The following is a 54,653-nucleotide window of genomic DNA, read 5'->3' as shown; positions in this document are numbered from 1 at the left end:
CTGCTACTGAGTGTTCCTTACCTTCTGTAGATCAGTACCCTGCCACCAGTAATCACACTTCCTCTGTATGCAATCCATTGGAAGCTCCCCCTGCAGTACCATTGTCCATAGCAACGTCTCAGGCCTCTTCCTGTACTTCTGCTACTCTTCCCTCTATTCTCCCCAGTACTGTTACTATCTTTCCATCAGCAGTACACGCTGGTCAGCACAATGCAACAACGTGCAGGACTCCAGTATCCAAGCCCAAAAAGAAACAAAACTTTTCTCCTGCTCTTACAACTCTGCCACTATCCATGTTGCCTGCTGATGGTGCCCAGTCCTACTCCATGCTGATGACTGCTGTTGATGTGTTCCAGTCCCCCTCTATGCTGATGACTGCTGCCAATGTGATCCAGTCCTTCTCCATGCTGATGACTGCTGCCGATGCAATCCAGTCCTCCTCCATGCTGATGACTGCTGCCAATGCGATCCAGTTCTCCTCCATGTTGATGACTGCTGCCGATAAGATCCAGTCCCCCTCCATGCTGATGACTGCTGCTGAAGGGGTCCATGCCTCTTCCATGCTGATGCGGCCTGCTGATGGGGTCCATGCCTCCTCCATGCTGCCACCTGCTGATGGTGTCCATGCCTACTCCATGCTGCCACTTGCCGATGTTGTCCATTCCTTCTCCATGCAGCCGCTTGCCGATGGTGTCCATTCCTCCTCCATGCTGCCACTTGCCGATGGTGTCCATCCTCATCCATGCTGCCGCTTACTGATGGTGTCTATTCTTCCTCCATGCTGCCACTTGCTGATGGTGTTCATTCCTCGTCCATGCTGCCCCCTGCCTATGGGGTCCATTCCTCAACCATACCGCTGACTGCCATGGGTGACCTACCATCTGCTGCCAAGTCTGCCGCCCAGATTGATTATGCTGGTTCCGAGGCTGCTGCCCAGCCACACTATGCTGATTCTGGGGCTGCTGCCCAGCTGGACTATGCCGATACCTGTACCGCTGCCCATGTGCCTCTGTCTGCTGCCCAGTCTGCTGATCCAGTGCCTGCTTCCCAGCCTGCCTCTGGATGTCCTGTGACCAACAACCTGCATGCCTCTGAGGATCTGACCAGCAGAAAATCCAGCCAGTTGTGGGACCCCGGTGGCGTGGTTCTTACTAAGCCTTTGGACATTGGCAGTGGGGTACTCAGTCGGCTTGCAGACCCTGGTGGTAGGGCCCTATGGAGCGTCCAGAGGCCGCTCCTTAAGGGGGGGGATATGTCAGACTGAGTTCACCTGCTGGTGGCACTGTGGCTCTCTGGGCTGATGGCTGCAGTTCCAGTGTCCACCAGCAGGTGTCTCCCAGAAGCCAGCAGGTTCTGATCAGCCACACCTGTGTTCACTGGTTGCTGTGTATGTTTATTGGTGTGTGTTCCACTGTAAATAAATATCATTGAAAATAAATATCACTGTTGTACTTTGGTCTCAGTTCCCTTGTGTAGCTGTCAGGAAAGATGACTGCATTGCACAGCTGCCGTTCCCAGACACACACATGTGCGCAAACGCCATCATGGAATGAGCAGATCAGAAGTAGACGCTTCTGAGAATGCAGTCGGGCGGGGTGCTGTCCCAGCGTCAAGGTCTCAGGATTTTTTTTTTCACCCGGTATCTTTCTTCTCAAGGAAACTTGCCCCTGCTGAGAGGAATTATGATGTTGGAAATCGTGAGCTTCTTGTCATAAAAACTACCCTTGAAGAATGGAGGTATCTGCTAGAAGGGGCAGCTCATCCAATATTGATCTATACAGATCACAAGAACCTTGAATATTTAACCACTTGCCGACTGCCTCACGCAGATATACTGCGGCAGAATGGCATGGGCAGGCAAAGTAACGTATGGGTACGTTACTTGCCTCCCGCGGGCGGGTGGTCTGATCGGACCCCCCCCCGGTGCCCAAGGCGGTCGGCTTCTGTCCGGGAGTGATGAGAGGTGAGGGGGAAGCCATCCATTCGTGGCCACCCCCTCACGATCGCTCCCAGCCAATGACATTCTTCCTCTGCTGCTGTAATGTAAACAGCGGCAGAGGAAGTGATGTCATCTCTCCTCGAGCCGGTCTTTTTGTGTCGGCGCCGAGGAGAGAAGACATCAAGTAAGTGCACCAAACACTACACTAACAGTAGAACAAACTAGGCACACATTTCACCCCCCATCACCCCCCAATCACCCCCCTGTACCCCCTGTCACAGTGACACCAATAGGAGTTTTTTTTTTTTGCATTGGTGTCAGTTTGTGACAGTTATAAGTGGTTGGGCAGTTAGTGTTAGCCCCCTTTAGGTCTAGGATAACCCCTTAACCCCCCCTAATAAAGGTTAACCCCTTGATCACCCCCTGTCATCAGTGTCACTAAGCGATCGTTTTTCTGATTGCTCCATTAGTGACACAGGTGACACTAGTTAGGGAGGTAAGTATATATAGGTTATACTACCTAATAAAGGTTTTGATTGCCCCCTAGTTAACCCTTTCACCAGTGATCACCGTATAACTGTTACGGGTGACGCTGGTTAGTTAGTTTGTTTATTATAGATTCAGGGCACCCGCCGTTTATTACCTTATAAAGGTTTAACCCCCTAATCGCCCGGCGGTGATATAAGTTAAGTTTTAGGGTCAGATAAGGTCTGCGTCGCCCCAGGCAGTGTCAGGTTAGCGCCAGTACCACTAACACCCACGCACGCAGCATACACCTCCCTTAGTGCTATAGTATCCGAACAGATCAATATCTGATTCGATCAGATCTATACTAGCATCCCCAGCAGTTTAAGGTTCCCATAAACACAGTGTTAGCGGGATTAGCCCAGATACCTGCTAGCACCTGTGTTTTGCCCCTCGGCCCAGCCCTGCCCAGCCCACCCAAGTGCAGTATCAATCGATCACTGTCACTTACAAAACACTAAACACACATAACTGCAGCATTCGCAGAGTGAAGCCTGATCCCTGCGAGCGCTAATAGTTTTTGTTGGTAGCGTTTTGATACAGTCGCTAACAGTCAGGAGCTTTTTTGCCTGTGAGTCTCACTAGTGTACCACTAAATTTAGAGCCCAAAATGGCAAATCGAAGGTACACTAGTGAAGAGGCCTACACGTTTCTGAGCATGAAAGATAGTGAAGAGGAAGTCACTCATCTGTCAGATTCAGGCTCATAAAACGATCCTGTAGAGGACAGCGGCTCCATGAAAGATAGCTCTGACGACGGAGTTGTGGTTCCTGCCAAGGTCAGGCGTACCAGACCCCGAACTTCTTCTTCTGTCCTTGATGTGCAAGAACCACAGGTCCCTTGTATGGAGCAGAGCAGTACTAGTGCCGCTATTCCTTCTGGTGAACTGGCAAGCACCAGCGGCCTAGTACACCCTGGTCGTACATCCAGCCCTGCAGTAACACTTGGTGACGTGGCGAGTCCCATAAGTGCAGTTCAAGCTGGCGAGGTGGCAAGCACAAGTAGTGTCTCGCTGCCACCAAAAAGACGAACACAGGCCCGTCGTGCCCATAGTTCCCTTCCTGCTGCATTCGCCAATCCGAATTGGGAACCCACCACTTCTGCAGCACCCGTACTTCCCCCATTCACTGGCCAACCCGGCATTCATATGGAAACAGTTGATTTTATGCCACTGGATTTTTATTCTCTGTTTTTCACCAAAGATCTCTATAGATCTATTGTGGACCAAAGCAATTTATACGCTGGTCAACACATAGCCACTATTCCCCAGTCCTCCCTTGCCAGAGATTGGAGAGCAATTACGGTCTCCGAATTTAAGCTCTTTCTGGGCCGCTCCTCAACATGGGCATAACTAAAAAGAGTGAGTTGCGGTCATATTGGTCCACTGACCCAATTCACCATATGCCCTTGTTCTCTGTCTCCATGACCAGGGTACGATACGAGCAGATTTTGTGGTTCATGCAATTCAACAACAATGAACTCTGTCGTCCACATGGAGACCCTGAATATGATCGGCTCTACAAAATTCGGCCCCTCGTAAGCCACTTCAACCAATGTTTTGCAGACTTGTTTACTCCCCATCAAGTTGTCTGCGTTGATGAGTCCGTGATTAAGTTTTCTGGCCGCTTGTCATTCAAACAGTACCTTCCCAGCAAGCGTGCCAGATACGGGGTCAAGATGTATAAGCTCTGTGACAGGGCCACAGGCTATACATGTAGTTTTATGGTTTACGAGGGCAAAGATAGTCACGTAGAGCCGACAAACTGCCATGACTAAATAGAAAGCGCTGACAAGATAGTGTGGGACTTGGTGTCACCCTTATTCGGAAAAGGGTACCACTTGTACGTGGACAATTATTACACGAGCGTGCCACTTTTTAGTCACCTTTTTGATCAACAGATTGGAACATGTGGCACCATGCGACCTAATCGCCGTGGCTTTCCCCAGCGGCTTGTAGATTCTCGTCTTAGGCTGGGGGAGAGAGCCTGCTTCAAGTGTAATAACTTGCTCACTATGAAGTGGAGGGATAATAAGAATGTTTTCGTTCTTACCTCCCTTCATGCAGACAGGACGGTCCAAATTACTACGGCGACTGGTGTTGTGGATAAACCCCTCTGTGTCCACGAATATAACCAAAATATGGGAGGGGTGGACCTCAACGACCAGTTGTTGGCGCCGTACCTAGTTGCCCATAAGGCCAGATGCTGGTACAAGAAATTGTCTGTTTATTTATTTCAATTGTCTTAGCTGAAAGCTCATGTGCTATACAGAGCTTCAGGACGGACTGGATCTTTTCTTAAATTCCAGGAAGAGATTGTCAGAGCCCTTCTGTATCCAGACGGTGCTCCACCTCACCTTCCCCAACCAAATGCAGTAAGCCAGCTGCATGAGAGGTATTTTCCTTATGTCCTCCCGAGTACCCCTACCCAACGAGTGCCTTAAACCGTCCGCTGGAACTTTTAAAAATAGTCGCTCAGTCAATGAACCCGACCTGCTTAGAGCCCCCAGCAAACGATACTCAAGAATTCTGCAATGAGTTATCAGATTTCTTCATCGACAAAATCGACAACATTCGGAAATCAATTCATCAGAAAATAACAACCAACCTCACTCAACCAAAGCAAAAAAGGATATCGACACGAACATCACACAACCACCAAATTTCTCTTTGTCCCCAATCACCACTGACACGACTAAAAACATCATCAGAAGCCTTCGAGACAGCACATCACCAAACGACATCATTCCCACTAAACTCCTGAAAGAATGTTCCGACATCTTGGCCCCTACCCTAACACACCTCATAAATCAATCATTCAAAGAAGGGACTGTGCCACCCTCCCTCAAGCAAGGCATCGTCAAACCCCTGCTAAAGAAACCCAATCTCGACCCTAAGGACCCTAACTGCCGCAGACCGATAACAAGCCTCAACACCATCTCCAAGATTATAGAGAAAGCAGTAGTACAGCAGCTACAACGCCATCTGCACACACACCAACTCCTGGACCCTCTGCAATCAGGCTTCCGCCCAGGCCATGGCACAGAAACAGCACTTCTCAAAATATGGGATGACGCCCTTGAAGCAGCAGGTGACGGAGAATCACGTCTCCTGGTACTGTTAGACCTCAGCGCAGCATTCGATACAGTGGACCACAATACTTTACTTGTCCGCCTCGCAGAAGTTGCAGGAGCTACAGATTCTGCTCTAAAATGGTTTGCATACTTCTTAGAGAATCGCTCTCAGATAGTGAAACTAGGAACATTCACCTCGGAAACCCGGGCAATCTCCTGTGGAGTCCCTCAGGGCTCACCCTTGTCACCAGTGCTATTCAACATCTACATCCGCCCACTTCTCAATATCATCAGGAAAACGGACCTCTGCTTCCACTCATACGCTGATGACACCCAACTCTACCTTCGCATCACCGGACAAAAAGACCTTCATCAGCAATTAGAGAAATGCCTTGCTTTAATAGATGACTGGATGACCATTAGCTCCCTCAAACTCAACGGATCAAAAACAGAACTTCTTCTCCTACATGCTACCAAAAATTCCAAAATAAAGACTCCGTGGACACCTCCCACCATCCTCGGACAGACCATATCTCCAAGCACCAAAGCCAAGAGTCTCGGAGTCATCTTTGTCTCAGGAATGACAATGGATGCACAAATAGGATCAGTAGTTAGCGGATCCCACCATCTCCTCCGCCTGCTACGCAGACTCATCCCCTTCATCCCAGAAGAGGACAAAGCGGCAGTTGTGGGAACAATCATCAATTCCCGACTCGACTACGCAAATTCGCTCTACGTAGGACTACCCCAATATCAGCTTGCGCGCTTGCAACTCATCCAAAACACGGCGGCAAGACTGTTAAAAAACCCTGGGAATCCATTTCCCCATCCCTAAAGAGCCTACACTGGCTAACCGTAAAGAATCGGACCACATTCAAGACCCTCTGCCTCACCCACAAATGCATACAAGGAAACGCTCCACTATATCTCTGGGAGAAAATAAAACACTACACACCTAATCGCAGTCTTCGATCAGCTAACCAAAACCTCCTCATCATTCCCAAATACCGCTACAAAGCAAAGGGAGAACGAAGATTCGCAGTCCAAGGACCTCGACTATGGAACGCTCTTCCAACCCACATCCGCATGGAAGAAAACCATCAGGCCTTCAGGAAAAAACTAAAGACCTTCCTTTTCTAAGAAGCTGACAACAGAGAAAGCATCTAGCGCCTTGAGGCGATTCAGTTCGCATTTGCAGCGCTTTACAAATCATTAATTCATTCATTCAACGAGCCCCTCAAAGAAGATGTCGTGTCTGCAGCAAGCGCGGATATAGGCATGACACCCGGTATTATTGTCCCTCCTGTCCTGACAATCCTGGTCTATGCATTGGTGAATGTTTTGAATGCTACCATTCACTAGTTGAATATTAGCGTAGGGTACAGCACTGCACAGACTAGGCAGACTAACACATGGTCTCCCAAGATGCCATCGCATTTTGAGAGACCCGAACTTGGTACCAGTTACAAAAGTTATAGTTGCAAAAAAAAGTGTAAAAAAAAAAAAAAAAAGTAAAAAAAATAAAAACACAAAAAAAAATATAAAATAAAAAAACAAAAATAGTTGTCGTTTTATTGTTCTTTCTCTCTCTATTCTCTCGCTATTGTTCTGCTCTTTTTTACTGTATTCTATTCTGCAATGTTTTATTGTTATTATGTTTTACCATGTTTGCTTTTCAGATATTCAATTTTTTTATACTTTACTGTTTACTGTGTTTTATTGGTAACCATTTTTTTGTTTTCAGGTACGCCATTCAGCTGCAGAGCGGATTTATTTATCTTGACAGCAACAGCGTTTGCTCCCACGATACATAAAGCCGTGACTCCAGCACTGTCAGAGGTGATTTCACCACCACAGTTACATACTTCAGCATATATGCCGACGCGTGGGGGCAGCAGTGGGTGGAGGAGCTATTTGCTCCTACCTTTTGCGGGAGGATACCCCCATGCTTCGGCATATATATATTTTAGGCACAGGTGGCGTTAAATGTTTTATTTTTACTATTTTTTTTATTTGCTTTGCAGGTATGGTAAGTCTTACTGTTATACTGTAATGTTACTTTGTTTTATTGTTAACCATCATTTGCTTAGCAGGTACACCATTCAGTTGCAGCGCAGATTTATTTATCTTGACAGCAACAGCGTTTGCTCCCACGATACATAAAGCCGTGACTCCAGCGCTGTTGGAAGTGATTTCACCACCACAGTTACATCTTTCAGCATATATGCCGAAGCGTGGGGGCAGCAGAGGGCGGAGGAGCAATTTGCTCCTATCTTTTGCGGGAGGATGCCCCCATGCTTCGGCATATATATACGGTGCATGTATGCCCATCATTAGAAGTGGGTGGATGAAGGGAGGTATTCTAATGGTGGGCATACCCACCGATCAATCTCTTTTTTTCGTTCAGTCCACAGGCTGCATGAAAAAAAGTTTACAATATATGCCCAACAAGGACCAGCAACGTACTGGTATGTTGCTGGACTTTGAGTGGTTATACCAGAATGATGCCGGCAGGTTTAGGTATCATCTTGGTATCATTCTTTTCAGCCAGCAGTCGGCTTTCATGTAAAAGCAATCCTAGCAGCTAATTAGCCTCTAGACTGCTTTTACAAGCAGTGGGAGGGAATGCCCCCCCACCGTCTTCCATGTTTTTCTCTGTCTCTCCTGTCCCAACAGGGAACCTGAGAATGCAGCCGGTGATTCAGCCAGCTGACCATAGAGCTGATCAGAGACCAGAGTGGCTCCAAACATCTCTATGGCCTAAGAAACCGGAAGCTATGAGCATTTCATGACTTAGATTTCACCGGATGTAAACAGCGCCACTGGGAAATTGGAAAGCATTTTATCACACTGATCTTGGTGTGGTCAGATGCTTTGAGGGCAGAGGAGAGATCTAGGGTCTAAAAGACCCCAGTTTTTTCAAAAAAGAGTACCTGTCCCTACCTATTGCTATCATAGAGGATATTTACATTCCCTGAGATAACAATAAAAATGATTAAAAAAATGAAAGGAACAGTTTAAAAATAAGAAAAAAAAGCAAAAAAAACCTTGTCCCCCCTGCTCTTGCGCAAAGGCGTACGCAAGCGTCGGTCTAGCGTCAAATGTAAACAGCAATTGCACCATGCATGTGAGGTATCACCGCGAAGGTTAGATCAAGGGCAGTAATTTTAGCAGTAGACCTCCTCTGTAAATCTAGTGGTAACCTGTAAAGGCTTTTTTTTTTTTTTTTTTAATTATTTATTTATATTAGAAAACCGGTTCACCGGGACATACAACAATAGCATGACTGTAATCAACAAAAACACATACATAGGCACAGAAACAGTGCATATCCTATACAGATATAGATGAGAGTTATAACATCTCTATTCCTTGTTTAGAAGGCTTGGAAACATACTACAGTGGTGACAGCGTATAGGTATTACTACCACCTTCTTCCTGACCTAATTCCTAATGAATGGTTTGGAACGGTGGAACCTTCCATCGCATGCTTTCTATTAGTCCTATGTCTCTTAGTGTGTTCCGCATGTGTCTTCAGAGCCGCAGTGCAACTTAATCCCGGCTCAAGCGGCCTCCCATTTATTTTAGTTTTGCAAAAGAGGAAGCGGTGTAGAAAAGGAAGAAGAAAAGAAAAGGGAAAAGGTGTCTAGTAAGACGAAGAGTAGATAAATAGAGAGAAGAAAGAACAGACAAAGTGAGAGAAGAAGGGGGGGGAAGGGGTAATGGGGGGGGGGTAGTATGCATAGGGTGGGAAGGGGGGGGGGGTAGGGGGGGGGGATGGGAATTCGGATAGTGATTCACCAGTGCTTGTTTGTGCCTGTATCTGACTGCGATTATACACGAAAACAGAGTGCATTATATCCTCAGCTATCTAGAAGTGCCTGACCTTCTTCTGAGTACTTGAACATATTCCATAATTGCCAAGTTTTGGTGTACATTTCCTGTCTGTTTTGGCTTGTGAGGATTAGGTCCTCGAACTGATTTATTTCCTCTACCTTTTGTATCCAGAGAGCTATGGTTGGTGGTTGGGTGGATTTCCAGAGGATTGGGATGCAGGATTTCGCCGCATCCAGCAGGTGTCGTACCACTGATTTTTTGTAGACCCTTGCGGGGGTGTCATTGGCATGCAAGAGGAAGTATGCCGGGTCTTCTGGTACAACCCGGTCTGTGAATCTCTGTGTTATCTGGCGAACTTCTCTCCAGAAGTTCTGGATCCTGGGGCAGGACCAGAAAATATGGAGGAGCGTGCCCTTTTCCTCCTGGCATCTCCAACAGACATCCGATGACGAGGGGAAAATTGCGTGTAGCAGTGCTGGGGTTCTATACCAATGAGTAAGGATTTTATAATTTGTTTCTTGAATTTTGGTGCATATGGAGGATTTGTGGGTGAACTGCAGGATGTGCTGTGTTTTGTTGGAAGAAAAGTGACATTTCAAATCTTTTTCCCATTTGGAGAGGCTCTGTAATTTATAATCTCCTGTTGGAGTGGTTAGCATGCTATATGTTATAGAAAGTGAGTGTAGTAAAGGCTCTATACCGGAGCATAACTCCTCCATAGGTGTGAAGGTTTGGTCAGTAACATTGGGTGGTGGCATACTACTTAGGTAGTGATGGAGCTGTAGTGAGCGCAGAAAGTCCAGGCGGAACTGTCCTTCAGGATCGGACAGCTCTGCGATATTCTTCCACCTACCCCCGCCACTGAAGTGCGAGGCTTGGTATATTCCCGCTTCCCTTAGTTCCCGGAATCTCCCATCCCTCATTCCTGGTTCAAATGAAGGGTTCCCTAATATGGGCTTGAGTGGTGAGTTACGGGCAAAAAGGGGGGACGTGTCAATCAGACACGCACATATGCGTGCCGTGTTGTAACACCATGGGATCCTGTGTATAGGAGACGCGCATTGCGCTTGTTCAAGTTGCATCCATAGCTTGGTGGTGGTATGTCGGCACCAGTCTATGAGCCTACACAGATGCGTAGCTCTGTAGTAGGACTGAAGTTCAGGCATTGCCAGTCCTCCGTATCGTTTGGGTAACGAAATGGTCTTCCTGTTTAGTCGTGGTTTTTTCCCAGCCCAAAGGAATTTGATAAATATTGATCGTGCATGATTGAAGTAGTCAGCTGGTATGTGAATTGGGATAGTCTGTAAGAGGTAAAGGAATTTGGGTAGGATTGTCATCTTAAGGATGTTGCAACGCCCAAACCAGGAATGGAGCCCCCCTGTGTATTTATCTAGTATTTGTTTTACTTTTTTTAATAGAGGTGGAAAGTTAAGTTTGAACAATTGGGAAAAGTTCGGGGGTATGTGTGTACCTAGATATTTCAAAGCTGTAGTGGTCCACTTCAAATGGAAACTGTTTTGGAGTTGTGTGAGATGTGGTTGTGGAATTCCCAATCCCATCGCTTCGGACTTACTAAAGTTAATTTTTAGATTAGCTAATTGGCCATAGATGTGAAATTCTTTCATCAGGTTGGGGAGGGAGATGGTTGGGTTCGTGAGGGAGAACATCAAGTCATCAGCGTATGCAGAGACTTTGAATTGTTTCTTATTTACTTCTACTCCTGTGATGTCTGGGTTCAATCTAATGTGGCATAGGAAAGGTTCCAGGGATAGCGCAAAGAGCAGTGGTGATAAGGGGCAACCTTGACGGGTCCCATTAGTAATTGGGAAAGCTTCCGATAGTACTCCGTTCGCTCTTACTCTGGCCGATGGGTCTGAATAAATTGCAGAGATCCATTGTATCATTTTGTCTCCTAGTCCTATATGTTTCAACGTTGCAAACATAAACCTCCAGCTGACCCGATCGAAAGCTTTTTCAGCGTCCGTTCCTAGTAAGATGCATGGGGATTTGGTACTGTTAGCTAAATGGAGTAGGTTAAGGACCTTAATCGTGTTGTCCCTAGCTTCCCTGGTTGGGACAAAGCCTACTTGGTCTAAGTGGATCAGTGAGGTAAGGTGTTGTTGTAGTCTGGTGGAGATAATTTTTGTGAAGAGTTTTAAGTCCGTATTCAACAGTGAGATCGGACGGTAGGAGCCGCATTGGCCTGGGTCCTTGCCCTCTTTCGGTATGACGGAAATCTGTGCCTGCAGTGTTGATCTGTGAAATTTTCCCCCAGAACCTAGATTATTATAAAGTCTAACCAGTTGTTGGCCAAGGGAGGGGAGGAGGGTCTTGTAATAAGGTATTGTGAGCCCGTCCGGGCCTGGCGCTTTACCCGATTTAGAATTTTTTAGAGCGGTTTGTAGTTCGTTCAGCGTGATGGGGTCTTCTAGTATGGTTTTTACGTCGTCAGGGAGGGTTGGCATTAGGGAGGATGATATGTATTCTGTTGTTTTTTCAGGGGGGGTTTGTGTCTCTTTTAAATTGTATAGAGATGAATAGAAGGAGCTAAACTCCTGTACAATGTGTTGTGGTAGAGAGGCCTTCTGGCCCGTTGAGGACAAAATGTGGGGTATATATGAAGCTATTTTCTGTTCTCGTAATGATTGGGCTAACAGTCTCCCGCACTTGTTGCCAGATTCGTAATGTTTCCTTTTGCTGATTTGTATCGCCGCTTTCGCTTTATAGCGTAGAAGGTCGGTGATCTGTGTACGGGTCGTGTCTAACTCTATTTCCAGTTGTTTGGTGGGTGCCTGTTTGTGACGTGCTTCTAGTGATTCTAATTTTCCGAGCAACGTGTTTAATTGTGCAGTTCTTTGTCGTTTGAGTCGTGCACCGTGTTTGATGAGTATCCCCCTGATAACGGTTTTATGTGCCTCCCACACTAATCCTATGTCACAGTCAGGTGTGGAATTAGTGGTGAAATAGTGTCCTATTTCTCTGGTTACCTCCGCAAGAACTTCTGGATCTTTCAATAGTCCTTCGTTTAGTCTCCACGGTGGTTTCTGTGTCGACCTTAAGTCTGGGAAAACATATCGCAGTGTGATCGGGGCATGATCAGACCACGTGATTGGTCCTATAGTAGTCTCTTTAATCGCTTGTAAGTCTCTGTGGGGAATCAGGAAATAATCGATTCTAGAGTATGTCTGGTGTGGTTTGGAAAAGAAAGTGTAATCTCTTTCCCCTGGGTGGAAAAGACGCCAAGCGTCGATCAGTTGTGAGTTATGTAATGTCGTTCCGATACGTTTACGTAAATCTCGCGATGTCGAGGAAGTTCCCGTGGAAGTATCCTCCGTAGGGGTGAGGGGAACATTAAGGTCTCCTCCCAGAATCAAATGTCCGTCCGAGAATTGTGATAGTAGGTCCAGGTGTCGTTTTAGGAATCTGTCTTGTTGTGTATTGGGAACGTATATGTTAGCCAAAGTCACCTTTGTGTCCCCTATCTTCCCCTTTACGAAGAGGAATCTACCTTCCCCATCATACTTCACTTCCGTAAGTGACCATGGTATTGTAGATGAGATTAGGATGGAGACCCCTCTAGATTTAACCTCAGTGTATCTCGAGTGGTATACCACTGGGAAGAATTTGCTCTGTAGTGTCGGTAGAGAACCCTCCCTGAAGTGGGTCTCCTGTAAGAAAACTATTTCTGCTCCCATGCGTCTCATGTCATTGGTTAACATTCGTCTTTTTTCAGGCGTGTTCAGGCCCTTTACATTAAAGGAGATTATGTTTATGGAGGTTATGGTCGTGTGTGGTGTGTTTGTAGATGGTTACAAGCTGATTCCCAGGGGGGGGGTTGGGGAGTTGAGGGGGGGTGGGGAGTTGAGGGGGGGGTGTCAGTTAGGGTTGGGTAAAGAAGGTGAAAAGCAGGTCAGGTAGGAGAGGAAGAATGAACTCAAGAGAGAGTAGAGGAGAAAATAAGAAGGCTGTCACTAGATAGTGCAGCTTAGTGCAAGTACTAAATTAGCCAATCAGGCTATTACGCTCCCCAGAGAATATACTGGGAATGGAGCGTTGTCCTATGTGGGACGGTGGATAGACAGGGCCGGGTAAAGAGTTCCCGTACCTCCCCCTCCACCCCCGGCTATATATAATTTTAATGTGTGCGTGTTTAGTGCCATTAGCAGTCACACAACAAGCTATTAAGATGTAACATTCCAGACACATTAATATTCTAAACAAAACCATTAGAAAGGCATGGTATAAACATAATAAAGCAAAATGAAAAAATTTAATGAGGTAAAGTAGAGCTCTCATATCTGGAGCCCAACGAGTGTAAATGCGTAAACACATTAACTTAACAAGTGCAGTGACATATTGTCATGTTCCCCTCCTCGTCCAGCAGCATATAAGAATGGATGAGCCCTATGGGATGTACTCAAAATAAACTATAAAGTAACGGGTACATCCATTCTGAGAATGGACCATCTATATATAGGGCAAGACCTCAGAATCGTGAGTGTTCAGTTCCTCATGGGGCGAAGGCAAAGTGTTCAGATCCGCTCATGGCCAAAAAACCTGTAACCGGCAAACATGTGGGGGATTCTCTCTTCCACACCCAGCTCAAGCAACAGATCTAAAATGTCAGTTTGCTCCCTTGCGGTATGGCTAGTAACAGGGTCTGATGAATAGAACCGTAGTGTCTCATTGTGCGTGGTTCCTGTGGCAGTAATAGTTCCATGGTATGCCTTTCCCCAAAAGCGAGGCGAGTGGTGGTGAGTGTCTGTGGGGTTTCTCCTCCTGCCGTCCCCGTGTCACTTAGCCTCCTGTGATCACACACTCTGCTTGGTTCCGCACATTTAAACTAGAGATGTTTCTGAGTGTCTTACAAAAATCCCTCTTCAAGTAGGTGGGGGGAGATCAGTCTCGGTGGACCAGAGCGGACAGGTACCCTGCCCCAAGTCAGACAAGTGTAAGCGTGGCTTAGTTCCAGGGATGGGGCGGGTAACGTTCAATACTAGGTCAGTAGTTTCCCCATGACCTTTCTGGGGATCCCCTAGATCTCAGTTCCGTCCCTCATCAGGCCTAGTATGTTCATTGAGTCCGGAGAGGGGGCAGGCTGGGTATTGGGAAGCAGGTACAGGGTTTAGGCACTTCTCCCACCCTCCAAACGGCAAAGGTGACCACCCCACAGTTCCCCATGTGCGAAGGCTCAGTTCCGTGCGGTCTGTTTGGGATAATTAAAGCTGGACGAGGAAGGGGTGGCCATCGGCCTACTCACGCGGTTCTCCCTCTGATGCCGTCCTGCGTCTCCTTCTATTCCTTTGGTGACGAGGGGGAAGGGGTCCGTGCAGCCTCAGGGGGCCCGATCGGCCTTGTGGACGTGGAAGAAACTGAAGCCAATCGGGTACTTGTATTGGTTCTGCATCCATGAATCTGAATAGCGCTGGTAGGTCTGCGGTTTTTTGAAGGGAGAAAGACCCAGTGTCGCCTCGGAACGTTACTGACAACGGGTATCCCCATCTGTAGGTCAGGCCTTTTTGTTTGGCCAGTTCCAGGAGAGGGCGGAGGAGGGCTCTACGGCTCAATGTGGCCCTCAATAGGTCTGGTAGTATTCTGGCCTGTCTGCCTCCTACCTCCACGTCTCCATGTTCCCAGGCACGTCGGAGGATAGATTCCTTTTGAGTTTAGCGATGTAGTCTACACACAACGTCACGCGGCCTACTCGGGTCTTCAGATCTGGGGCCTAGGGCTCTATGCACTCTATCTAGCTCGATGTTGAGTTCAGGGGCCCCCAGCACGGTGCGAAATATTTCTTTGACCGTGTCCCCTAGGTTCTCCGCAGTTGTTTCTTCTGGGATCCCCCGGAGTCGCAGGTTGTTCCTGCGACTCCGGTCCTCGATGTCTTCCAAGTGTAACTGCAGGGCGACGGCGGATTCTCGGTGTAGGTCCCTCTCTCGCTCGAGCGTCGAAACTCTCCCCTCCAAAGAGGACACTGAAGCCTCACCCGTGGTCATGCGATCCGCCAGCGTAGCTACCTCCCCCCGCACTTGCATATCCCTCCTGTGGGTCTCTTCCAACCTGAGGATAAGCGCCTCAATGTCGGAGCGAGTGGGGAGGGCCTGGAGCAGGGCCCGAATGTCCTGTTCGAACACGACGGGTTCGGGGGATCGTGGGGATGTCATTGTGCCTCTCGTAGGGTCTCCGGTAGTATCCGGTGAGCTGCTACTGGCGTCTTGGAGGCAGGATGCAGTTAGATGTCCGCTCTGTCTGGGGGCCTTCTGTTTCTCGCCGCGTGATAGGCCTCGCGGCGCAGTTGCGGTGGCTCCTGGGGATGTGCTCTGTAGCTGCTGAAAATAGTGGCGGATCTCTCCTGGGCTCCTTCCGACGGGTGTGCCCCGTGTAGATGCTCTTGTCCTGTGCCGTTTAGTTGGTAGCATGCCTCTGGCAAGATGTATTTAGCCGGGGTTTTCGGGACAGGCCGGGAGCTCCGAGGAAAAGCAGCCTCACTCAGCCATGTCCAGGCCACACCCCCTGTAAAGGCTTTTAAAAATGTATTTAGTTTGTCGCCACTGCACGTTTGTGCGCAATTTTAAAGCATGTCATGTTTGGTATCTATGTACTTGGCCTAAGATCATCTTTTTTATGCCATCAAACATTTGGGCAATATAGTGTGTTTTAGTGCATTAAAATTTAAAAAAGTGTGTTTTTTCTCAAAACAATGCGTTTGAAAAATTGCTGCACAAATACTGTGTGAAAAAAAAAAAAAAGAAACACCCACCATTTTAATCTGTAGGGCATTTGCTTTAAAAAATATATATAATGTTTTGGGTTCAAAGTAATTTTCTTGCAAAAAAAAATAATTTTTTCATGTAAACAAAAAGTGTCAGAAAGGGCTTTGTCTTCAAGTGGTTAGAAGAGTGGGTGATGTGTGACATTAGCTTCTAAATGTTGTGCATAAAATGCCAGGACAGTTCAAACCCCCTCCAAATGACCCCATTTTGGAAAGTAGACACCCCAAGCTATTTGCTAAGTGGCATGTCAAGTCCATAGAATATTTTATATTGTGACACAAGTTGCGGGAAAAAGACAATTTTTTTTTTTTTTAACAAAGTTGTTACTAAATGATATATTGCTCAAACATGCCATGGGAATATGTGAAATTACACCCCAAAATACATTCTGTTGCTTCTCCTGAGTACAGGGATACCACATGTGTGAGACTTTTTGGGAGCCTAGCCACGTACGGGACCCCGAAAACCAAGCACCGCCTTCAGGCTTTCTAAGGGCGTAAATTTTTGATTTCACTCTTCACTGCCTATCACAGTTTTGGAGGCCACGGAATGCCTAGGTGGCACAAAACCCCCCCAAATGACCCTATTTTGGAAAGTAGACACCCCAAGCTATTTGCTGAGAGGTATAGTGAGTATTTTGCAGACCTCACTTTTTGTCACAAAGTTTTGAAAATTGAAAAAAGAAAAAAAAATGTTTTTTTTCTTGTCTTTCTTCATTTTCAAAAACAAATGAGAGCTGCAAAATACTCACCATGCATCTCAGCAAATAGCTTGGGGTGTCTACTTTCCAAAATGGGGTCATTTGGGGGGGTTTGTGCTATCTTGGCATTTTATGGCCTTCGAAACTGTGATAGGTAGTGAGGAGTGAATCAAAAATTTACGCCCTTAGAAATCCTGAGGGAGGTGATTGGTTTTCGGGGCCCCGTAAGCAGCTAGGCTCCCAAAATGTCCCACACATGTGGTATCCCCGTACTCAGGAGAAGCAGCAGAATGTATTTTGGGGTGTAATTCCACATATGCCCACGGCATGTTTGAGCAATATATCATTTAGTGACAACATTGTGCAAAAAAAAAAATTGTCACTTTCCCGCAACTTGTGTCAAAATATGAAATATTCCATGGACTCAACATGCCTCTCAGCAAATAGCTTGGGGTGTCTACTTTGCAAAATGGGGTCATTTGGGGGGGTTTTGTTCCATCTGGGCATTTTATGGCCTTCAAAACTGTGATAGGTAGTGAGGAGTGAAATAAAAAATTTACGCCCTTAGAAATCCTGAAGGCGGTGCTTGGTTTTTGGGGCCCCATACGCGGCTAGGCTCCCAAAAAGTCCCACACATGTGGTATCCCCGTACTTAGGAGAATCAGCAGAATGTATTTTGGGGTGCAATTCCACATATGCCCATGACCTGTGTGAGCAATATATCATTTAGTGACAACTTTGTGCAAAAAAAAAAAAGTTTGTAATTTTCCTGCAACTTGTGACAAAATATAAAATATTCCATGGACTCAACATGCCTCTCGGCAAATAGCTTGGGGTGTCTACTTTCCAAAATGGGGTCATTTGGGGGGGGGGGTTGTGCCATCTTGGCATTTTATGGCCTTCAAAACTGTGATAGGTAGTGAGGAGTGAAATAAAAAATTTACGCCCTTAGAAATCCTGAAGGCGGTGCTTGGTTTTCGGGGCCCCATACGCGGCTAGGCTCCCAAAAAGTCCCACACATGTGGTATCCCCATACTCAGGAGAAGCTGCTAAATGTATTTTGGGGTGCAATTCCACATATGCCCATGGCTTGTGTGAGCAATATATCATTTAGTGACAACTTTGTGCAAAAAAACAAAAAAAACAAAACATTTGTCACTTTCCCGCAATTTGTGTCAAAATATAAAATATTCCATGGACTCAACATGCCTCTCAGCAAATAGCTTTGGGTATCTACTTTCCAAAATGGGGTCATTTGGGGGGGGGGGGGGGTTGTGCCATCTTGGCATTTTATGGCCTTCAAAACTGTGATAGGTAGTGAGGAGTGAAATCAAAAATTTACGCCCTTAGAAATCCTGAAGGCGGTGCTTGGTTTTCGGGGCCCCGTACGCGGCTAGGCTCCCAAAAAGTCCCACACATGTGGTATCCCAATACTCAGGAGAAGCAGCTAAATGTATTTTGGGGTGCAATTCCACATATGCCCATGGCCTGTTTGAGCAATATATCATTTAGTAACAACTTTTTGTAATTTTTTTTTTTTGTCATTATTCAATCACTTAAATTAATATTCAATGGGCTCAACATGCCTTTCAGCAATTTCCTTGGGGTGTCTACTTTCCAAAATGGGGTCATTTTTTGGAGGTTTTGTACTGCCCTGTATTTTAGCACCTCAAGAAATGACATAGGCAGTCATAAACTAAAAGCTGTGTAAATTCCAGAAAATGTACCCTAGTTTGTAGACACTATAACTTTTGCGCAAACCAATAAATATACGCTTATTGACATTTTTTTACCAAAGACATGTGGCCGCATACATTTTGGCCTAAATGTATGACTAAAATTGAGATTATTGGATTTTTTTTATAACAAAAAGTAGAAAATATCATTTTTTTTCAAAATTTTCGGTCTTTTTCCCTTTATAGTGCAAAAAATAAAAACCGCAGAGGTGGTCAAATACCATCAAAAGAAAGCTCTATTTGTGGGAAGAAAAGGATGCAAATTTCGTTTGGGTACAGCATTGCATGACCGAGCAATTAGCAGTTAAAGCGACACAGTGCCAAATTGTAAAAAGTGCTCTGTTCAGGAAGGGGGTAAATCCTTCCGGGGCTGAAGTGGTTAAGGACTGCTAAACGTCTGAAACCTCGCCAGGCCTGATAGGCACTTTTCTTTTCAAGGTTTTTATTTCATATTACCTACAGACCCGGGTCAAAGAATGTCCAGCCTGATGCGTTGTCGTGCATGTTCGAGGATCCTAAGGACTTGCCGGTATCAGATACTATCCTGCCAGCAGGGAACTTCCTGTTGCTACAGACTGATCTTGTGTCAGGCAGCAGTTACCCCTGCCTGAAGCAGGCATCTGCAGTTACCCCTGGTTCTATCAGGGATACCTTACAGGCAAGAGAGGGACTTCTTTGGAGAGGGGATCGAGTCTTTGTCCCAGAAAAAGTTAGAATATCAGTTCTGGGGTTCTGTCATGACCACCCCTTAGCAGGACACTTCAGAATACGCAAGATAGTGGAATTGGTGCAACGCACGTTTTGGTGGTCTGATCTGGAAAAAGACTGTAAGAGCTACACAAATGCATGTATTACCTATACCTGAAGTAAGAGCACCCAAAACAAGGCCTGGGGCTTGCTCAGACCTCTGCCTGTGCCCGACAGGCCATGGACCATGATCTCCATTGACTTTATAGTGGAACTACCACCCTCTGAGGACTGTACAGCCATCTTTGTCATAGTCGATCGGCTGTCTAAAATGCCCCACTTCCTACCCCTAAAAGGTACACCATCTGCTGTGGAGACTGCTCGAGTATTTATAAAGGAGGTCGTTAGACTCCATGGGGTGCCGATAGACATTGTCTCAGATTGAGGGGTTCAATTTACATCAAGATTCTGGAGAGCACTATGTGAAACCCTGAAGATCCAACTTTCTATCTCTTCTGCATACCACCCGCAGTCTAACGGGCAATACGAATGGACTAATCAGACGTTGGAACAATATATCCGTTGCTTCACGTCATTTGTCCAGGGCGACTGGGTATCACTCCTAACGTTAGCAGAATTCACTTATAATAACTCCTGTCATGCAGCCACCAAGCAGTCTCTATTTTTCGCAAATTATGGCTTCCACCCCACCTTTCTGCCTGACCTTATCCCTATCCCTGAGTCTTCGGTTCCAGCCATCCAAAGTACCTTGGATTTCTTCAGTCGTAACAACAAACTGTTACAAGAGGCCGTGACCAAAGCACAGGAACATAACAAAAGGGCTTTTGACAGAAGAAGATGGGGGAGCTGATTCTCCACCCAGGAGAACAGGTTTGGTTCGCTACAACCAATCTGAGACTGGCATGTCCTTCAAAAAAGCTAGCTCCTAAATTTGTGGGGCCATTTCCAGTGAGAAGGAAAATTAATGATGTTTCCTATGAACTGTCATTACCGGAATCTTTCAGGATACACCCAGTGTTCCATGTGTCATTATTAAAGCCCACTGTGCCAGATCCTTTTCCAAATTGGAAGACTTGACCACCCGAACCTGTGATCGTCAATGGGGATGAGGAGTTTGAGGTTGAGGCAATTGTGGACTACAGAAGGAGAAGAGGTCAAGTACAATACTTGTTTAAATGGAAGGGTTATGGGCCAGAGCAAAACACCTGAAAGCTAGAGCAGAATGTACACGCTATGGACTTGGTTCATGCCTTCTTCCGCAGTCATCCCCAGAAGAAGAACCAACTGGGCATCCGGAAGCTGCCCGTAAGGAGGGGGCAATGTCAGGAAAGACGTCTGCATTGTACAGCTGCCATTCCCAGACACACACATGTGCGCAGGCATCGACAAGGAATGAGTAGAACAGCCACATATGCAAATGCAAATGCAAATGTGTTTGCATGCCTGTCACCAGGACTGGCGACAAACGGCCTAATTTAAATGGAGCTTCAGCGCTGTCTAATTGCTGCTTGGTCTATAGCGTTTATGTGAATCCTGATTCCTGTGTTTGACTTCTGATATTGATCTGGCTTGCTCCCGACTGCCCTTGTCTGCTTCCTGTTCTGACCCCTGGCTTAACTACGGACTCGGTCTCTGCTTGCTGCTCCTGTTTACCCTTCACCTGTTGCCAACCCTGCCTGTGACCCGACTACGCTTCTGCCTGCCGTTTATGTCATCTGCCAATCTGTTACTGACCTGGCTCACCTGACCCTGCTTCCAGCTCCTCCAGCCTGCGACAGTTCCTTCAGTCCAGCTCAGCACCTCCAGGTTCCTGCTTCCTGTTGTGCATCCACAGTCTGTCATCAGGTCAATCTGTCAGCCTGTCTGCTGCCTCATCTGCCTGCTACCAGCCAAGTCCGGCTTCCTGCCTGTGAGTTCCCAGCTACTAACTGCACAGACTTCTGGACTGATCCTAGGCACTCTTACCCCGCCGTGCTCCAGTGGCTGCTGTCTCACTATCAGTAGTCCTTGAGCCGGAGCTGTACGAGAGGCCTTCCTCTACACATTAGGGCTCACGACCAGGTACGTGACAGTAGCTACATGTCTGGTCTCCTTAGCCACTGATCCCTGACATCCGGAGATCAGCGTTGTCAGGGACAGCAAACAGGAATCAGGAACCAGAAGGGAAGTCAGCCAAGCAAAAGTCTTGAACAGGAAAACACAGCAGAGAGTATGCGAATATGTTGACCAGTGAAGGCACAGGAGATCTAATCCAGGGAGTTTAAGTAGCCAGCAGAGCTGGCTGACAAGCAGGAAATGATCATCAGGTGAGTCAATGTGGAATGATGAGTGCTGACAATTAACCGATAGCTTGGCAGCCTGAGCTCTGAGAAGGGAGGGCTGAGCCTCCCAGTTTTCCATTCATTGCCCTCCTTGAACCTTAATGAGATTATATGCCCCTCTTAGATCAAGCTTTGTGAAAACCGTTGCTCCATGGAGGTGGTCAAATAATTCCATAATCAACGGAATCAGACTGAGACCCCTATAATCAATACAAGGTCTCAGTTTGCCACTTTTCTTTTTCACAAAGAAGAAACCAGCACCAGCAGGAGATGAGGATTTGTGGATGAATCCTCAAGAAAGTGCATCGGTAACATACTCCTCCATGGCTTTGTCCTCCGAGACAGACAAAGGGTAAACCCAGCCACGAGGGGGTATGGTTGAAGACCAATTGCGCAATCATGCGACCGGTGCGGAAGCAAACTACCAGCTTGACCTTTGTCAAAGACATCACTAAAATCGCTGTACTCCTCCAGCAGGGAGGAGAGTGAAGAGGTGTACAAGACCTTAGCCACTTTCTGAAAACATGTATTACTGCATTGTGGCGACCAGGAAAGGACTTCAGCACAAAGCCAATCAAAAGAGGAGTTGTGCCTCTGTAACCAAGGATAACCAATAACGACCAAAAAATGAGGTGAGGAAATGACTTGGAATTGGATTATCTTATGGTGAAGAGCCCCTATGGCCATGGTCAATGGAACAGTCTCATGACTCACATGGGCAGGCTGTAGAGGTCTCCCATCAATAGCCTCAATGGCAAGTGGAGTGGCACGAAGCTGCAGTGGAATCGAGTGCTTTAGACACAAAGGCACCATCTATGAACAGGCCTGCAGCCCAAGAGTCGATTAGAGCCTGTATCTCGATGGATGACTCAGACCAAGAAAGGGTAACCAGAACCAGGGGCTTATCCTTCTAGATAACTGGGGACGAAACTGGGGACAAAACAATGCCACCTAAAGACCTCAAGGTGCGGGCGTTTCCTGGATGGGTAGGACAAGACTTCAGGAAGTGACCTGCCTGGCCACAAAAAAGGCACAATCTCTCCCTCCTTTTAAAGGCCCTCTCATCCGCAGAGATATGTGTGAAGCCCAAACGGAATGGGTTCTACCTCACTGGCAGACTCGGTACCAGGAGATATGGGAGGGGAGGGAGGCAAGGGTGGGACTCCAAAGCTCAGAGCCAAACGTATAGGAGGCTTCCTCAAGTGCTCCTTAAAGGAAGGTCTCTCTCGGAGTCTGGAGTCAGTGAGAATGGCAAAAGTGATTAATTTCTCCAGCTTAGTGGGAATGTCTCAGGCTGCTCTCTCATCTTTGAGGTTATCCAAGAGACCATGAGAAAAATCAGCCACAAGTGCCTCATTATTCCAAGCAACCTCTGCTGCCAGTGTACGGAATTCAATGGCAATCGTCAAATACCCTTTTAAAGTAAGCCACAAACTCTGGGTAACTCAGGACAACAAGTTTTTGTGTCTCCCATAGAGGGTTTGCCCAGGCTAAGGCTCTCTCAGAAAGCAAAGATACCATGAAGCCTACTTTGCTTCTGTGAGTGGGAAACGCCTGGGGCAGCATCTCAAAATATATCCCAACCTGGTTGAGAAACCCTCTGCATTGAACGGGATCACCCCAAATCGCTGGGGAATATTCAAGGCAGGTGCCTGCACAGCAATGCCAAGCTGCGAATAATAGCATGCAATGCCAAGCTGCGGTTTCCAAAGCGAGCAAAGTCCTTTCTTGTATTAAGAGAGGTATGGACTCTGGAGAGAGATATAATTTTGCCCCTGTTCAAATCATTAGTAAGACCTCATCTGGAATATGCAGTTCAGTTTTGGGCACCAGTTCTCAAAAAGGATATCGGGGAACTGGAGAAAGTGCAGAGAAGGGCAACCAAATTGATAAGAGGCATGGAGGAGCTCAGCTATGAGGAAAGATTGGAGGAACTGAATTTATTCACTCTTGAGAAGAGGAGAATAAGGGGGGATATGATCAACATGTTCAAATATATAAGGGGTCCATATAGTGAACTTGGTGTTGAGTTATTCTCTTTATGGTCAACCCAGAGGACACGGTGGCACTCTTTACGTCTAGAGGGAAAGAGATTTCATCTCCAAATACGCAAAGGTTTCTTCACAGTAAGAGCTGTGAAAATGTGAAATAGACTCCCGCCAGAGGTGGTTCTGGCCGGCTCAGTAGATTGCTTTAAGAAAGGCCTGGATACTTTCCTAAATGTAGATAATATAACTGGGTACTGACATTTATAGGTAAAGTTGATCCAGGGAAAATCCGATTGCCTCTTGGGGAATCAGGAAGGAATTTTTTTCCCCTGCTGTAGCAAATTGGAGCATGCTCTGCTGGGGTTTTTTGCCTTCCTCTGGATCAATTGAGGGTATTAAATTGGGTATATTGGATTGTACGATATTTTTTATTTTATTTATTTATTATTTTTAAGGTTGAACTGGATGGACTTGTGTCTTTTTTCAACCTAACTATGTAACTATGTAACTATGTAACTATGAGAATGGAGCAGCACCAGAGACGGCCTGCAACACAGGTTGAACTGGCACAGCCACAGTGGGAGGATCCAGGTGAGCAGTGCGAATCAGGAGCGTCTGTAAAGCTATGGCAAACTGATCCATGCTGTGATCCTGCTCATTCAATCTGAAAAAGAGATCACCAGCAAGTGGATTACCTGTATCTTCTGAATTCATGGCCTTCGCCTACTGTCAGGAACTATGAATCAGACTGAGACAGAAGTGCAGTAAAAATCAAACTTTAATAAAATGGTAGAAATAGTGTAGTCAAAACATAGCCAGAGTTTGGTAACCAGAGCAGGTAGTCAGAACAAGCCAGTAAAACAGGAGTCCAGGCTACGTGGCCTGGAGAGCAATGGAGTAGGTCGCAGGCTGTGTGAGCTCTGCTGACCCATACTCCGATTTTAATATCCTGCAGCCATCCTACCCATCGGACACCCTAAAATATACCTGGGGACAAATCTTGTCTTCTCCACTTCTCCAATACTGTTGGAGTCTGCTGAGTCGCCAAAACACCGCCCGAGACCTCTGGACCGGTACTAGCCCTAGTCTCTGGAGCGGCAGCCATCTTGCTCCATCCGGCGGCTCCCTGGTGAGTTTTCCTGGCCTTACTGGTTATCCCACGACTGACCCCCTTCCGGAGGGATCTTCGGTCTGCCTCCTCTCTCTGATGAGGGACACCTACAGCCCGTACCCTCCATGAAAATGAAACGCGGCTCCGGCCTAATCTGCGGAGCAGCGACCATCTTGCTGCACCTGAAGAAGACCTGGTGATAGGTATATCGGAGCAGCGAGGGATCATTTCCCCGCTGAAAAGGAACTCTGAGGCGGTGGATAAACTGGCGAAGTTCCACCATCAGGATCAAGACCTGCAAGCCAAAGATGGAGACGGCACATGCACAGCGACGGTCCATCAGATCGTGGATAAAGCCAAAGTCTTGGATGCCATTGCAACGCTGCAGGGTACATTCACTGCCAAAATAGATGAGGTCAAGATTGACATCTCCCTGCTATGACAAGACTTATCCAAGTTAAAATACAGGGTAACCGAAGCCGAGACACACATTGGAGCGGCAGAGGACATCCTGCACCCCCTGAGCCACACTACGGAGGACCTGCAACGCCAGATCCATCAATTACACGCACACCAGGATGATATGGAGAATCATTTGAGGTGATGTAACCTCCGGTTCATTGGTTTACATGAAAAGGTGGAAGGTACCAACCCTGCAGAATACTTGGAATCCCTTTTGATTCAACATTTTGGAAAAGAAGCCTTTTCCGTCATGTTCGCAGTGGAACGGGCGCACCGCATCCCAGCTAAACCTCCACCTGTTGGAACCCCCCAGGACCTTTATTGCCAAGTTTCTTAACTTTAAAGACAGAGATAAAATCCTGCGGCTGACCAGAGAGAAAGGCAACATCACCCTGGGCAACGGTCATGTTGCAGTGTACCCTGATTTCTCTAATGAAGTCCAAAGAAAGCGTGCACAGTTCAAAGATGTTAAGAGACGGCTCAGAATGGTACACCTTAAATATGCCATGTTGTTTCCGGCCAGACTGAGAGTGGAGGAGGATGGCAAAGTCCTATTTTTTGAGGACCCAAGGGCGGCAGCACAGTGGTTGGATCAACGCGGACATCTGGAAGGATAATCGAACACACGGCCAGTTACCGTGAGTACTGTTGACATTGGCAGAGGATGGCAGGCCCCACCAGTTATTAATCTGTAACTTCCACTGTGGGGAGGTAGCCTCATCTCACCATTCTTTTTTTCGCACAAAGGCCTTAACCCCCCACCCCCCTTTTTTCTCTGCTATTGTTTTTTGCCCCCCCCCATTTATAAACCCCATGCATTACTAAATATGAATTATATATAAAGGTGCAGCGCTAAATTCTTAAAAATGAAAATATACATTAGGTGAAAACCATACTAAAACCAGAAAACTAAGGGAGTCAATAATAAATTGTGCTAATAATAAAAAAAAATATAAAAATATATAGATCACCCAAGTGATGTTTGAAATCCCATATAGATAATTAATAACCGAAGAAGCAATAAGTGGCTAATAGTCCTCAAATGTGGATCAGTGTAATCCACAATAGCAGTGTTCAAAGTTCAAAATTGTTGATAAAACAAAAAGAGTGATTAGTGAAAGTGTGATCGACACTGTGATGAAGAGGGAGTCCCTTGTTCCATAAAGCAAAACACCCAGGTGAGTAGGTTGTCTCCGTACCAGCTGTAAAGACCAAAAAGTTGGTCTCACTGAGCCCAGGGAATTATGGTCTCCCAAAAACCTTACAGGGACTCCAAGACTGTAACATCCGTGTCATCAGAAAAGGCTGAGAAGGACCAGGAGTTGTTCCGTCTGTAGTTAGCAGTGTTACTCAGAATATAAAACAGAGAGGGCTCCCATAGTGCAGTACGTAATATAATTTATTAAACTCAAACAGATTTGCACTTACAAAAGATGGCTGAATATAGGCAGTCAAGCGGGCAAACAGTATATCCGGATGGCGGCGTCACTCGAGGCTGCAGCCAATCCCCAGACGACGTCCGCTAGTGACGAAACGCGTGTCGATCACACCTTCACGATCACTCTTTTTGTTTTATCAACAATTTTGAACTTTGAACACTGCTATTGTGGATTACACTGATCCACATTTGAGGACTATTAGCAACTTGCTGCTTGTTCGGTTATTAATTATCTATATGGGATTTCAAATATCACTTGGGTGATCTATATGTTTTTATATTTTTTTATTATTAGCACAATTTATTATTGACTGCCTTAGTTTTCTGGTTTTAGTATGGGTTTCACATAATGTATTTTTTCGTTTTTAAGAATTTAGCTCTGCACCTTTATATATAATTTGTGATTCTGGGTTTTATATTGTAGACTCCTGGTGCGGGCTGCTCATTTCTGCTTATTTATAATTTAATCAATAAGTACAATTTTTAGCGCAGCTTTTGGCCAATTTGGCCTTTATCCATTACTAAATATGAGACCGGACTCTCCCCCATTTTGGGGACAGGGGGCCCATTTCCTAGGCTGTACCCCTTGGGAGGGAGGGGGACCACAGCTTGTTGATACCCCTGGTTACGTGGCTTTGAGCCTGAGGCTGCTTGACCCACAGAGTTTACAACCCTGAGTAGTATACTACCCCCACAGCACAGTCGAGAAGACCTTTATAGGGCTGAGGCCCCATAACACTAATACACCAGGATGACTGTATCCTTGCAGGGAGAGTCTCACCTAGACAGAGAAAGAGACACATCAGACTTGCCTCGTGTCCTTTCCATGCTTCACACAGTGGAAAATCGTCCCTGACATGTTTACAACCCTTATTATTTTCTCCTTTTTTTCCTTATTATTCTATTCCTTACAGCTCAACAAATTCAAAGCTCTGTACCTCCAGCTAACGTTGATGGCTGGAAGCTGATTTATATACAGGTTGCAAGGGAATGTATGCTTCCACCAAGTTGGGGGGGTGAGAAGCTAGGAGGGAAGGAAAATGTCAGATGCCTTGATCTGGGCATTGGGAATGTTAGCACCATTGTGCATTGGTTACCTACTTGGAATGTTTATGAACAAGCACTTATACATATGCAATATACCTATTGGGTTACGAAATGGCTGTATTGTCGCGGGTGTTGGGGGGAGGGCTGCCCTGCTGATACGCATGCAATCTGTATGCAAGCGAACACCATGGCGAACATTACATTTATGATGTGGAATGTGCGGGGCATGCGAGATAAGATTAAAAGGACAGCAGTACTACAGTATCTGAAAGGTCAGAAAGTAGATATTGTCGCGCTGGTGGAACCGCATATCACAGGCCACTTACAGGCGACCCCAAAGCGTCCTTGGGTGGGGTGGGTTTACCATAGCACCCACACAAATATGACTAGAGGGGTAACGGTGCTGGTGGCAAAATCTACACCCTTTGAGCTGGTCTCTGTGGTGTCAGATCGGCAGAGCAGGTACCTCTTTTTACATGCACTTGTGGGAGGAGAACACTTGTTGATACTGGCTAGCTAAATTCCCCCTCCATACAGGTCGGATGTGGTTGCAGAAGGCCCTGCATTTATAACGCTGTACCCATTCATACCAGTAGTGTGGTTAGGGGACTTCAATCACACAATGACTCCATCCCTGGACAGACCAGCACAGGCTGAACTCAGACGGGGCGAACCACTGCACACTAGGCTATACCGTACACTGACCGAATTTGCCCTTATTGACGTCTGGAGACATGCAAATCCCATGAACAAAGCATACACCTTTCACTCAGTAAGTCACAATACTATGTCCAGGATAGGCTACATACTTGTTTCTAGGGCCCTTCTGCCTAAGGTTACGGGCTCAGGATTTGCTCCAAGGATCCTGTTAGACCACTCTCTGTGCTGGATGACAGCATCCTTGCGGACAGCCTCTCCTGTCAGGTGGTGGCGACTAAACCCCCACTGGTTACCCCTTCTTTCGGACCATGACTCCATTGCCAGGGAGCTGCTCTTCTTTTTGGAAAGGACACAGGGGCCTCCTGCCCTTAACATACACTGGGACGATTTTAAAAATCATGCTTGTAGAATTTTGTCCTCCAGAATAAACAGGCTAAAAAGAGAGTCTAACACTATACTTAAACTCACATCTGACAAACTACGGGAAATAGAGGAGGCATATGGCTCTAGCCCATCCCTCGAAAATTTGGAAAGAGTGAAGCTGCAGACGCGCCTAGTCACACAACTACACATAGAGAAGGCAAAACAGGGTGTCTTTTTCTGTAGGCAGAGGGTGTATGAACAGGCAGAAAGGGCTGGGAGACTGTTGGCGTATTTGGCCCACATGGACGATAAGCCCCCAGTTGTGGTGTCGCTTGTTGACCCAGATGGGCGAAATATAACAGACCCAGGACGGGTGGAGGCTCAATTTAGACAATGTTATGAAAACCTATACAAGTCTCAAAGCACATACACACAAAGGGAGATTCTTTCGTACTTATCCTCCATACAGTTCCCCCAGCTGAACCGAGAGCAAGTTGAGCTTCTGGATCCACCTATTATAGAACATAACATCACAGAAGCAATTGCACAGCTAGCCAAATCTAAAACTCCGGGAATGGATGGCCTACCGCTGGAATTTTATGTAACATACTCAGATATCTTGGTCCCCAAGCTGAAAGCCTTATACCAGTCCATTTTTGATCAGAACTCACTCCCCGAATCTATGCAGGAAACCCAAATAATAGTTCTCCCCAAACCGGGAAAAGACCTGCACTTCCCTGAGTCCTACAGGCCCATATCACTCCTGCAGGTAGATATCAAAATCTTAGCTAAAATCCTAGCCTCTAGGTTAAACACTGCTATCTTAACTTTAATTCATATGGACCAAACAGGCTTTATGCCGGGGAAAAACACAGCTATGAATATCAGGCGACTCTATATGAATATTTAAGCCCGACACGATAACTCAGGAACGAGGGTGGTGGTGGCGTTAGACACCGCTAAGGCTTTTGATTCTGTAGAATGGCCATATCTGTGGGAATGTTTACGGAATGGAACGGGAACGGTTTCAGGTCACACTTCATTAAATGGGTACAGCTCCTATATCAGTCACCCAGGGCAAGAATCTTTGTGAATGGATGGCTCTCGCAGCAGTTTCCATTAGAGAGGGGTACCCAACTCCTTTACTATATGCACTGGCAGCTGAACAGCTGGCCATTTGCATCAGAGCACACCCTGATATTAAGGGTCTGCGCCGGGGCCCCACAGCCGATAAAATAGGGATGTATGCCGACGACACCATATTATACCTTGCGGATCAGGGACCATCTCTCCAAGCTGCGTTAAAACTCATTGAACAAATGGGGGGATACTCGGGTCTGCGAATAAATTAGGACAAGTCCCAGATTCTTCCTATAAATGTGTTCCCTCCTCCCTTCATGTCCCCTCCATTACCACTAGCTAGGGTATCCAAGATTAACTACTTGGGTGAGGAGATGACTAGGGATCTGGTGGACTATACTCCTCTAAATGTAGCTCCCTTGTTTAATCTACTGAAAAGTAAAACACAGACATGGTCCAGATTGCCATTGGGGGTGATGGGGCGTGTAAATTTAATTAAAATGATTACACTGCCTAAGATCTTATATCTGGTGTGGCATGCCCCCCTATACATCCCCTTAAAACTATTTAAGCAGATGGAAGCTAGGGATGAGCTTCGAGTTCGAGTCGAACTCATGTTCGACTCGAACATTGGCTGTTCGCAAGTTCACCGAACAGCGAACAATTTGGGGTGTTCGCGGCAAATTCGAATGCCGCGGAACACCCTTTAAAAGTCTATGGGAGAAATCAAAAGTGCTAATTTTAAAGGCTAATATGCAAGTTATTGTCATAAAAAGTGTTTGGGGACCTGGGTCCTGCCCCAGGGGACATGGATCAATGCAAAAAAAAGTTTTAAAAACGGCCGTTTTTTCAGGAGCAGTGATTTTAATAATGCTTAAAGTCAATCAATAAAAGTGTAATATCCCTTTAAATTTCGTACCTGGGGGGTGTCTATAGTGTGCCTGTAAAGGGGCGCATGTTTCCTGTGTTTAGAACAGTCTGACAGCAAAATGACATTTTGAAGGAAAAAACTCATTTAAAACTACCTGCGGCTATTGCATTGCCGACAATACACATAGAAGTTCATTGATAAAAACGGCATGGGAATTCCCCAAAGGGGAACCCCGAACCAAAATTAAAAAAAAAAAATGACGTGGGGGTCCCCCTAAATTCCATACCAGGCCCTTCAGGTCTGGTATGGATATTAAGGGGAACCCCGACCAAAATTAAAAAAAAAAAATGACGTGGGGTTCCCCCTAAATTCCATACCAGACCCTTCAGGTCTGGTATGGATTTTAAGGGGAACCCCGCGCCAAAAAAAAAAAAAAAAAACGGCGTGGGGTCCCCCCAAAGATCCATACCAGACCCTTATCCGAGCACGCAACCTGGCAGGCCGCAGGAAAAGAGGGGGGGACGAGAGTGCGGCCCCCCCTCCCTCCTGAACCGTACCAGGCCACATGCCCTCAACATTGGGAGGGTGCTTTGGGGTAGCCCCCCAAAACACCTTGTCCCCATGTTGATGAGGACAAGGGCCTCATCCCCACAACCCTGGCCGGTGGTTGTGGGGGTCTGCGGGCGGGGGGCTTATCGGAATCTGGAAGCCCCCTTTAACAAGGTGACCCCCAGATCCCGGCCCCCCCCTGTGTGAAATGGTAAGGGGGTACATAAGTACCCCTACCATTTCACGAAAAAAGTGTCAAAAATGTTAAAAATGACAAGAGACAGTTTTTGACAATTCCTTTATTTAAATGCTTCTTCTATCTTCCTTCATCTTCTGGTTCTTCTGGTTCTTCTGGCTCTTCTGGCTCTTCTGGCTCTTCTGGCTCTTCTGGTTCTTCCTCCGGCGTTCTCGTCCAGCATCTCCTCCGCGGCGTCTTCTATCTTCTTCTCCTCGGGCCGCTCCGCACCCATGGCATGGGGGGGAGGCTCCCGCTCTTCTCTTCTTCTCTTCTTCTTTTCTTCTCTTCTTCTCTTCTTCATTTTCTTCTCCGGGCCGCTCCGCAATCCATGCTGGCATGGAGGGAGGCTCCCGCTGTGTGACGGCGCTCCTCGTCTGACAGTTCTTAAATAACGGGGGGGGGGGGCGGGGCCACCCGGTGACCCCGCCCCCCTCTGACGCACGGTGACTTGACGGGACTTCCCTGTGACGTCACGGGGAATGCCACAGGGAAGTCCCGTCAAGTCACCGTGCGTCAGAGGGGGGCGGGGTCACCGGGTGGCCCCGCCCCCCGTTATTTAAGAACTGTCAGACGAGGAGCGCCGTCACACAGCGGGAGCCTCCCTCCATGCCAGCATGGATTGCGGAGCGGCCCGGAGAAGAAAATGAAGAAGAGAAGAAGAGAAGAAAAGAAGAAGAGAAGAAGAGAAGAAAAGAAGAGCGGGAGCCTCCCCCCCATGCCATGGGTGCGGAGCGGCCCGAGGAGAAGAAGACGCCGCGGAGGAGATGCTGGACGAGAACGCCGGAGGAAGAACCAGAAGAACCAGAAGAGCCAGAAGAACCAGAAGAACCAGAAGATGAAGGAAGATAGAAGAAAGAAGAAGCATTTAAATAAAGGAATTGTCAAAAACTGTCTCTTGTCATTTTTAACATTTTTGACACTTTTTTCGTGAAATGGTAGGGGTACTTATGTACCCCCTTACCATTTCACACAGGGGGGGGGCCGGGATCTGGGGGTCACCTTGTTAAAGGGGGCTTCCAGATTCCGATAAGCCCCCCGCCCGCAGACCCCCACAACCACCGGCCAGGGTTGTGGGGATGAGGCCCTTGTCCTCATCAACATGGGGACAAGGTGTTTTGGGGGGCTACCCCAAAGCACCCTCCCAATGTTGAGGGCATGTGGCCTGGTACGGTTCAGGAGGGAGGGGGGGCCGCACTCTCGTCCCCCCCTCTTTTCCTGCGGCCTGCCAGGTTGCGTGCTCGGATAAGGGTCTGGTATGGATTTTTGGGGGGACCCCACGCCGTTTTTTTTTTTTGGCGCGGGGTTCCCTTTAAAATCCATACCAGACCTGAAGGGTCTGGTATGGAATTTAGGGGGAACCCCACGTCATTTTTTTTTTTTTAATTTTGGCCGGGGTTCCCCTTAATATCCATACCAGACCTGAAGGGCCTGGTATGGAATTTAGGAGGACTCCCACGTCATTTTTTTTTTAAAATTTTGGTTCGGGGTTCCCCTTTGGGGAATTCCCATGCCGTTTTTATCAATGAACTTCTATGTGTATTGTCGGCAATGCAATAGCCGCGGGTAGTTTTAAATGAGTTTTTTCCTTCAAAATGTCATTTTGCTGTCAGACTGTTCTAAACACAGGAAACATGCGCCCCTTTACAGGCATACTATAGACACCCCCCAGGTACGAAATTTAAAGGGATATTACACTTTTATTGTTTGACTTTAAGCATTATTAAAATCACTGCTCCTGAAAAAACGGCCGTTTTTAAAACTTTTTTTTGCATTGATCCATGTCCCCTGGGGCAGGATCCAGGTCCCCAAACACTTTTTATGACAATAACTTGCATATAAGCCTTTAAAATTAGCACTTTTGATTATTCATGTTCGTGTCCCATAGACTTTAACGGTGTTCGCATGTTCGAACGAACTTTTTTCCTGTTCGCATGTTCTGGTGCGAACCGAACAGGGGGGTGTTCGGCTCATCCCTAATGGAAGCTATTTGAAATTAATTTGTCTGGAGGAATAGTAGACACAAACTAGCTTGGCAAACCTTAAAAAACCTCACAGATATGGGGGGTGTATCCCTCATGGATCTACATGATTATTACCTAGCCTCACAACTATTCCATATGTACCATTTTCACACGTCGGAAATGCAGCAATACAGATCTCTGGTTTGTGACAAACCAGGACACCTGACGTATACACCTGTCCAGGCCATTCCTCGTGGAGGAAAACTGCAGGTCCCACTGCGCGATACAATTCGGGCATGTTGATACATCACCAAAGAATATGGGAAATTGCTCTCAAAAAGCAAAATGTGGGGAAATTTCATTCACATACCCCATTGTGGCTCAATAGTCAGATGCCGGAACTGGAAACAATTCCAGATTCAATAGTCTGGGCTAGACATGGAATATTATATCTCCATCAGGTCCTATCCGCTTCTGGGCTTAAGCAGTTTCAGACCCTTAAAAAGGAGTTCTCCCTTCCACACCAATTAGCATTCAAATACTTGCAGCTCCGTCACGCACTTAGAACTCAGTTACAGAATTTGGATCTAGGGATGGAGCCTCCCCCTATGCTGGGTATAGTTTTGGGAGACGACCCCTCCAAGCTAATATCACACCTGTACTATGCAATTAGACAACGGGGAGTAACAGCTGTGTCACACAAAGCTAAGACAGTATGGGAACAGGACATGGGGCCCATAGAAGATGCTGACTGGAATGAGATTTTAGAGGAAACAACACAGTATCTCCCAAGATGTCAAATAGACTGACACAAACATATATAGTTCATAAAGCCTATCTGACACGATGAGATTGGCGACGTTCCAGCACACGCCGGATCCGACGTGTCGCTTGTGCAGGGCTGACCCAGGCTCGTTTTACCATCTTATATGGAGCTGCCCTCATGTCCAGACATATTGGGCACAAGTTGTCCGTTTCCTCCATATATGGGGACAATATGGGGTCCCCTGTGGTGCTAGACCCTAAGTTATGTATTTTGGGGCTTCTGCCAGACGTAGAGGTGGATAAGTATCACACAATATTCTTTTCTGAAACATTATATTTAGCACGTAAAGTGATAGCTCAGAGATGGATGCAGAGTGTACCCCCCATGATACAGATATGGAAAAAAGCAGTAAATGATACCCTACCATTCAAGAAACTGATTTACGCACACAGGGGATCTTCACAAAAATATTCTAAGATCTGGGACAGATGGTTGGAGGACGGGGAGACTTGTGTATAGTTGTGTCATTCCCAGTGCAGCACTCCCCTGCACCCCTGGCACACATTGTTTATAGGATGGATTAATGTACCATTAGATTCACTACACCTGCGAATATATGTATACACCCTGCAACACTTTTGTATACTTAATTTCGTTGTCATAATATGTAATTGATCTTCTATGAATATATGTACCCGAATGACTTGTAAAATGTGTTTCCATATCAATAAAGTTGTTTTTTCCAAGTAAAAAAAAAACAGGAGTCCAGAGATCAGCGTAGTCAGAGGCAGCAAACAGGAATTAGGAACCAGAAGGGAAGTCAGCCAAGCAAAAGTCTTGAACAGGAAAACACAGCAGAGTATCTGGATATGTTGACCAGTAAAGGCACAGGAGATCTAATCAAGGGAGTTTAAGTAGCCAGCAGAGCTGGCTGACAAGCAGGATATGATCATCAGGTGAGTCACTGTAGAATGATGAGTGCTGGCAATTAACCGACAGCTAAGCAGTCTGAGCTCTGAGAAGGGAGGGCTGAGTCCAGCCCTGTCACATACAAACAGACTTCAGCTTCTAGATTAAATGTCTATGGGGAACTGTATCGAATGCTTTTGCAAAATCCAGATACACCACATCCACAGGCCTCCCCCTATCTAGATGACAGCTCACTTCCTCCTAGAATGTAAACAGATTGGTCTGGCAAGAACGACCCTTCGTTAACCCAAGCTGGTTACTACTAATGATACTGTTATCTTCAGCAAATTCTTGAATATAGTCACTTTTCATCCCCTTCATTAAGTTACCTACTATTGATATTAGGCTGACTGGCCTGTAGTTTCCAACGAATATGTCTCTGCCCTTTTTTGAATATTGGTATCACATTGGCTTTTCTCCAATCAGCTGGTACCAATCCTGTCAGTATGCTGTCCAGAAAGATTAGGTATAATCAGGGTTGGACTGGGACAAATATTTGGCCCTGGACTTCATCCAGACTGGCCCACTTTCATTTTGAGTGTCCCCATCGGCGCCTCCTTAGATCAGAGTGTCCCCCCATCAGCACCCCCTTAGAGCAGAGTGTCCCCCCATCGGTGCCCCCTTAGAGCAGAGTGTCCCCCCCATCGGTGCCCCCTTAGATCAGAGTGTCACCTCCATCGGTGCCCCCCTAGATCAGAGCGTCCCCCCATCGGTGCCCCCTTAGATCAGAGTGTCCCCCCATCGGCGCCCCCTTAGATCATAGTGTCCCCCCATCGGCGCCCCCTTAGATCATAGTGTCCCCCCCATCGGCGCCCCCGTAGATCATAGTGTCCCCCCATCGGCGCCCCCTTAGATCAGAGTGTCCGCCCTCGACCCTCCATTGGTGCCCCCTTAGATCAGAGTGTCGCCTCCCACGTGTACTCAGTTCTGAAGGCAGCTTCTCGTTCCTCTCTCCAGTCATGTGACAAGTGATAAGGGGAGAGAGGAAGGAAAGTGTGCCGGCTGTCTATCTCCCCCTGCAGGCTGGAGGGAGCAGAAAGTCTAATCCTCTCTCCAGCAAGGGTTGGCAGCTGCTCCTTGGTGACAGGAGTGAAATCGCAATCACTCACTGTCAGTGAGGAGCGGCTCCAGTACTGCACCTGACCGGCCCACTGAGCCATCAGCCCACCGGGAAACTCCCGGTAGTCCCAATGGCCAGTACATGCCTGGGTATAATGGTCTGGCTATAACCTGACTGAGTTCTTTGAGGACTCTCGGGTTTAAGTCATCTGGTGCCGGTGATTTATTTGCGTTAAGCTTATCTAGTCTTTCCTTGACTCCGGCCTCTGTTAGCCTTATATTTCATTTTCATGACACATTCAGACATTGGAGAGTGAAAATTCGCAGTTAAGATATGAATGATGTTTTCTGGCATGTCATACAAAAACACAGAAATAATACTGAAATGCACCTTTAAAAATGTTTGCAACAATTAGTCTATATTAATTGATATAGCCAAGTTCAAACAGATGCATGATACTTCCTATGTACCTTCTCCCTGTTATTGTCTATTGATGTTTGTGCTTGGCTCTCATCTTGGTATAAACATATGCAGTAAGATTTTCAGAATTGTCAGTATTGCATGTATTGTATAGAAATTTGCACTCATGTGTACACTATAAATTGTGCCACCTGTGTAAAATATTTCTTCCACATACCAGACAAAGTAGCTTGTGTCTAGTGTTGCACAAATGCCAGTCAACATATTAAAATAATATAGCTTGGTGGAACAGGATGATTGTCTGCAGTAATGATGGAAGTCTAACATTTATTACAATAGGAATGAGGAAATGCCAAAAATTCATTATACACTAAAATCTTCCCTACAGGGTAGATTTTGTGTAGGGAAAGGTGCAAGCTACACCCTCTTATAATTACAACCTCTGCTTAATAGTTTCATAATTACAATTTTTATACCAGCTTTAATTTCTATCACAAGAAAGCTAATGATTTGTGGGGCAACCCTTATTTGAAAACGTATGAGCTTGCGAGTCAATTTTACTATATTTTACTTTGTGAGACAAATATTAATAAAATTGTCTTAGAAACATTTTCTTTTAAATTAAGGCATCGTTTATAACTTCATAAAAATGGACAAAGTGTTTGTTTGAAATTAATTTGCAACTTTTATTCAGAAACTTTAGTGGTTTCATTTAAAGATAACAGTCTAAATTATATTAAAGATAACAATCTAAATTACATTAAAGTGGATCGTATAAACAAAGCAATTTATATGTTCACAATCTCATTAAGAGATTTTAATTTATACATATATTTATTCTAAAAATATAGACTGCCCAGTGTCAGATGTGCCAAGCCCAAAACCAAGCCCATGACTGTGGCTAAGTTATAAAGATTTTCTCAAGAACCAAGCCCATATTAAAAAATATAAAAAGCTGTTTTTTGCCCTTCACAGGACTTAAGTTTAGCCTTCTCTTCCATCTGCTTCTGATCTTACATGCTGTCATCTGCAAGAACCACAATGAGCCAAAGCCAACAGTCATGTGCGACCAAGCCTGGAAAGGCTCCTTGTGGAGCTCGGAGCTTTAGTAGTTGCTCAACTGGTGGTGGGTATGGCAGAGTCAACTTCTCTTCATCTTCTCTGATACGATCTGGAGGGCCTCAGAGTTACTCTGTGCACCTTGGTGGTGGAAGTGGTAAATATGGCACCAACAGTCTTTACTGCTTAGGAGGAAGCAAACGGATGTCCATAGCTACTGGCACCAATAAGGGAATAAGCACAGTGGGCAAAGGATTAAGCTTCAGTGATGAAAGTTATCCTATTTGTCCACCTGGAGGTATCCAAAATGTTACTGTCAACCAAATCCTCCTTCATCCACTAAAAGCTGATATTGATCCAAACATCCAGAGAGTCAAAACAGAGGAAAGGGAGCAAATTAAATCTCTCAACAACAAATTTGCATGCTTCATAGACAAGGTAAGTTAAATGCGCTCAAATGTTCTGTAAAATTATTGCCTAAAAATGTTATATAGTTTTCCTAACCTTACTGACTGTTTAGTCCTTACAACTGTTTTAGGTCAGATTCCTTGAGCAACAGAATAAAATTCTGGAAACAAAATGGAAGTTTTTGCAAGAACAAAGTAAAAAACTGGCCAACATGAAAGACAAGATCAAACCATTATTTGAGGTGTACATTAGCAGCCTTCAAAGACAACTGGATACCACTAAGAATGAAAAATGTCGTCTTGAAGGAGATCTGAAAAACATGCAGGATGTTGTCGAAGATTTTAAGGCTAAGTAGGTGAAACTAAATTCATGTTTCTCATCCCGCATCAGTAAATAATAGTATTTACCATCTATCCTGAATAGAATCAGCTACAATATTAATACAAATTGACAACATTTTTGGGGTTTTAAAACAATATGCTCTGAAATATCTTGAGTCCTGTATGTGTCAGATAGTTCAAAATGGTAATTACTAAGAACTTAAGTTTACCTTTGTTTACAGATATGAAGAAGAGATTAACAAACGTGCCTGTGCTGAAAATGAATTTGTATCTTTGAAAAAGGTATATTTCATAACAGTGGCTGAATTCGAATGTAACGTATCCCTTATTATTGTATCTTAAATATTGGGTTTTAATTTACTTCATTTTTCTAATTTTACTAACCTAATAGAAATCCTGCTATTTTGTAGTCAATTATTTTGGGTTGATTCTAAAAGTACATGAACTGTTTGTATTTTATTGAGAAGTACAACAACATGGTAATCAAATTCTCTCTGAAGAAGATCAATTTGTCTAAGTAGAAATGTACCTGACAGCAAAAATACATTTATTTTATCAATCCAGCTAAATTAATTTTTTTCCTTCCATTAATTTAATGTGTGAAAAATCCTTCTCAATGCTGTGTTCAGTTGGATTACTTTACATGAAAGTGTAATATTTAAGTATACAGCACCAAAACTGTTTGCAGTCTCCCTCCTGATGTACTGCTAGTTTAGTTTAATTTTAAACATTAAAGTCAAACTCTTGGTGAATGACTAGACATAGACACACAGATTAAATACTCATATGGGAGATATGTTTTCTGCCATAGGACTTGTGTTTCTGTCAATCCAATAGAGGCCTGATTTTTCTGTGCTACATTTAAAGTGTATGTTACCCCTAACATTTCATATTCCTGATATGTGCCTGCTGTACCATGTAATTGCATGAAATAGCAATAGATGAAATAGATGAAATAGCAATAGAAATAGTTCCTGCTTATTTTGCATTGCTTCCTTTGTGAATCACCTATTGATCCTGTCAGTCCCCCCTGCTTTCCTATTTCAAACTGACCAGGGAGCGCATCCATCCCAACATGGTCAGTTTTCTTCTTTGCATTCTACTTGGGAGCACAGTCTGCCTGCACTCCAATGGTCAGAATTCTATGGTTTGCATATACTTTAAGTTACATTTACAGATCCAATGAAAGGAGAAGCAGCAGACTAATGTGCTTGTCTCTCTACCACTTTGCTATCTCATCCTATCAACATGTCTATTGCTAGGAAATACGCATTACAGAATACTTGTTTGGCTCCATGTGCTACTTCTTCCTGCCCCAGTCTGAGCTCTGTTGTACAGAGGATTGCAAGAAAGAGAGCAAATTCAGATGTTTCCACTGCTTAGGATAATATAATAAGGATAGCTAAACCCAATAACAAAAAATGTAATATATTGCAATGTATGATCCTTAGATGTAGTGGTTTCATTAAAGGGTAAGTTCACCTTTACAGAAAATCTGTAAGGTGAACTTACAAAGGACCCCCTCCCCATCCCCCCTGGTCCCGCTGTACCTGAAGCCGGCGATCACCCACTAGGAGACATTGGATTGCCACTTTACCAGTCCGGGGATTTGAAATCCCCTGTGGCTTAATCTCCTTAACGTACCTTGTAAAGGTACGCATAGGAGGCATTCTTATTGGTCCATGTGACAGAGCCATTTTAATGAATAAAGTGCTGCAATAATATATGTCCTTTATATCTTCCTGGGATTCAGTTTCAATGTTTCCTAGAAATATACCATAAAGTGTAGGAATGGATTCAGTTCAATTCAATTAGTGCATTTGAAGCTTTTTCCAAATCATTGTCATTCACAAACTGAATCTAGATGATTGGTTTGTAGGTGTTCTAAATAGCATTCAAAACACAACTGCAGCTCAAGTTTGTTTTATAGTTCTGGATATAGTAGTGAAGAGTTAAAATTGCTGGCAAGTCTCTATTTTTGTGATCCCTTTGGGGAGATTTTCCCTCACTTCCTGCCCCTGTAATACATATGCAATAGTTAATTGAGGTTGTCACCAGGACAAGAAGTCAAAAACAGCAATTACAACATTGTCAGATTTCTAAACCCTTTGTAACTCTACTAAAAATGTGGTTAGATTTCTGTCTGTGCCCTCGGTGGAGAAATTTCCCTTCACTCTGTTCTATTTTAATGCCAGCCCCACCAACTAAGCCCTTGACTTTGCTCCCCCTATACTACATTGTTGACTTACAGCTTACATAGGGTTGAAGAGTCTCTCTCCACCATCATGTGATAGTACTGAGAACATGAGCTCCAAACACCAGTGCTATCATGTGAAATGGGATTATTGGACAGTTTTCTTGAATACCATTATCTGCATAGAGTGGCAAAGTGCTAAAATTACGGGGAGTATGTGCTGCTAATAGGGTTGCATTTAAAGGAAGCTGTTACTTTGCCCTGCAAAACCAAACACAGAGTTGCTCTAAAGTAATCCTACCCTGAGAGATCTGTGGAGACTGTCAATGTTGACCTCTTGGTTTGAATGCTAGCAGCCCAGACATCTGTGACTATTTAAGCAAACCAACCTGGAACAAGCATGTAGGTCAGAAAGTCAGAGTGAACTGAGAACTACTGACTTGCATGACAGTGGACTATGACATTGTTACAAATTCCATGTTGTCTCTGTACAGAATTCCTTTCATAAACCATGACAATGTTTTTTCATATAGTTTTTATGTAATTTTCCCATTATGCCTGCATATGTGCTTTTCTGTCATATATATATATATATATATATATATATATATATATATCTTTATAAAACCCAACAGTTAGGTTCTATAGTATAGGACTATTCATTTTAAATACATTTAACATGCTTTCATGCTTTTTTTTAAGGATGTTGATGTCCTGTACATGCAAAAGACTGATCTGGATTGCAAGCAAGATGCCTTGGGGGATGAGCTAAATTTCCTGAAGACTTTGTTTGATGCGGTATTAAACCCATTATTTAAATTATTAACTGCTATTAAAGTGCTGATTTATCAATGGGTGGGCTGGATTGGCTACGAGAATAGATAAAACCCTTTTTCAGTGCTTACACAACAATTGCATTGTGTTTGCTTGTCAAATTTTACGATAGCAATTAATTGTAGGGTCTATGATATATTTGTGTAATCCCTTAAACCAGGGCTCAAAATTTCAAGTCCTGAGCTACTAGCCAGGTCTCAAGGGTTACTCGCCACCAGTTGCCCCACCCAACCCTTACCCTGCCCCGCCCCTAATCACGCCATCATAAATCTCATGACACGTAAATGTTTTATGCAGAATTAAGTTACAAAAATAAATTTTAACAGTTTATCAGTTCCCCTCAGCACAGCCTCACCAGTGCCCATCAATGCAGGCTCACCTGTGTCCATCAATGCAGCGTGACCTGTGCCCATCATTGCAGCCTCACCGTGCCCCACATTGCAGTCTAACCATGCGCCACATTGCAGCCTCACCATGCCCCACATTGTAGCCTCACCTTGCCCAACATTGTAGCCTCACCATACTCCACATTGTAGCCTCACCGTGCCCCACATTGCAGCCTCACTGTGCCCCACATTGCAGCCTCACATTGCCCTCATTGCAGCCTCACTTTGCCCCCATTGCAGCCTCACTGTGCCCGGCATTGTAGCCTCACCGTGCCCCACATTGCAGCCTCACTGTGCCCCACATTGCAGCCTGACTGTGCCCCCATTGCAGACTGACTGTGCCCCCATTGCAGCCTGACTGTGCCCCACATCGCAGCCTCACCATGCCCCACATTGTAGCCTCACCATGCCCCAAATTGCAGCCTCATGGTGCCCCTATTGCAGCCTTACCGTGCCCCCCATTGCAGCCTTGCTGTGCCCCCCCATTGCAGCCTTACCGTGCCCCCCCATTGCAGCCTTACTGTGCCCCCCATTGCAGCCTTACCATGCCGCCCATTGCAGCCTTACCGTGCCCCCCATTGCAGCCTTACAGTGCCCCCATTTTAGCCTTACATTGCAGCCTTACAGTGCCCCCATTGCAGCCTTACAGTGCCCCCATTGCAGCCTTACAGTGCCCCCATTGCAGCCCTATATTGCCCCATTGCAGCCTTGCCAGGCGGAGAAAGTGAGAGGGGTGGCCGGAGGAGAGCCGCAGGATTACCGAATGGTAAAACACGCTGTAACAGCTTACATTGAGGTTCCATGCACACTGGCCTTAAAAAAGCGTTGATTCTACAGGCGTTTGACATTTTTTTCACCGACCTCTAGAAGCACCTCTATTGTGTTCTATGTGTCTTTGCACATTATGACTACTACAGGAGTTTTCTGTCAGGGACGTTCGGAGGGAGGAAAAAAAACCCTTCTCTATCGCGTTTTCTGGAGAAGTTTAGGAGCTGTAAAAATGTCAGTCTCTATTAAACTCCTCTCATCTCTTCTGAACGTCAAGTTTCAATGTTTTTTTAGTAAAAAAATAGGTGTGTTGTCACTGTACATAATTTCCTGGCTTTTGCAGAGGGTCGTGTAGTGCAAAAAATGCCTATAAACGAATGCTCTTAAACTCTCATAGACTCGCCTAAACTTTGTACAATATGCTTTCAATTTGCGTCTTTTATGCCACGTTTTTAAGCTAAAAACATTGGCGTTTTTTCTGCTCCTGGTGTGCATGGAGCCTAAAACTGTCTCCACTCTGCTCACTTTCACACAGCCCCACCTCCTCCTAACCCCACACCTGTCATAGACAGAATGCATCCCAGCATTGGACCCACGTTCTGTCTATTACAGGCGCGGGGTTGGGAGGAGGCTGGGCTGTGTGAGCGTGAGCAGAGCGGAGACAGTTTCAAGGTAAGCTGTTACAGCATATTTTACCGCATGGTGATCCTGCAGCTCTCCTCTAACTCCATGCAATCTTCCACCAGGAGAACGACTCCCAGTCAACCCTGCCCGCCGGCGCTGCTCGCCCCCCCACTCCCAGGCAGCCCAGTTCCTCGACAGCCCTCATTTTCTACTTGCAAAATGCGAGTAGGCGAGTGGAAAATTTGAGGGCACAATAGAGAGCATCTTGAATCATCTGCATTGTTTAAGAGAAGATGCTTGTTGTCTGCCTTCATGTTGTAAAGCGCTGCGCAAATTGTTGGTGCTATATAAATCCTGCATAATAATAATATAACAGCAAATTGTTTGCCCAAGACTGTTGCAGATTGGAAGAGTCTGTCCTTTTAGAGAGCTAAAAAAAGAGAAACAAGACATGCAGATAATCTAAAGAGAGAATGTTATTAAGCAAGAAATTGCAGTGTTAAAGCAGTCTTAAATTATAACTAACATCAGCATTGGCGTGTGCAGCCTATTGCATTAGGATGTGCACCCCAAAGCACACATGCGTGTACAGTATAACAGCTGAGCAGTGAATGGTGTCAGTAGAGCAGAGATTGGTGTCAGTAGTTTTTATTTTTATAGTTTTTTTTACAATTTTGTTGTTTTAATTATTTTTTACAATATTATTTTTTTTCAATTTCTCTTTAGGAGCCCCGTTGGGGGTCCTTGGTGAAATATCGAGGGTCTAAACAGACCCCTCATTTCTCACTTTTGAGACAGAGCTTCCCCAGTCCCTTTCTCTACAGCCTCAGCTGCGCTGGACAGTGAACTAACGAGAAGTGCTCTGTGCTGAGAGGCATCCTGTTCATTCAATAACTGTGTTAGTTCAGAAAAGGATGAGGCTGGTAAATGAAATATTTACCATCCCCTTCCCTGTTCTCCATCCTGAAACATCCCACAAAGCAGCTGGCAGGAGAGGAAGGAAGCTGGTAGCACCCAAGGGAGGGCGTCAGGAAGCAGGGGAAATCAGCACTGCACAGGGTGATTAGGGTGTGCCCAGGCACACCAGGCACTCCCTGTGCGCACACCTATGAAAACCAGAAAAAATTATATATTACAGCTTATGAGTCCCTAGATGTGATAGCTGCTTCAATTTTTTTACAGCTATGTACATGTTCTTCAAGTACAGACAAATACCTGTTGATTCTGTCAGAAATCCAGTATTCTTGTTACTTTTTGTACACTGAACTGAGATCCCAAACATTATCAACTTTCCCAGCTATATTTTGTGAGATACAAATCAAAATTCATCTACATATACTGTAGATTTTATAAGTAGAAGAGTGGGAGTGGTTTATTGGCCTTATCAGCAGAGTAGCCTAGGGTGACAATGCTGAACGCCCATACACACAGTGAACATTGTTACCCTAAGATAGGAAAGTGTGTCTTTGTTTGGCAAAATTGCCAGGTGAACATAAAGGAAAAACAGCCTGAAAAAAGGAAACTAATGCAGCCACCACACCTAGGTGGTAAGCTGCAATATATATCCTTTTTCTTTTTGGATTTATGTATGCTTTAAGAGGCCACTAACATATTATGAGTGCAAAGTATCAGTTATCAGTTCAAATACCTCTATTATGTGTGCCCATTGCAGTTAGTAGGTCCGGTTTCTCTATCATGTGTCCAGTACTAATGGATATTTTGAGAAATGATAGACTGTTGGGGGACATTGTTACCCAGAGCATTAAGCTAGGTCTTTTTTACATGTTGTTACACTTGCTCATTACAGGAAGTGGCTGATATGGAAGAACGAATTTCCAATACCAATGTTATCTTGACTATGGACAACAACCGAGACCTGGATTTGGATGGAGTCATTGCTGAGGCTAAAGCTCAGTATGAGGAAATTGCAGCCAAGAGCAGAGCGGAGGCTGAAGCCAACTATGCTAGACAAGTAAGTGATCAGCAACGAATATGCCCATGCCTATGTTGGGAAACAACAACTGTGCAACAACAACTGTGCTACACATATTAGATATCACAACGTATGCCAGAGTGATAGCAATAATTCTAGGGTTATCGTTCATGGTTAGCATATAAATATATGACCCGTAAATGCTTTTTGACAATTTTGGGTACAGAAGTTTGTCGTTATTTCTTCGTTTCTATTTACTTGACACAATGCCATATTTTATATTTTACCAAAAGATACAGAAGTTGATTTACTAAAGGCCAATAGACTGTGCACTTTGCAAAGTGCAATTGCACTCTGCAGGGCAGTTACATAGTTACAAAGTAGGCGAGGTTGAAAAAAGACACAAGTCCATTAAGTCCAACCTATGTGTGTGATTATATGTCAGTATTACATTGTATACCCCTGTATGTTGTGGTCGTTCAGGTGCCTATCTAATAGTTTTTTGAAATTATCGATGTCCCCCGCTGAGACCACTGCCTGTGGAAGAGAATTCCATATCCTAACCGCTCTTACAGTACAGAACCCTCTAATTTTAGTGAATGGCCGCGTGTCTTATTAAATTCCCTTTCGCGGAAAAGTTTTATCCCTATTGTGGGGTCACCAGTACGGTATTTGTACATTGAAATCATATCCCCTCTCAAGCGTCTCTTCTCCAGAGTGAATAAGTTCTCGTGCTCGTAACATTTCCTCATAACTAAGGTCCTCCAGTCCCTTTATTCGTTTTGTTGCCCTTCTCTGGACTCTCTCCAGTTCCAGCACATCTTTCCTGAGGACTGGTGCCCAGAACTGGACAGCATACTCCAGGTGCGGCCGGACCAGAGTCTTGTAGAGTGGGAGAATTATTGTTTTACCTCTAGAGTTAATCCCCTTTTTAATGCATGCCAATATTCTGTTTGCTTTGCTTGTAGCCGCTTGGCATTACATGCCATTGCTGAGCCTGGCTTCTACTAGGACCCCCAGGTCCTTTTCCATCCTAGATCCCCCCAGAGGATCTCCCCCTAGTGAGTAGATTGCATTCATATTTTTGCCACCCAAATGCATTATTTTACATTTTTCTACACTAAACCTCATTTGCCATGTAGTTGCCCACCCCATTCATTTGTTCAGATCTTCTTGCAAAGTTTCCACATCCTGCGGAGAAGTTTTTGCCCTGCTTAGCTAAGTATCATTCGCAAATACAGAGATTGAGCTGTTTATTCCATCCTCCAGGTCATTTATGAATAAATTAAATAGGATTGCTCCCAGGACAGAACCCTGGGGGACCCCACTTTCCACCTCAGACCATTCCAAGTACTCCCCATTTATCACTACCCTCTGAACTCGCCCCTGTAGCCAATTTTCAATCCATGTACTCACCCTTTGGTCCATGCCAATGGACCTTACTTTGTACAGTAAAAGTTTATGGGGAACTGTATCAAATGCTTTTGCAAAATCCAGATACACCACGTCAACGGGCCTTCCTTTATCTAGATGGCAGCTCACCTCCTCATAGAAGGTTAATAGATTGGTTTGGCAAGAAAGATTCTTCATGAATCCATGCTGATTACTGCTAATGATATCGTTGTCATTACTAAAATCTTGTATACAGACCCCTATCATTCCCTCCAAGAGCTTGCATACAATTGATGTTAGGCTAACTGGTCTGTAATTCCCAGGGATGTATCTTGGCCCTTTTTTAAAATATTGGTGCTACATTGGCTTTTCTCCAATCAGCTGGTACCATTCCAGTCAGGAGACTGTTCAAAAAAATAAGGAACAATGGTCTGGCAATTACTTGACTGAGTTCCTTAAGGACCCTCGGGTGCAATCCATCTGGTCCCGGTCACTTATTAATTTTAAGTTTTTTTTAAGTCTATTTCTAATTCTCTCCTCTGTTAGCCATGAGGATGCTTCCTGTGACATATCAAGAGGATAAACATTGCAGTTTTGCTTACTGAAGCCCCCCAATTCCCTTGTGAAGACTAAGAAGAAGAATAAATTCAATACCTTCGCCATCTCTCCATCCTTAGTAACCAGATTCCCTTCATCATTCTTTATGGCACCAATATGATCTGCCCTTCCTTTCTTACTATTTATGTACTTAAAGAATTTCTTGGGATTTTTTTTACTCTCCTCCGCTATGTGCCTTTCGTGTTCTATCTTAGCTGCCCTGATTGCACCCTTACATTTCTTGTTGCATTCTTTGTAAAGTTGGAATGCTGATGATGATCTCTCAGCCTTATATTTTTTTGAAGGCCTTCTTCTTTGCTTTTATATGCATTTTTACTTTGGAGTTAAGCCACCCAGGACTTTTATTAGCTCTTTTAAATGTATTTCCCATTGGGATGCACTGGATAATGCCCTTATTTAATATGCTCTTAAAGCATACTATTTTTTCCACCATGTTGCTCCAGAGCTTAGTAAGTGGGGTAAAGCTTCACTTTGCAAAGAATACCCAATCACATACAAGGAAATAAAAAAAACTGAATCCTTGCTTGCACATTATTGGATGATGGAAGTTAGCAGAGCTTCTGCTCATTCACTAATCTCTGAAGCAACTGCTCTTGCAGAGTGCAACTGCAGTCTTTTTGTCTTAGTAAATCAACCCCACTGTGTTTGCATGCACTAAAAGTAATTTTAGTGTATTTTTTACTGAAAAATAAGCATTTGATAAATGTGTGCTTATGTCATAAATAAATAAAATATTGCAACTACCAACATTTCATTGCCCAGGGTCTCTGCTTTCAGAAAATATTATATTTGGCAGTCTTAATTAATCTTCAGCCCTAAAATGTGCATTTTAAAGCGGTAGTAAACTGCTTTTTTTTTTGTTTTTCTTTTAACCTGCAAGGCAATGTCATAATGTGCTAGTATGCATCGCATACTAGCATAATATGTGAAACTTACCTTAGAACAAAGCCCTCCAGCAGCGTGCTGTAACCACTGAAGGTGCTTCCATCTTCACCCGGTCTTCCTTCTGGGTTCGCAGACTATGGTTGTGTGAGTGGCCAGAGCTGTGATGACATTACTTCCACGCATGCATGCAGGAGCCACCGTTTATGGCACAGGACTCTGAATGAACAGCATGGGTATGCCGCTTCCTCCGAGCACAGGTGCTGGTGATGTCACCGGCTGCATGTACAGTACACATCTCCTAAACAGTGCACATTTAGGAGATATTAACAGTACCTATAGGTAAAAATCATGCATGGGAACTTGCTCCCACTTTAACATGTGTGCAAAAATGCTGCTTTACTGTATAATAGGAGTATATAAAAAACGTTATTGTCTATAGTCTGGGCACATTTGCTTTTTAATATCTGTTCAGTCACTAGAAACATAGCATTACATTATTTCTAGTATTTTCTCAGATTAAAATAATCATTCTATTTGTTGGATTGATCATTGACTGATTTCTCTATAGATCATACTTTTGGTGACCAGTATTGTTTTATTACTTTCCATATTACAGTTATAATACTTATTGTTTACATACCTCATCAGCTTTCAAAACCTTTAATGGAAACAAAACCAACATTTTTTATTCATTTTGGTAGTTTTTTTTCCCATGTTCAGATGTTATCAGTGCACCCATTTAGATGATTTCCCATTACATTCTGCCCCAATGACTATACAGGTACATTACACAAAAGAAATATGCCCCAAAGAAAAAAGAAAAATCTTACAGAGGCTTAACCCTCCCCAACTCTACTAAGAAAGATCTTTTTTTCCTGTCCATGCGCCCTCACTTCCTGTCTCAGTGTGCGCCGTCACCGGAGCAGGAAGTTAGGAGGTGGTCTGGGTAATCAAACACGCAACAATAAAGTCCTGACAAACATTATAAACTTTTTCCACTCTATCCCAAACAAACACAACGAAAAACTTTAGGCTGCAGTTCCATTTTACATTTAATTGATGCAGTAGAATAATTTGTGTTGTGACAGGTTAATTGTATGATCTATAATACAACATTTGAGTTTTTGCTGGGTTAATGATAAATATTACACACATACCAAATAATCTGCACATCCCTGACAGTACCAGCTGCTCAAAGACACAGCGGGGCTACATGGGGACAATCTGCGTAATCAGAGGAATGAGATCCAGGATCTGAACAGCATGGTAAAGAGACTACATGGAGAAATCGACTGTGTAAAGAAACAGGTAAGACCTTTCCTACTGTACACAGTATGTTCTCATCTTGGTTCCTGTTACTGATGATAGGGCCCTTACAGGGGAGGGGGGCAGTCTTGGGTATGCATCTATTGTTAGATCAGCCATGTCTGTATCATTTAATTAGGTAATAATTACCATAGTTTAATTTCACATCCCTGGCTGTTTAACTAAACTTCAAGCGGATATAAAATATAGTTTAATTTGATGTGTATTGGTTAAAAATTGCAAATGAAAACTAGCTTAGGAACCTGAATCTGATTTGCATCAGTCTCCAACTATCCCCCCTTAAAGCAGCATTCACATCCCTCTGAGCCATCTGTGGCTTAAAGGCTAAGTTCACTTATGTTCGCCTTTTTTTTTTAATTACAGCTCCCCTATGTACCAATATAACATTAATGTACTTCTTTTGCAAAAATAAAACAGCTTTCCATTTATTCTACCCACGGTTAACTCACTCTGTTCATGGTTGTTTAAAAATCCTGCTGCATTACTTCTGCCTTACTTCCTGAATAGACTTTAGGTCATGTTACAGGAAGGAGTTGACCAGCTGATCTTATTAGCACACACCCTGCATCATCTACCCTCGGCTGGTCAACTCCTTCCTGTGTCATGACCTAAACTCTATTCCAGAAGTAAGGCAGAAGTAAAGGAGCAGGGTTTTTTTTTTTCAACACACATCAGTGTGCTCCTACTTCTTCAATGTTTAGGCATAGGTTGCTGTGGCGGTTCTTGGGCTCGATTCTATATCTGCAATGTATTTTGCAGGTAGCTCCAGGACTTGGCTGGGCTTTCTAACAGGGGGCCCTAAGGGTCCCTGAATCCCAAGACTGAATGGCTAAATAGGTTAAGCAGCTTACTCTAGGTTTAGAGAGTTTTTAAACTTAGCACATGTTTTTTCTCTAACAGCTTTAGTGCTATGCTCGCTCTTTAATGTATCATTTTATTCCTGCAGATTTGTGCATTAGAGGCAGCAATTACTGATGCTGAACAGCGTGGGGATGTTGCTTTGAAAGATGCCAAAAATAAATTATGTGAACTGGAAGCTGCTCTGCAGAAAGCCAAAGAAGATCTTGCAGTTCAGCTACGTGACTACCAGGAACTGCTTAATGTAAAAATGGCCCTGGATCTTGAGATTGCAACCTACAGGACTCTTCTGGAGGGTGAAGAAAGCAGGTAGGTGTTATAAAATAAGTGGCCAAAAAAAGCATCATATATCTAAAAGCAAATGTATCCTGTATTACTTAAGCAAGCTTTATTAGTGTAATATTTTCAATATGAGTCTAATTTAATAGTGTCTTTAAAGCAGACCATTGAAGTATATGTAAACCCTCACCTTGTAAAACAACCCAATCAGTTTAAAATAGAAATAAAAAGGCAAAACATTTGTTTTTATAAGTGATCACATAACCTCTGTTCTCAGCTCCATAAGGATCTTAGAGAGCTTAGGAAGGAGAAGCAGCAGCACACTGATCTTCCCTCTGAATGGGTGTGCAGGGGAGGGGATGTGTAAGCACCAGTCTGCTCATTGGAGGAGAGCAGGCTGAGTTTCCAGCACAACCAGCAGTCTGACTACATTGTGCTCTCAGGACTAGTGTGGTCAGTTTTTAATATGTAAGCAGAGGGACTGGCAGGCTCACCAGGCTCACCAGGTATTTCACACAAAACAATCAATACAATGAGAACATGATGCTTTTTCATACAAATACATGGTACAGCAGGCACATATCAGAAATATGAAATTCGGGGTTGACATATTCTTTAAGCAAATCTGCTTAAGATTCATTTTAAATTATAATATGAAGCCATGGATGGTATTTTGCTATGTATTCTTATTCTAAATGGGTAAAAGAAGTGGGAGATGTCACTTTTTTTACCTTAAATTTAGGTGAAAGTAAGGGATTGCAGCTCTTTTTCCCCTATTCGTATGGTCTTCCTATAGCATGACACCCTTAAGTGTGGCTTCACCATTTCTCTATCTTCAGTACTTTATCCCTGTACTGTGCCTCACCTCCACATGCAGTGCCCACTTGTTTCATCTCCCAGTAATGTGATCCTTTATGTTCTATGCCTCACCTCCAGCACCCCTATGCTACTGTTTTTCTCCACCTCCAGCATCCCCCTCCCCCTCATACTTTGGTTTGGGCATTATAGTCTTTGCTCTGATTAAACATTTCTCTGAGCTGCAGTTATAGCTAATGCCAGATCCTGTCCTTTCAGTCTCCAATCCAATCGCTGTCTAAATCTTGCAAACTTCACCCCCATAATATTTCCAAAATATGCTGCTACTTAACCAATGAAACCACCAAGTTACTTCCTTGTCCCTTTTGCCTTGACTATTGCAACTCCCTCCTCATTGGCCTACATCTACACAGGCTACCCCCTCTTCATTTTATCATGAAAGCCCAATAAACACAAATCAAAACCCAAAGCTATTTACAACTCTTCCCCGAGCCAGTCACCAATCTTCACTAACCACTCTCAAAATATCATCCAAATCCTCTCTGCTCCTCCCAAGACCTCCTTCTCTATAGTTCCCATGTCTGCTTCTCCCATGTTTGCATTCAGGACTTGTCCAGTGCCTCTTCCATCCATCGGAACTCTTTTCCCCAATCTACTTGGCTATCGCCTACTCTGTCCATCTTTAGGCGATCCCTGAAAACTCATCTCTTCCCCTAAAAATGTAAATGTTACTTTTGCCATCAGTTCATCTCTACCAGTTAATACCTTTTTTATCCCTTGTCCATTCCTATTAGATAGTAAGCTTTCATGAGCAGGGCCTTCTCAACCCTCTTGTACTAAATTGTATTATTTCCCTTTATTTTTAAACCCCTGCACAAACTGTTGGTGCTATATAAATGCTGACTAATAATAACAGTAATAATAGTAATAATAAATTAGGGCTTTTTCCTATTTTATTTCAGTATGCACGGGGCTGGGTAGGGTGGCACCATTTTATAATTTTCACTCTTAGAGCTGTATTTCCAAAATAGCCCTGCATCCACTGTTATCTTTTATTGCACACGAGTTGCAATAATGATAATTTGCAAAAGCTTGTTGTTAACAAAAACCTATTTTATTCATGAATTATCTCTAGTGGAGACTTCATTGTAATCTATAGTACTAACGCTGTTTTTTTTTTTTAATTTGCAGGATTCATGGCGAAGTTGACAACAATGTTACAATCTGTAAGTTTTACTTTAAAACAAAAATATATCTACAATCCTTAAAGCCAAACTCCAGGCACAAAGATTTGAATTCATATATATTTATCAATAGCCACATTGGATATAAATCCACTATGTGTGCTCCAAACCCCTTTGTATACCCCAAGGTTATAATTTAAAGGTAGCAGTGACATCATCATTGTGCTGCATTTAATCTGTTCAGAGAGCTGAGCTGTGGGAGGGATCCAGCAAGCCTTACTCACTACAGGCTGCCTCCAGAGAATTATAAGAGGGGGGTGGTTGCAAGATCAGTCACGTTGCAGAAGTAGAGAGAACAGCAGTGATTGGTCTTTTTTGAGGGAAGCTCCTGCACAAAGGCAAAGTTTCATGCTTGATTACTGCACTGATCTCAAATAAATACATAAAGCATGTCAAGATCCAAGTAGAAAATACTCAGTCCTCTTGTATTTAGACAATATTTGCTTATCCCAGAGATTAGCTTAAAGCCTAAACTTTTAAAAATGTATTTTTGAATAGATTGTAAGGGGTTAAAACCTCTTTCTGGTCTATATTGTTGTGTGTGTATTACTGATGGGAAAGCTCCAGTCTCTCTATGTGCCCTGGTGTCCACTGTCACTGGTACAGAAAGTAGAATAATCCAAAATTTTACATTACTACAAGAAAAAGAGGGGAAATCTTCCAATGTACACACTTGCTCCCATGATAACTGTTCAGAAGGGGATTACCCTTACTTTGAAGAGCTTTCCTTTTACTTCCCATTATGTCTACAAGACCTTCTTTCAGATAGTCTTTTTGTCACAAGATAAGTGAAACTCCATTATAGCGAGGACAAACCAAGGATCTCCAGTGGGAAGTACCCGTCAGCAGAATTTATATGATAATCTAGGAAGAAATTCCATTCTCCTTGATTTGCTTGCATTTGTTTATTTTATCTCAACTACAAATATTCAATCAGGAAACTTTTTTTGATTACCATATTTCCAGTTAAAAATGCCTTTAAACTTCATTATCTTAAGATTATTGTGAAATATGAACTTTTTTAACATTGGGTCTGATTTTGCTTTGCAGCTGTCTTTAACAGTGCTGGAAAGGTGACCAGTTCTGGTTTGAGCTGTGGAACAGGATCCTGCAGTTTCCCGAGGAGCAATGCAGCAGGAGGTAGGAATGCAGCGTGACATGCTGTAACCTTTTTTACCACTTTAATTTCTGCCACTTTTATCTGTCTGTATTTTTCACTATTTGTATCATAACAGCTGTATATAACAACATCGTGAAGGTGCGCAATTCTGATGCTTCTGCGTGTGGAACAGGAAAATGCAACACCAACAGCAAAGCAGCTAGTGCCACCGGAGGGATTGCAGTACTTGCTTCAACTGCTTTCAGCAAGAAGAACTATTAAGGGAATATAAAAACCTTTAGTAGCAGTAAAAATATTTTACACTGAATGCTATTTTCTTACTGAAAACAACTTTGCATAAAGCTTTGATAATAACTAAGAGGGATATTTGTATTTGGTATTGTTTTCTGTTCTTTAGCCTTGGCAAACTAAAACAACATAATAATCACTTAGAGGATTAGCATGTCCTTCGTCTTGCACTATTTAAACATCCTGTACTGGTATGTACTGTATCCTGTAACTGTGTATCTATAATTCAATAAACTGCATGTTAAATTCATGACGTTATTTTCTTTTTAAATGTAAATACAACTTCAGTATGTTGGGTTGTTAACAATTTTCTGGAGATTTTATAGATAGGCAACTCCTATCCTCATATTGATTAGTGGTTCCCAATTAATAATAACTACTGCAGTAGGGAACAGACACAAAAAAATACATTCAGCATCTTTGCAAAATACCTGTTCTGTTTTATTTGACGCAATTGAAGGTTTTTATACACGTGATTATGTAGGTATCACATTAACCACTTCCTGCCCAGGCCAATTTTCAGCACTGCAACATTTTGACTGTACCCATATGAACTTTTTATCATTTTTTTCCCCACAAATAGAGCTTTCTTTTGGTGGTATTTGATCACCTCTGCGTTTTTTATTTTTTGCGCTATAAACAAAAGAAAAGCGACAAGTTTGAAAAAGACACTTTTACTTTTTACT

General features: G+C 44.4%; 1 protein-coding gene across 1 annotated transcript; it reads left to right on the top strand.

Annotated features, from left to right (window-relative positions):
* Positions 1-37,547: 37,547 nt before the first annotated feature.
* LOC141127263 (keratin, type II cytoskeletal cochleal-like) lies at positions 37,548-54,204 on the top strand. The gene is made up of 10 exons (XM_073613543.1): positions 37,548-38,091; positions 38,192-38,412; positions 38,624-38,684; positions 41,299-41,394; positions 45,016-45,180; positions 49,219-49,344; positions 50,309-50,529; positions 52,507-52,541; positions 53,610-53,699; positions 53,795-54,204. Exons 1-10 carry the CDS (start codon positions 37,612-37,614, stop codon positions 53,938-53,940), a joined length of 1,641 nt encoding a protein of 546 aa, XP_073469644.1. The 5' UTR covers positions 37,548-37,611; the 3' UTR covers positions 53,941-54,204.
* The last annotated feature ends 449 nt before the right edge of the window (positions 54,205-54,653 follow it).

The sequence above is a fragment of the Aquarana catesbeiana genome, linkage group LG02, assembly GCF_042186555.1.
Source record: "Aquarana catesbeiana isolate 2022-GZ linkage group LG02, ASM4218655v1, whole genome shotgun sequence".
Lineage (NCBI taxonomy): Eukaryota > Metazoa > Chordata > Amphibia > Anura > Ranidae > Aquarana > Aquarana catesbeiana.
This window is presented reverse-complemented; position numbering and strand designations above follow the sequence as displayed.

Excerpts from the sequence above, each read along its gene's own strand:
- LOC141127263 (XM_073613543.1), top strand. The coding sequence starts at position 37,612 with ATGCTGTCATCTGCAAGAACCACAATGAGCCAAAGCCAACAGTCATGT. Across the intron at positions 41,395-45,015 it reads TGAAGACTTTGTTTGATGCG|GAAGTGGCTGATATGGAAGA; the intron begins GTATTAAACCCA and ends TGCTCATTACAG. Across the intron at positions 50,530-52,506 it reads CTGGAGGGTGAAGAAAGCAG|GATTCATGGCGAAGTTGACA; the intron begins GTAGGTGTTATA and ends TTTAATTTGCAG.